The following is a 71,086-nucleotide window of genomic DNA, read 5'->3' as shown; positions in this document are numbered from 1 at the left end:
TCGAGCCCCGCGTCGGGCTCTGTGCTGACAGCTCAGAGCCTGGAGCCTGTTTCAGATTCTGTGTCTCCCTCTCTCTCTGCCCCTCCCCTGTTCATGCTCTGTCTCTCTCTGTCTCAAAAATAAATAAACGTTAAAAAAAAAAAAAAAAAAAAAAAAAAAAAGAGTTGCATGCTCCACTGACTGAGCCAGCCAGGAGTCCTGCACCTGGCCTCTTTGAACTTTAATTCCCTAGTTTGGAAAATGGGGATGATAATAATATGCACCTTGCAGGACAGTTGTGAAGCTTTAATAAGTACCTTGCAGGTAAGTGGTGCTCAGTAAAGGGAGCCATTGTTATATAACATAAGCATTCATTGGGGAAGTTACTCTGCTGCTGATGTCAAGTAAGAGACCCCCTCCCTGCTATCCACGTATTTCAAGGCCAGATAGAGCAGATTTGGGGTAGGCTGCTCTTTTGGACCATGGGGTTAGTTTGGGAAGACTTCCTGGAGAAGGTGAGTTTGAGGTCGGGTAAGGAAAATGGGAGAGACATGAGTGAGGAACAAGGGGAAAAGGGGGTCCAAGGTGTGGGAGCTCATGGAGGGGTGGAGTGAAGGCTCTGGGCAGACTCTGTGTCTGTGTGAACACATATGTGAGGGTGTTGGGCCCTCCGTATGCTCAGAGGGCTGGGGCCAAGTGGCTCAGAGCCCTGCCTGTCCTTGTCCCTAGGACTGTGTCCGGGGCACTGCCAACTGTGTGGTGTTCAGCTGCCCTCTATATAGCTTTGACCGAGCTGCTGTGCTGCACGTCTGGGGCCGCCTCTGGAACAGCACCTTCTTGGAGGTAAGAGCCCTGTGGGGGTGCCGGACTGGTGTCTTCTTCCCCAGCAGTCTGTCTGGGACTCACCGCTGCTTCTGCCTTCTCCCGAAATACAGCACACTCTTAACCCAAGACAGACTGAAATACCCTCTGGGTTGGGGACCCTTCCATTTACAAATTCAGGAGCTGGGGGGGAGGGGAGATGGGGGGCATGGGGCATTCAGGAGGAGGCTGTCCTTCCCTGCTCCCTTAGGAGTACTCAGCTGTGAAGTCCCTGGAAGTGATTGTGCGAGCGAACATCACTGTGAAGTCCTCTATCAAGAACTTGCTGCTCAGAGACGCCTCCACAGTGGTGAGCTGCAGGCCTGGGGATGTTGGGGTGAGGACGCTCTTCTTTCCCTTTGTGCCAGCCCTTATTCTCTTAACCCCTCATTCCCCAGATCCCAGTGATGGTTTACCTGGACCCTGTGGCTGTGGTGGCAGAAGGAGTCCCCTGGTGGGTCATCCTCCTGGCTGTACTGGCCGGGCTTCTGGTGCTGGCGCTGCTGGTGCTGCTCATGTGGAAGGTGAGGCTCGGGGGGGTGAGGCCAGGGGTCTTCCCTGCCAGGCAGGTGGCCTTTCATGCTGTGGTTCTCCTTCCCAGCCACACTCTCATTTGTTCAGCCAGCCTGCGCTCAACACTTGTATGTCCCAGGGACTCTCTCAGGCTTTGGACATCTCAGAGAGAAGTCAGATGCAGATCTCGGCCTCAAGGATTTGAGAGTCAGTCTAGTGGGGGAGGTGAGCCTTGTAGTTAAGGACAAGGCAGAAGGCGCTAAGGCAAGACAGTGCAGTGGGAGTTCAGAGGTGAGAGAGCTCGAGAGCAGTTGGCTTAGAAGAAGGTGTGGTTGTAGGATGTGGATGTGGGGGATGAGGTGGGTGGGATCAAGGGAGGCAAAGTCATAGAGGCAGGGAAGTGTGGTCTGATCTCACTGGAGCCTGGCGGGTAAGGCCGAGAAGGGAACTGTGACACAGAAGGCACAGCGGTGACATTTAACTCCAGGGACTACCTCCAAGACTGAGCTCGAAGCCTCCATGTACCAGGCTCTACCTGGAACTGTCTTCGTACATAGTATAGATGGAATCACATTTGTGTCTGGGGTTCCATGTAAAAGCATGCACATGCACATGTCAGTACACGGAATCACATCCACCATCAGTGGTCATACCCTGAACCACATGCCACAATGGGGCTCTGGGGAACCATGCATGTTCTTGGGGCCCCATGGGGGACTGGCCCTAGTCTTCCCTGGACCAGTTGCTGACCAAGCACACTGTTGGGCAAATGTGAGTCATCAGTGGACCAAGCCTCTGGATTAGCATCTACACTGTTGGGAGCCTGGCCAGTCTTAGGGGAGATGGATACCTTCATGAAACTGGCACCAGACTCCCTGCTCCCTGCTTTCATGAGAGGGGGACAGAGCAGAGATAAGGGCCTCCATCCTTCTTGAGTCTTCCCATCCTCCACCTCTTTTGCTCCCTTCCCCCCCCCCCCTTGACATCCCAGTGTGGCTTCTTCCATCGGAGCAGCCAGAGCTCGTCTTTTCCCACCAACTATCACCGGGCCCGTCTGGCTGTGCAGCCCTCGGCCGTGGAAGCTGGGGGCCCAGGGACTGCGGGGTAATTGTGTGTGTGCATGTGTGTGCGTGTGCGCGCGCGCGTGTGTGTGTGTGCACGTGTGTGTGTGTGTGTGTGTGTGTGTGTGTGTATGTGTGTGTAACTGTGAGTAGAGCCCCCGGCATTCAGGGGACCAAGAATGTGCAGGGTGAAGAACTGAGATTGCATGAGGGTGGTGTGAGTTCTAGGAACTGGGGTGGGTGGTTATCATAAGGGTGAGATTATAAGGTGAATATACATAGCCTGAGGCATGCGCAGAGGGGTGGGTGGGCTCCCAGCGTATGAGCATGTGGGAGTGCAGGAAGGTTTGTGCATGGCTTTTCTGTGGGCGTGGGCGTGCAGAGACAAACGTGCAAGGACATGCCGTGCAGTTGGAGCATGTAGGAGTCTCAGGCAGTCCTGAGTGTGAGTGTGCAAGGGACACATTTCCACTTTCGTGTGTAAGGGCCAGCATGTTCACGATGTAGGAAGGGGCTAGGCCACCATATTCATGGATGAGAGGGCCCTGCCCTGAGGAAGATGCCATTTGAGTACTCGGGCTGTGTGCATCTGAGGCTCGAGAGGAGTCATTCCAAGTATGCAGGGGTCTAGGGAGCGATGTTTTGCCTCAGATCTCGTTTATGTCCTGGGGCATGCTATTGGGTCTCTTAAAAAGTTTGGGTGGGGTCAGCGGTCCTGACGTTCCATCTTCAACTCCCTCTTCCAGGAGCCAAGGGATATGTCCTTGGTCCTGCACCCTTGGCCCCTCCTGGTCTTTCTCTTTCTGTGAGTGAGGACCTGGGGACCCCGCATTGATTATGGCACCTGCAGGGGCCGCGCACTGCACTGGATGCTGTCCAACGCAACCCCTTTCAGCCGTAGTTGGTACTTTCTGTCCCAGTGATGGTGGAGGCAAGGCTCTGTGGTGTGCTGATATCTGCTCCAGGGACCTCAGCCCTGCACACTCCTCACATTGGGCCTGGTGTCCTTACAGATGGGATTCTTCAAGCGGGCACGGTACCCCGAGGCCACCGTGCCCCAGTACCACGCGGTGAAGATCCCGCGGGAAGACCGACAGCAGTTCAAAGAGGAGAAGACGGGCACCATCCTGAGGAACAACTGGGGCAGCCCCCGGCGGGAGGGCCCCGATGCACACCCCATCCTGGCTGCGGATGGGCACCCTGAGCCAGGCTCAGAGGGGCATCCCGTGTCAGGCACCGCCTAGCTGCTTCCGTCCCAGCCTGGCCTGTGGGTCCCCTCCACCCTTTCCCCAGATATGGCTCCTTGGGATGAAGAGGGTAGAGTGGGTTGCTGGAGTCCCATCAGGATGTGACAGGATCTGTTTCCTCAGGGGCGTAGATGTCTCCCCCCACCCCCTACAAGGAGCACCTCCCAAAACTTCCCCTTAGAACACACTTCCCCTTAGAACACTGTGAGATGAGGGCAGATCAAGAATGGGGTTGTGGGGGTCGGGGGAGAAGGGCAGTGAGGTCCTGATGCAAAAGTGGGAGAGGGGACCCTAATCCCTCCTTCTCCCATTCACCTTAATAGGACCCCAAGGACCTGTCCCCCTGAAAGTGCCTTAAACCCAGAGGGTTGGGGAGGAGGTTGTGTTGCCGACTCAGGGGTTCTTCTCTCCCTAGTTTCCCCTCTCCTCTGACCTTAGTGTGCTGCATCAATCTAGTGGATTTTATCTATTTATTAAACAATATTTGAGGACAAAACCTCTGACTTCTTTGCTGAGTCCTGCTCCCCCTTGTCCAGGATCTCCAGGGTAAGATTGCTTCTCTCTGCAACCCCCGCTCCAGCTCCAAAGCTGGTAGTGGGAGGGAGGGTTGGGGGGCCGGCGGGGTGCATGTATCATGACTTTCGTGACCAGTCCCTGGAAGTACGTGCTTCAGACAGAGAGGAGGGGGAGCTCTACTGTGGGAACAAAGGAAAGGGACAGGGAACTGCCCTAGGAGTGGGTGGGCAAAAATTGGGAGACCCAGTCTAGGAAAGGAGAGAATATCACTTTCCTCCCTGTGGTCAGGGTGGGAATGGAGTTCTTTCACTTTGTTCATTTTTTTTGAAAGTAGATTCCACACCCAGTGTGGGGCTTGAACTCATGACCCTAAGATTAAAAGTCACGTGCTCTATTGACTGAGCCAGGCTGGCGCCCCAGAGCTTTTTCACTTTGGAAGGAAGAATTGAAGTTAGACTCCTGGCAGAGGTGGAGGGAAGGAGGAAGGGGGGGTGGTGGGGGGAATGACTTCTTTGCCTAGATTTCTCTCAGGGGAAGACAGACTTAGCAGGTAGGTGGGATTGCTCTGGCTGGAGGCAGGGCTTGGGGAAGGGTTATTTTATAGCCTTTCCCATGATGTGGGGCCCAACAGGTAACCACTTGAAGGGAGGGGGTTGTTGTTCCATTTGGAGTTCAGAGAACTGGGCACTCTCCAGATCCTTCCAGGTCTCTCTGGTGAGGCAGCAGCCATCCCCAATGTGTTTCCAAGTAGGCTCTAAAACTTGCTGCCACAGGAAGGCCCAGCTGCCACGGGGCTCAGCCACATGCTCCCAGAAGAAGAACACTCCTCCCTGGGAGAGAAGAGTTAGTGTCACTTGCTCCATTCCGCACCCTTCCTCTCACTTCACCCCCACCCTGCTGACCAAACCTGGTCAAGCCTCTTGGTGAAGCAGGGGTTGCTGGTCTGTGAGTTTATGAGGGGAATCGTTCTGCTCCTGACTTTTTCTGCAGACTTTGGCTCCCACCCTCCCACTCAAAAGTGCATGTAAGGAACCTCCCAGTGGGGATGACTGGTGAGAGATCTTTAAAAGATGGCCAGAGGAACAACCTAGCCAAGGGCAGATAGATGGTGAGATGGAGAGACTAGAGCAGAGATCTCACTGTGTACAGAGATGCTCACTTCTGAAACTCAGATGCGTACGCCCAACCTCTTCCTTTGGCCAACATCCCAGGGAAACCTTGCGCCTGACTTCTAACACTGGGGTTCCTTCAGCTCTTGTCTCCTTGCTGAACCCTCTCTGAGTGATCTCATGTACCCCTGTGCTCTGAATTTACCAGCTACAAGCTGGTGACTTCCAGATCACTATCTTCAGGCTACACCTTTTTCTGACTTCCAGATCTGGACTTCTAACCGCCTCTGTGACTTTTCCTCCTGGCTGTCTCAGTGGCATCTCAGGCCTAACAAGCCCCAAATAGGTTTCTCCCATTTCAGCAAATGACACTTCCCTCTCACCTCCCTCCCTCCACCAGTCACTCATGCCAGAAACCTGGAAACCATCCTAAACTCCTTTCCACGCTCAGTTCAAAATCTTATAGATTCTATTTCCCCTAATATCTCTATCTAGAACACTCTTTTATTTTCCCCACTCCTCCACAACCTGCTTAATCTCTCAGATCTTAATGTAAAACCTCACTTCCTTAGGTATCCTTCTCCCCTCCTCCCATCTTCCCCTCCCTCCCAAACAACCGCCGCATAAGGTGGCTCTCCTGTGTGCTTCCACAGCATCCTATTCCGCCCCATCGAAGCCCTGGTCCTATTTGCTCTTCACCAGCAGATGGGGGTGGATGGGTGTCTAACGCGCTAGTACAGCACATTCTCCTTTCTGGAGCGGCCACTGCTGCCTTTGCCTGCCCCCTGCCCATTCCCTCTCCCTTCTGCTTACCGGCCTCAGCACTCTCTGGACCTCCTGCAGGACCCTCCTCGGACTCTGCACAGAGCACAGCACCAGGGTGCTGACCACCACGTCCATGGACCCGTCGGCCAGTTTTTTCATGTCCTCTCCGGAAGCCACCACAAACTGTTCATACTGGAGATGCCTGTTCTCAGCCATGCTCTTTGTCAGCAACTTCTCCATGTGGGGGTTTGGGTCCAGGCAGGTGATCCGGCAGCCAGCTGGGTAGAACTGGAAGTTGGCACCAGTGCCGCAGCCCAGCTCCAGCAAGGCCACCTTCCCGGAGCCTCCCGTAAGCCTCTTTATCTGGCCAAAGAGCTCCCGTTTCTTACTCTCCATCTTTTGGTTGCTCTTGGCAGTCAGTGCCGCCATTAGGTAGGGGAAGTAGCTTTTGCACAGGGGCTTCCAGCAGCCCAGCAGGGCCATCAGGTGCAGGGGCAGGGTCAGGAGTAGCACCAGCAGCTGCAGGAGTCGGACCAGGACATCCATGACAGACCGACTCTGAGTGGTGCTTCCGCTGGGGCGTTGGCCTTTTCTCTCTTTGCAGTCACTGCAGACAGGAGTCTCTCTTCCTCCTGTGACAGGACTTTGTTCCCTGTGTCCTCATTGTCAATTTTTTCTTTGCCAGGATGGGGGAGGGTGTATGGAATACCTCCGGAGGGCTCAGCTCTTTTAGCCCTACAGGCTCTTCAACAAGTTTTATGGGGGGTGGAGGCACAGGTGGTGCTAGTGTCCTGAGTTCCGGGGTGCTCTGTCAGTTGAAGGCAGGAAGTGCTGATCATTTCAGAGAGGAGTGGGAAGGGCGGAGACAGATATGTCTCAGGTCACAGCTTCATGGGGGCCAAGTGCTGGGACAGAGCTGACTCATGGGCATGTGTTGGCCTCATTCTGTCCCCGGGACGTGCACAGGTTATGCAAGCTGGAAATTCTGGTTGGATTCTCCTGGCACACCCCCAGGGCTCTGTAACATGCCTTTGCCCCAGATAGAAGTCAAACACAGAGTATTCAGGGTAAGGCCTGATTGGTCAGAAGAAGGAGGGAGGTTGCAGGCCAAAAGGAAGGCATTTTCTCAACTGACTGGTGTTTGTTATCACATTCAAAGCTGCAGTGCCTAAGCAATAGAAGAAAAGAAGGGAGAAAAAGAATGGAGAAGAAGAGTCGGGAAGTGTAGGTCCCAGAATTAGTTCTGCCATTACAACTTGCTGTTTCTTTGGGCAAGCCTTTTTGCTTTCTGGGCTCCAACTTCTCATCTGTAAAATGGGGAGATGGAGAGAGATTGGGTGGGCCTTACACAGTTTCCAAGATCTCCTCCTATTTCCACATTCGTGTGATCTAAGGATAGTGGGGGGAGACGGGAAGCAGGTGATGCTAGCTGTCCTTACAGCCTAGGACGGTACCCCCTGAGGCTTCGGTACTAGGCTGCCACTAAGGCAAGGGAGTCTCAGAGCCCAGATTTTGGGGTCATAGTCATCTTAGCAGAAAGTCCCCAAATTATTAGATGGTGGCTTTTTTTTTGGCCCAAGCCTCCCTCAGAGTCTTGGGGGAAGCTCCCCCAGACAGTCCTAAGGACTGCACACCAATTGCACAGAGGCCAAAGGAAATTTTGTATAGCTCAGAATTATACAAGAGGGAATGACAATAGTCTAAAATCTCATGAGGAACATTTCCCAGGGCCACTGATGGCCTCTGGAGGAGGATTGAGTTTTAAAAAAGTCCCTGATTGAGAGGGTCACTCTGTCAAAGTCCTCTGCCTCTGCCCTCCAGTCGACCCACCAACGGATCTGCCCTGGCCAGTGGGGGCCTTAGAAAAAAGGTCTGGGGACAACTCCTGAGTCAGGCAGGGATGAACTATTTCAGGAAACTGTCTTTTCCCACACAGCTGCCAGAGCCAGGAGCAGCCCCTGTGCTGCTGCTCAGGAGAGAGGTTCTGTGACCCCACAGTGAGACACATTCTTCTCTAGGCTTTGCTTCTGTTGTCACTGTAAAGGAGGCAGAAATTCCCCCCACAGTAGGGGCGCGAGCTCATGAAGGAAGTGGCAATGTTTGAAGCCTGTTCATGAAACGGTGTAGGCACAGAGTCGCTTTCTGCAGTAGTAAAGAGAGTCAGGGGTAGACAACCCTACTGGGGGACAAAAGAGGCGCCTTAGAGGGGGATAGGTGTATGGAACGAAGCAGATGTACGGGACAGACACTGCCTGCCCCTTCCTGGAAAGGGTGAATGGCTCAGTTCAGTGGAGACTGGGGTGAGCTGGAGAAGTGGTGGGAGGTGAGGTCAGAGAATAGTTGTTCCTTAGAGAAGGGTTCTTTTTGTTTTTAAAAGAATCATTAAACTCTTTTTTTTTTTTTTTTTTTGGAAAAGGTAATACAGTCACAAGGCACAAAATTTAAAAGGTACAAAGGGACTACGGAGAAAGTTCTGTCTTCTACTCCCATCTCTCAACCACTCGGATGCCCCCTCTGGATGCACTAAGCATCACACCAGCCATTTCCTGGAATCTTTCTGGAGCTGGAGAGGATCTGCAAATTAGCAGATAACACACCCACCACGCATTTAGATGTATAGACACATATGCATATACATACTCCCCTTTCTTTACAAATGATAGTGTGTTGTACACACTCCTGAATACCTTGCTTTATTGGGTTTGGCAGATACTGCCCAAGAGTCTTCCAAAGTGGCTATTTCAATTTACACTTCCACCAGTAACATAGTAACATTTGGTGTTATGCATCTTTTATCTATCAATCATCTAATCTATCATCTATCTATTTATCATCTATCTGTTTATTCACTCATTCATATTATTATTGACTCACAGATTTCCTATTTTATTCAATGGGTTGTAACCTAATACCCTATTTATTTACAGTTTTATTAAGGTATGAGTTGCATAAGAAAGCATACATATTTATAGTGTATGACTAGATAAGTTTTGACGTATGATTACACTTGTGAAACCATCATCACAATCAACATAATGAACATGTCTACCAACCATTGAAGTTTCCTCATGTCTCTCTGCAATCCATCTTTCCCTTTTCCATCCCCATCCTCAGGGAACCACTGGTCTGCTCTGTCACTATAGATTAGTGCATTTTCTAGAATTTTAGATAAATGGAAGCCTATAGTATGTATTCTTCTTGTCTGGCTTATTTCACTCAGCATGATTATTTGGAGATTCATCTGTGTCATTGCATGTATCAGTAATTCATTTTATTGCTAAGTGGTATTCCATTTTATGGATATGCCACAAATTATTTATCCATCCAGCTGTAAATGGACATTTGGATTATTTCTGGGTTTTGTTTGTCACAAATAAAGCTGCTATGAACATTTATGTGCAAGTCTTTGTGTGGACATATGTTTTCATTTTCATTTCCTTTGGGTAATTGCCTGGGTGTGGAATGGCTATTTATTTATTTATAATGTGAAATTATTCTTTTATTTTGGAAGTGTCATTTGTTTAATTTTTTATTGAAGTATAATTAACATATAGTGTTATATATAATTAATTAATTCAAGTGTACAAGATAATGACTCAACAATTCTATACAGTACTCAGCGCTCATCACGATGAGTAGTACTCTTAATCCCCTTTATCTATTTCCCCCATTCCCCTACCCACCTCCCCTCTGGCAAACACCAGTTTGTTCTCTGTATTTAAGGGTCTGTTTTTTGTTTGTCTCCTTTTTTTCTCTTTGTTTGTTTTGTTTCTTAAATTCCACATATGAGTGAAATTGTATGGTATTTGTCCTTGTCTGACTTATTTCACTTAGCATTATACTCTCTAGGTCCATCCACGTTGTTGCAAATGGCAAGATCTCATTATTTTTATGGCTGAGTAATATTCCATTATCTATTTATCTATCTATCTATCGTCATCATCATCATTATCTATCTATCATCTATGTATCTATGTATCTATCTGTGTATGTATGTATGTATGTATGTATCTATCAATCATCTATCTATCTCTATCTCACAGCCTCTTTATCCATTCATCTATTTTTGGAAATTTGCATTGCTTCTTTATCTTGGCAATTGTAAATAATGCTGCAATAAACATAGGGCACATATACCTTTTGAATTTTTGTTTTATTTGGGTAAATACCCAGTAGTGGAGGTACTGGAACATATAGGGATTCTATTTTTAATTTTTTGAGGAACCTTCATACTCTTTTCCATAGTGGCTGTACCAGTTTGCATCCTCAACAATAGTACATGAGGGTTCTTTTTCTCCACAACCTTGCCAACACTTATTATTTCTTGGGTTTTCGATTTTAGTCATTCTGACAGGTTTAAGGTGATAGGAAGCTGGGTCTCTTCCCTTAAAGAGGAAATGCCATTTATTTTTCTTTTTTATTGTGGTAAGATACACATAACAAAACTTACCATCTTAGACATTTTAAGTGTACTATTCAGTGGTGTTAAAAACATTCACACTGTTGTGCAACCATCATCACCATCCATCCCCATAACTCCTTTTATCATGTAAAACTGAAACTCTATATCCAATAAACAATGACTCCCTATTATCCCCTCTCCTTAGTCCCTGGAAACCACCATTATACTTTCTGTCTTTATGATTTTGACTGCTCCAGGTATGTCTTATAAATGGAATCACACAGCATTTGTCTTTTTGTGACTGGCTTATTTCACTTAGCCTAATGTCCTCAAGGTTATCCATGTTGTAGCATATTGAAGAGTTTCTTCCTTTTTAAGGTTGAATAATGTTTCATTATATGTATATACTACATTTTGCTTATCCATTCATCTATGGTTGGACACTGGGTTGTTTCCATGTTTTAGCTACTGTGAAAAATGCTGCTATAAAAGTGTGTGTACAAATATCTCTTTGAGACCCTGTTTTCAATTCTTTTGGGTATATTCCCAGAAGTGAAATTGATGGATTATACAGTAATTCTATTTTTGATTTTTTGAGGAACCACCATACTGTTTTCCACAGAACCCATAAAGAATGATGTGGGCTCTGGGGTTGAGACAGAAGTCCTTGTGTTAAATAAGTAATGTAGTTACATTCAAGATAATTTTACTTCTTCCTTTCCAATTTGGATGACTTTTATTTCTTTTTCTTGCCTTGCTTTGGCTAGAATTTTCAGTACTGTGTTGAATAGATGTGGAGAAAACAGGAATCCTTTTATTATTCTTTATCTCAGAGGAAAAAGTTTTTGTCTATCACCATTGAGTATAATGTTTGCTCTATTTATTAGGATTATATGAAATATCTTTTAGGGAGAATGACATATCTTTTTGCTCAAAAGTATGTTATGTTTTCCCAATTGTTCACATCTTCTTTTGTTACCTCAGGAGTATTTCAAAGATATCTTCATGTAGATATTGAACATTTGTTAAACTTATTTCTAGTTATATTACGTTTTCTGCCTTTTATAAAAGGAAGTCTCTTGTTCATTTATATCTTCTGATTGGTTTCCATTTGTGTGTGTGTGTGTGTGTGTGTGTATTTTGTTTATTGTAGATTAGTTTATTGTACATTTGTTTATTGTAAATTAGTTTTGTATGTAGTCATCTTTTTTTTTTGAGAGAGAGAGAGCAGGGGAGAGGGGCAGAGGGAGAGAGAGACAGAGAGAGAGAGAGAGAGAGAGAGAGAGAATTTCAAACAGACCCCATGCTCAGCCTGGAGCTCAATGTGGGGCTCAATCCCACAACCCTGGAATCATGACCTGAGCCCAAATCAAGTCAGATGCTCAACCCACTGAGCTACCCAGGCATCCTTATACCTAGTCATCTTATCAAATGGTCTTATTGTTTATAATTTGTCTTTTTTACTTGATTCTTTAGGTTTTCTAAGCATAAAGCATAAAATGATCCTTGCCAATAATAATAATTTAAATCTTCCTTTCCAATTTTTATATCTTTTGTTTCTTTTTCTTGCTTAATTGCTTTGTCTAATTCCATAGCAACATTAAATAGTAGTATGGGTACTAAATCCTTTTCTTGTTCTTGAAATGAATGGGAATACTTCTAATGCTTTTCCACAGGCTATAGCTATTTTCTCTCAGCTCTTCACTGCCTTTTTATACTTTGCTGTATTGCTGAGGTTGAGTCAGCATTTACCTGGGTCATTTGCTTGCTGGTTTCTTTGTGGGTTCTGCCGAATAGTAAACATTGGAGGGAGATCAGACTGTGGGAGGAAGAGGGTATAGTCCTGCTTCCAGCTACACAGTGTGGCAATTGCTGGCAGTGGTGTTCCATAGCAGCAATGGAGATGGGGTGATCCCAGGTTCTATCAGCCTGCACCTTTTCAGCAATTCCAGCACTGCCCTCTTTGGCAGATCTAGAACACATGACAATGTTGACAGAACATCAGCAGTGTTTGTGGGCTCCAGCCCAGGGCTCTTAGCAGCTTATGATCTTTGGGTATCATTTTTTCTTCCTTTTGCCCCTTCAAACTTCCTAACTTCTCCCTTTAGTTTAACATTTTTAAATTAAGTTTTTGGTTTAACATATTAAAAAAATTTTTAATGTTTATTTATTTTTGAGAGAGAAGGAGAGAGAGAGAGAGAGAGAGAGGAAGAGAGAGAGGGAGACACAGAATATATCAGTATATCCAGGCTCTGACCTATCAGCACAGAGCCTGATGTGGGGCTTGAACTCACAAACTGTGAGATCATGACCTGCGCTGAAGTTGGGTGCTCAACATGAGACAAAGCATCTGTTTGGCTCAGCATCTGATATTGGCTTAGGTCATGTTCTCATGGTTCGTGAGCTTGAGCCCTGCTTTGGGCTCCACAGTGCAGAGCCTGTGTGGGATTCTCTCTCTCCCTCTTTCTCTCTGTCCCTGTGGGACTCTCTTTCTCCCTCCCTCTCTCTCTGCTTCTCTCTCACTTGTGCCCTCTCTGTCTCTAAAAAAAAAAAAAAAAAAAAAGAGAGGGATGTGGACTTTGGGGTTGAAATAAAAATGATTAATTGTGTTAAATAAGTATTGAGATGAATGGCTCATACCAAATCCTCTGTCCTCTTAAAACCTCTCTTACCCTTGCTTTCCATTGATGAATTTACATTGTGGTTTATGACAGAAGTCATCAGATGTGAACTTCTTTATTTTCTATCACAAGGCCTACACATTATCTGCATCTTCTCCCATTTTCCTCTCTTATAATGGAGGGTATGATGCTACCCCTGTTGAGGGTCAATCTGTCTATTTATTCCTATATTATACCTCCTCTCACTTTCTTAATTTCTCACATAACATTTCAGCTTTACTGAGATATAGTTCACAATTCACATACCTTAAATTTCTCCAGTTTAGGCTCTCTGCTCCTCCCCGTTCGACAGACAGCCGCATCTTCTGGTGCAGTGCCAGCCGCGTCCCCGAGACACGATGGTGAAGGTCGGAGTCAACGGATTTGGCCGTATTGGGCGCCTGGTCACCAGGGCTGCATTTAACTCTGGCAAAGTGGACATTGTCGCCATCAATGACCCCTTCATTGACCTCAACTACATGGTCTACATGTTCCAGTACGATTCCACCCACGGCAAATTCCACGGCACAGTCAAGGCTGAGAACGGGAAACTTGTCATCAATGGAAAGCCCATCACCATCTTCCAGGAGCGAGATCCCGCCAACATCAAATGGGATGATGCTGGTGCTGAGTATGTTGTGGAGTCTACTGGGGTCTTCACCACCATGGAGAAGGCTGGGGCTCACTTGAAGGGTGGGGCCAAGAGGGTCATCATCTCTGCCCCTTCTGCTGATGCCCCCATGTTTGTGATGGGCGTGAACCACGAGAAGTATGACAACTCTCTCAAGATTGTCAGCAATGCCTCCTGCACCACCAACTGCCTGGCCCCTCTGGCCAAGGTCATCCATGACCACTTCGGCATCGTGGAGGGACTCATGACCACAGTCCATGCCATCACCGCCACCCAGAAGACCGTGGACGGCCCCTCTGGGAAGCTGTGGCGTGATGGCTGAGGGGCTGCCCAGAACATCATCCCTGCTTCTACTGGCGCTGCTAAGGCTGTGGGCAAGGTCATCCCTGAGCTGAATGGGAAGCTCACTGGCATGGCCTTCCGTGTCCCCACCCCCAATGTGTCCGTCTTGGATCTGACCTGCCGCCTGGAGAAAGCTGCCAAATGCGATGACATCAAGAAGGTGGTGAAGCAGGCATTAGAGGGCCCCCTCAAGGGCATCCTGGGCTACACTGAGGACCAGGTTGTCTCCTGCGACTTTAACAGTGACACCCACTCTTCCACCTTTGACGCTGGGGCTGGCATTGCGCTCAATGACCACTTTGTCAAGCTCATTTCCTGGTATGACAATGAATTTGGCTACAGCAACCGGGTGGTGGACCTTATGGTCCACATGGCCTCCAAGGAGTAAGAGCCCCCTGGACCACCAGCCCCAGCAAGAGGAAGAAGAAGAGAGAGGCTCTCAGCTGCTGGGGAGTCCTTGCCCCCGTTCATCACCCAACACACTTGAGAATCTCCTGACCTCCAGTTTCCATCCCAGACCCCCTGAAGAAGGGGAGGGGCTTGGGGAGCCCTACCTTATCATGTACTATCAATAAAGTATACTGTATCCAACCCCCCAAAAAATTTCTCCAGTTTAAGTTATGAAATTCAGAGTTGTGCAACCATCATTGCAATCAATTTTAGAATAATTGATGGCTCCAGAAAGAAACTCTGTGCCTATTAACAGTCACTCCTTATTTCCTCAACTCCCCATCACTACCAATCTGCTTTATTTCTATGGCTTTAGGTATTATGGATTTGATATAAATGGAATCATACTATATGTGGCCTTTTGTGACTGGCTTCTTACATTTACAGAATGTTTCCAAGGTTCACCCATATTGGAGCATGTATTAATACTTTTTCATCTTTTTTTAAATGTCCAAATAGCATTCCATTGTATAGATATACTATATTTTGTTTATGCATTCATCAGTTGATGTTTGTTTGGGTTGTTACCACTTCCTGGGTATTATAAACAAGCTACCATGATTTTTTTTTAAAGTAGGCTCTACATCCACCATGGGGCTTGAACCCATGATTAAGAGTCGCATGCTCTACTGACTGAGCTAGCCAGGTGCCCCTCCATAAATTTTAATTTTAGCTTTATTTCTTCTTTCTCTTAGGTCATTTATCTCCATGGATCTTTCAACGTACTATTATTTCTAATATATGTCAGGTTAATAACAAAGCAACCCTCTCTTGACTTCACATCTCCTTTTATATATCCATTCTATAGATCTACTTCACAGCCATACTTCTTGAACCATCTGCTCATGTTTCCTCACTTTCCATTCACTCTCCCACCCCCTCCAATCTAAAATTGTAATAAAAACTGTTCTTATCTTATTTGACCTCCTACCAGTTTCAGGAATGGTTGGCTACTACTTCCTCCTTGGAATATTATCTCATCTAAGCTGTACCAACATCACAGCCTTCTTGTTTTTATACCCCTGGCTGTTCTTCTCAGACTCCCTTTTTAGGTCTTTCTTACCTACTCAACCTCTAGATTTTGTTTCTTTAGGTTTGGTCTTAGATCTCCCTCTGTCTGTACATTATCTCATTAAGTAATTTCATCCATTTTCATGGGTTTAAATACCATGCATATACTAATTATTCACATATCTTTAATGTGGACTTTAATGCAGACTTTTCCTTCGAGTTTCATTCAGATTTGCATATCCAATTGCCTACTTGACAAATTCCTCAGCCTGTGTCCTGGATGTGTCACTTATCATGTCCAAAATGGGACTTGTGATACTCCCCAAGTCTCTTTTGCCCATTCTCCTCACCATCTCAATAAATGGCACCATCAGCTTCTCAATTGCTCAAGCAAAACCCTAGGACTTATTTTATTTCTCCTTCTCCCTCTTTCTCACACCCCCACCACTTCTTCTTCCTCCTTCTTCTAACTTTTTAACCTTCTATAATGGAAGACTTTGAATACACATAAAAGTTGACAGAATTGTATAATGCACTCTCATGTATACATCATCCAGCCCCAACACAACTCTTAAGCTGTGGTCAGTCCTGCCCCATCCATATCCTCACCCACTTCCCCCTTCTACCCTGAATATTGTTTTGAAGTAAACCCTAGACATCATGTAATTTCATCTGTAAATATTTTAACATATATCTTGAAAAAATATGTAACAAAAAATATAACCACCATATTATCACACCTAAACAAGTCTGACATAATTCCTAGGACCCATTTAAAAAAATATTTTATTTATTTTTTAAAGTAGGCTCCACACCCAACATGAGGCTTGAATTCACCACTCCAAGATCAAGAGTTGCATGCACTACTGACTGAGCCATCCAGGTGCCCCCCTAGGTCTCATTTTTAAAATTTTTTCCCCCATTCCTACATCTAAGCTATCTCCAAGTCCTGCTAGTTCTACTTCCTGATTTATATATATTTTTAAAAAAGTTTTGTTTTTTTTGAGAGAGGGATGGAGTGTGCATGAGGGAGAGGCAGAGAGAGAGGGAGACATAGAATCTGAAGCAGGCTCCCGGCTCTGAGCTGTTAGCACAGAGCCTGATGTGGGGCTCTAACTCATGAACCATGAGATCATGACCTAAGCCGAAGTCAGAGGCTTAACAGACTGAGCCACCCAGGCGCCCCTGATTTATCTTAATTTCATGCACTTCTAGTATCTCCACTGGCACAGACAGGCCACAACCCTCCTCTGCCTGGCCCATTGCAATGGCCTCATAACTGGCCTCCCCACTGCCACCTCTGGCTTAAAACCCTTTAGTGAATTCCCATCATCATTAGCATAAAATCCAAAATCTTTATGGTGGCTAAAGGCCCTGCAGATCTAGCCTCTACTCACCTCACCCGTTCTCCAATATGTACCAAGCTGCAGCCATACAATCTTTTGGTTCCTCACATTCTGGCTGCTTTTTGCTTCAGGGCCTTTGAGCTTGTCATTTCCTTTGCCTACCATGCTCTCTTTCTCTGCAGCAGTCCCCTCCTCCCTCGTGCTGACTTAACTTTTACTTACCTTTCAGAGTTTAGAGCAAAAGCATATTTTCCCTTCTCCCATCTAGGTCAAGAACTCTTAGTTCAGTTTGTAATGAATGTTTGTTGCTGGTATTATCTGATTAATTTCTGTCGATGAGCTCCATAAGAGCAAAGATTATGTATTTTTTCCTTATCATCACATATCTAGCACATAGTAAGTGCTATGGCAAGTGCCTGGCAAGTAGTAGATACTGAAAATGAAACAGGGAAACTAAAGGTACCCCATGAAAAAAGCTGCTTTTTTCTCCTTTTCCTGCTTCTATTCTTGCTAGGATCTACACCCCTGCCTTACCCATGCCTTATAGAACGGATTATATATATGTCCTCCTTGTAAAAGTCAAGAAGTTAATGATTTCTTTGGGCTCTTCCAGCACAGTAGATAACATCTAAGGAGTCATGACATCTAAGGTTGTCATGAACTTTTCCCAAAACCACTGACTCACAAAGACCCCTGGATCCAGGGTATAAGTGACTCATGGAGGACACCTAAACACTTGTCTTTGTTCCTGGATGCCTGAGAAGACACATCACCAGACCAGCCTGCAATCCTCAATAAAAACCCAAATCCCAAGCAAGGATGAGACTCACTCTCCTTTCCTTTCTGAGTCTCCCAGAAGAGAGACTCTTTATGTCTTCAATAAGCTCTATTCTCACTTCCTCTCAGCTTGCATTTGATTTGCATCCTGCAAGAAGCCAAGGACCCTCTTGGCTGGTCCTGAGGGACCTCCTCTGGTCTTTGGATCCAGCCAGCCTGCATCAAAAACATGTGTGATCAATAAACAACAAATAGTTTTGTCATGATTTATAATTAAAATTTTTTGCCAGTATTTTAAAGCCTGCTGACTCCTAGTGAATTAGCTCTACATTGTCAGAAAACATATTTTCCTCTTCATTGCCGTATATACTCAGGTCCATTTCTAGTGTCTGTCTCAGAGACCACTCAACACATATTTATTGAATGAATGAATAAAAGGTCCATGCCATTGAGAAAGGGTTCATTTCATTGAGTAATGTCTGTATCATTGAGGATCTTATATGCCAACCTAAAGAGTTTGGATCTTATCCTACAAAAAAGGAAGGAGTCATATAGTATGATTGGCTTGTTGGAAGCATCTCTTTGATGACTGACTTACAGGGAACTGGGAGATCAGTCAAGAGATGTGCATTGACATCAGCCATAGAAACACATTTTTCTATTTTTTTAAATATGAAATTTATTGTCAAATTGGTTTCCATACAACACCCAGTGCTCATCCCAACAGGTGTCCTCCTCAATGCCCATCACCCACCCTCCCCTCCTTCCCACCTCCCATCAACCCTCAGTTTATTCTCAGTTTTTAAGAGTCTCTTATGGTTTGGCTCCCTCCCTCTCTTTCTCTTTTTTTTTTTTTCCTTCCCCTCCTCCATTGTCTTCTGTTAAGTTTCTCAGGATCCACATAAGAGTGAAAACATATGGTATCTTTCTGTATGACTTATTTCACTTAGCATAACACTCTCCAATTCCATCCACATTGCTACAAAACGCCATATTTCATTCTTTCTCACTGCCAGGTAGTGTTCCATTGTGTATATAAACCACCATTTCTTTTTTTTTTTTTTTTAATATATGAAATTTATTGTCAAATTGGTTTCCATACAACACCCAGTGCTCATCCCAAAAGGTGCCCTCCTCAATACCCATCACCCACCCTCCCCTCCCTCCCACCCCCCATCAACCCTCAGTTTGTTCTCAGTTTTTAACAGTCTCTTATGTTTTGGCTCTCTCCTACTCTAACCTTTTTTTTTTTTTCCTTCCCTTCCCCCATGGGTTTCTGTTAAGTTTCTCAGGATCCACATAAGAGTGAAACCATATGGTATCTGTCTTTCTCTGTATGGCTTATTTCACTTAGCATCACACTCTCCAGTTCCATCCACGTTGCTACAAAAGGCCATATTTCATTCTTTCTCATTGCCACGTAGTATTCCATTGTGTATATAAACCACAATTTCTTTATCCATTCATCAGTTGATGGACATTTAGGCTCTTTCCATAATTTGGCTATTGTTGAGAGTGCTGCTATAAACATTGGGGTACAAGTGCCCCTATGCATCAGCACTCCTGTATCCCTTGGATAAATTCCTAGCAGTGTTATTGCTGGGTCATAGGGTAGGTCTATTTTTAATTTTTTGAGGAACCTCCACACTGTTTTCCAGAGCAGCTGCACCAGTTTGCATTCCCACCAACAGTGCAAGAGGGTTCCTGTTTGTCCACACATCCTTTCCATCATCTATAGACTCCTGATTTGTTCATTTTAGCCACTCTGACTGGCGTGAGGTGATATCTCAGTGTGGTTTTGATTTGTATTTCCCTGATGAAGAGTGACGTTGAACATCTTTTCATGTGCCTGTTGGCTATCTGGATGTCTTCTTTAGAGAAGTGTCTATTCATGTTTTCTGCCCATTTCTTCACTGGATTCTTTGTTTTTTTGGTGTGGAGTTTGGTGAGTTCTTTATAGAGTTTGGATACTAGCCCTTTGTCTGATATGTCATTTGCAAATATCTTTTCCCATTCCATTGGCTGCCTTTTAGTTTTGTTGATTGTTTCCTTTGCAGTGCAGAAGCTTTTTTTTATCTTCATGAGGTCCCAATAGTTCATTTTTGCTTTTAATTCCCTTGCCTTTGGAGATGTGTCAAGTAAGAAATTGCTGTGGCTGAGGTCAGAGAGGTTTTTTTCCTATTTTCCCTTCTAGGGTTTTGATGGAGAAACACATTTTTCTAGATATAAACAAAAGCAAACTTAAACTATTGGGACTACACCAAAATAAAAAGCTTTTGCAGAGTGAAGGAAACCATCGGCAAAATAAAAAGACAACCCAATGGGAGAATATATCTGCAAATGATATATCCTATAATGGATTAATATCCAAAATATAAAAATAACTTATACAACTCAACATAAAACCCTCCCAAATAATACAATTAAAAAAGGCAGAAGCTATGAACAGATATTTTTCCAAAGAAGATATCCAGATGGCCAATAGACACATGAAAAGATGCTCAATATCACTCATCATCAGGGAAATACAAATCAAAATCACAATGAGCTAGCACCTCACACCTGTCAGAATGGCTAAAATAAAAAACATAAGAAACAACAAGTGTTGGTGAGGATGTGGAGAAAAAGGCACTATTGGTGGGAATGCAAACCTGTGTAGCCACTCTGGAAAACAGTAGGGAATTTCCTCAAAAAATTAAAAATAGAATTACCATAAGATCCAATAATCTACTACTGGGTATTTATCCAAAGAAAACAAAAACTGTAGTTCAAAAAGATATATGCACCCCTATGTTTACTCTAGCATTATTTACAATAGCCAGGATGTAGAAGCAACTTAAGTGTCCATCCATAGATGAATAGATAAAGAAGATGTGGAATATACTTACAATGGAATATTACTCAGCCATAAAAAATGGGACCTTGCCATTTGCAACAACATGGATGGACATAGGGTATAAATGCTAAATGAAATAAGTCAGTCAGAGAAAGACAAATGCCATGTGATTTCACTCATATGTGGAATTTAAGAAACAAAACAGGAGTGCCTGACTGGCTCAATTAGTAGAGCATGTGACTCTTGATCTCAGGGTTGTGAATTTGAGCCTCTCATTGGGTGTAGAGATCACTTAAAAATAAAATCTTGGGGCGCCCAGGTGGCTCAGTTGGTTAAGCATTCTGCTCTTGATTTCAGCTTGGGTCTTGATCTCAGGGTCGTGATTTCAAGCTATGTGTTGGGCTCCATGCTGGGTGTAAAGCCTACTTAAAACAAAAAATATAGGGGGGGCGCCTGGGTGGCGCAGTCGGTTAAGCGTCCGACTTCAGCCAGGTCACGATCTCGCGGTCCGTGAGTTCGAGCCCCGCGTCAGGCTCTGGGCTGATGGCTCAGAGCCTGGAGCCTGATTCCGATTCTGTGTCTCCCTCTCTCTCTGCCCCTCCCCCGTTCATGCTCTGTCTCTCTCTGTCCCAAAAATAAATAAAAAAAACGTTGAAAAAAAAATTAAAAAAAAAAAAATATAGGGGCTCCTGGGTAGCTCAATCAGTTAAGTGTCAACTTTTGATTTTGGCTCAGGTCATGATCTCATAGTTGGTGGGATTGAGCTCCAAGTTGGGCTCTGTGCTGACAGCACAGAGCCTGCTTGGGATTCTCTCTCTCTCTCTCTCTCTCTCTCTGCCACTTCTCCACTTACTCTCTCTCTTTCTCTCTCTGCCACTTCTCCACTTACTCTCTCTCTCTCTCAAAATAAATAAATAAACTTAAAAAAATCTTAATAAAAAAAGAAACAAATGAACAAAAGAAAAAAGAGGCAAACAAAAAAGCAGACTCTTAAATGTAGACAAAGGACTGATGGTTGCCAGGGGGTAGATAGGTGGGGGGCAATGGGTGAAATAGATAAAGGGGATTAAGAGTACTCTTTCTATGATGAACACTGAGTAGTGTATAGACTTGTTGAATCACTATATTGTACACCTGAAACTAATATAACATTGTATGTTAATCATACTGGAAATAAAAGAAAAAAATAAAAATGAAAAAGAAAAGGAGATATGATTTACAATTGTCCAGTAAAAGGACAATGAAAATGGAGCAAAAGTGGGGAACAGAGAGAAGATTTGTGTAAGAGGTGTTATTAAGGTAGCATTTTATTTTTCTTTTATGAAATTTTGGTAAAATATCATAACATAAAAGTTACCATTTAAGTCAATTTTAAGTGTAGTTCAGTGGCATTAATTTCATTCCCATTATTGTGCAGCCATGGCCACCATCCATCTCCAGAACTTTTTGACCTTTACAACTGAAACTCCATACCTATTAATAACTTCACATGAGCCCTTGGCAATCACCAAACACTTACGATTCTGGTTTTTTTCTTTTCAAAATTAAAAATTTTTTTAATGTTTATGTTTGAGAGAGAGAGAGAGAGAGAGAGCACGAGCAGGGGAGGGGCAGAGAAAGAGGGAGACACAGAATCTGAAGCAGGCTCCAGGCTCCAAGCTGTCAGCACAGAACCAGACGCAGGGCTTGAAATCATGAACTGTGAGATCACGACCTGAGCCAAAGTTGGACGCTTAACCAACTGAACCACCCAGGTGCTTCTTTCCAAATTTTTATTTAAAATCTGGTTGGTTAACATACAGTGTAATGTTGGTTTCAGGAGTAGAAAATTCAGTGATTCATCACTTACATACAACACCCAGTGCTCATCATAACAAATGCCCTCCTTAATACCTATCACCCATCTAGCCCATCTTCCACCTACCTCCCTCCATCAGCCCTCAGTTTGTTCTCTATAATTAAGAGTCTCTTATGGTTTGTTTCCCTCTTTTTTTTTCCCTCCCCCATATGTTCTTCTATTTTGTTTCTTAAATTCCACATGAGTGAAATCATATGGTATTTGTCTTTCTCTGACTTATTTAGCTTGGCATAATACTCTCTAGCTCCATCCATGTCATTGCAAATGGCAAGATTTCATTCTTTTTAAAAAATATTTATTTAATTTTGAGAGACACAGAGAGAGAGGGAGCACATGAACAGGGGAGGCGCGGGGTGGGGGAAGAGAGAGAGAGAGGGAGAGAGAGAGAATCCCAAGCAGGCTCTGCACTGTCAGTGAAGAGCTTGACACAGGGCTGGGTTCCACAAACCATGAGATCATGACCTGAGCCAAAATCAAGAGTTGGATGCTCAACAGACTGAGCCACTCAGGCATCCCAAGATTTCAGTCTTTTTTTAAAAAAATGTTTATTTGTTTATTTATTTATTCATTCACTTTTGAGAGAGACACAGAGCAGGAGTGGGAGAGAGGCAGAGAGAGAGTGAGCACACAGCCTGATGCAGGGCTCAAACTCATGAGCCATGAGATCATGATGTGAGCCAAAGTTGAATGCTTAACTGACTGAGCTACCCAGGTGCCCCAGATTTCATTCTTTGTGATGGTTGAGTAATATCCCATTGTATATATATGCCACATCTTCTTTATCCATTCTTCAGTTCATGGGCATTTGGGCTCTTTCTGTAGTTTGGTTATTGTCAATAATGGTGCTATAAACATCGGGGTGCATGTAGCCTTTCGAATCTGTATTTTTGTGTCCTTTGGGTAGTAGTAGTGCAATTGCTGTGTCATAGGGTAATTCTATTTTTAACTTTTTGAGGAACCTCCATACTGTTTTCCAGAGTGGCTTCATCAGTTTGGATTCCCACCAACAGTGCTAGAGGGTTTCCTTTTCTCTGCATCCTTGCCAACACCTGTTGTTTCTTGTGTTGTTAATTTTAGCTATTCAGACAGGTGTGAGGTAGTATCTCATCATGGTTTTTGATTTGTATTTCTCTGATGATGAGTGATGTTGAGCCTCTTTTCATGTGTGTTAGCCATTTGTATGTCTTCTTTGGAGAAATGTCTGTTAATGTCTTCTGCCCATTTCTTAACTGGATATTTGTTTTTTGGGTGTTGAGTTTGATAAATTCTTTATAGATTTGGATATTAACCCTTTATCAGATACATCATTTGGCAATATCTTCTCCCATTTTCTAGGCTGCCTTTTAGTTTTATGGATTGTTTCCTTCACTGTGCAGAAACTTTTTATCTTGATGAAGTCCCAATAATTAATTTTTGCTTTTGCTTCCCTTGCCTTTGAGACATGTTTGGAAAGAAGTTGCTCTGGCTGAGGTCAAAGAGGTTGCTGCCTATGTTCTCCTCTAGGATTTTGATCATTTTCTGTCTCACATTTAGGTCTTTCATCCATTTTGAATTTATTTTTGTGTGTGGTGTAAGAAAGTGGTCCAGTTTCATTTTTTCTACATGTTGCTATCCAGTTTTCCCAGCACCATTTGTTGAAGAGACTATCTTTTTTTCCATTGGATATTTTTTCCTGCTTTGTTGAAGATGAATTGACCATATAGTTGTGGGTCCTTTTTTGGATTTTCTATTCTGCTCCATTGGTTTATGTGTCTGTTTTTGTGCCAGTACCATGATTACAGCTTGATGATTACAGCTTTGTAATATAGCTTGAAGTCCGGAATCATGATGCCTCCAGCTTTGCTTTTCTTTTTCAGGATTGCTTTGGCTATTTGGGGTCTTTTATGATTCCATACACATTTTAGGAGTGTTTATTCTAGCTTTGTGAAGAATGCTGGTGGTATTTTGATAGGGGTTGCATTAAATGTGTAGACTGCTTTGGGTAGTATGGATATTTTGACAATATTTGTTCTTCCAATCGATGAGCTTGGAATGTTTTTTCATTTCTTTGTGTCCTCTTCGATTTCTTTCATAAGTGTTCTATAGTTTTCAGCATACAGATCTTTCACCTCTGTCGTTAGGTTTATTCCTAGGTTTCTTATGGTTTTTCGTGCAATTGTAAATGGGATCGATGTTTATAATTTTTTACAGATTACTCTGAGACTTCTGACTCTGGTCGCTGGATGCAATTTACCAGCATAAGATTTTTTTTTTTTTTTTAAAGATGGTGAATTTGGTGTGTGACTTGGAAGTGATATGTCCAGTGAGCCATTAACTATATGGATGTGGAATTTTGAAGAGCATTTTGGGCTAGAGATAAATATTTGAGACCCATTAGCATAGAGATTTGGTTTGGTCCAGAATTCCAATCCACCAACTCTTCCTGTCCTTTCCGATTTGGTTGAAATTTCTCCAAGGAAGCACCTGGGAACCATTCTTCATCCTCCTGTTCTCTCACCCCATCCCCATTCAATTCATCACTAACTTTTTTTTCCATTTTAAAAAAAATTTTCAGAAACAACACGAGGCAGGGAGGGGCAGAGAGAGGGGGACAGAGAATCCAAAGCAGGCTCTGTGCTGACAGCAGCAAGCTGGATGTAGTGCTCCAGCCCACGAACCGAGAGATCATGACCTAAGCCAAAGTCAGACGCTCAACCAACAGAGCCACCCATGCACCTGAATTCATCACTAAATCTTGCCATGTATTTCCAAATGCCTTCTAAACATATCTTGAATCTGTCTCCTCTTATCCCAACCACCAGTACTTTAAGTTCAGGCCCATATCATCTGGTTTCTAGACCATGAAATCAGCTTCTTAATGGGTCCCCCTGTTTCTAGTTTTGTCACCTTCAAATCCATTCTCCAGACAGTCACGGAACATGATTTACCTAAAAGACAAACATGACCATGCCATGCCCTTCTTTAAAAATCTGAATTGTTTCCTCATTGTCACTCATAGGATAAAGTCTACACTCCATAATATGGTAGAGAGGCTCTCTGTGATCTACCCCTGATCAACCCCTCAGCCTCTTCTCTGAAGCCTTCTCCTTTGGTAATGTGTTTCGATAACCTCAAGTGTGTGCAGCTCCTCTGCTTTCCAGGTGTTTCATATTGGAGTCTCTGCCAGATGGGTCCCCTATACCTCACTTGGTTTACTCCCTCTCTTGGTTAGATTCAACTCAGGCTCTTCTTTGCCCAGAATGCTTTCCTGATGACTCCCCAATTCTGATAATGTCATAGACCTCTTTTCCCTCACACTATATACAGATACTATTGTTGTTCTTACCATATTGTGCCCAAAATACCTGCTTATGTTTCTGTCTCCTTTATCTTTTTATTAAGAAATTTTTAATGTTTATTTATTTTTGGGGGGGGGGAGAAAGAGAGAGAGAGAGAGAGAATGAGCAGGGGAGGGGCAGAGAGAAAGGGAGACACAGAATCCAAAGCAGTCTCCAGCCTTTGTGTCAGCACAGAGCCTAAAGTGGAGTTTGAACTCACGAACTGTGAGATCATGACCTGAGCTGAAGCTGGATGCTTAACTGACTGAGCCGTCCAGGTGCCCCTGTATCTGTCTCCTTCAATGGCCTGTTGGCTTACCTAGCACAGAGATTATGTCTTATATATTCCTATAGCCCCTCAATATTGTTTGCAGAATGAATGAATGCTATAAAGGAATCTGATACATGAGTAGTAAACAAAACACACATATAGGAAAAATTTTAAAAAGTTTTTATTTAGGGGTGTTTGGGTGGCTCAGTTAAACGTCCGACTTCAACTCAGGTCATAATCTCACAGTTCGTGGGTTTGAGCTCCGTGTTGGGCTCTGTGCTGACAGCTCAGAGCCTGGAGCCTGCTTCGGATTCTGCGTCTCCCTATCTCTCTGCCTTTCCTCTGCTTGCTTTCTCTCTCTCGCTCTCAAAAAAAGTAAACATCAAAAAGTTAAAAAAATTTTTTAAGAAGTTTTTATTTAAATTCCAGTTAGTTAACATAAAGTATATTAGTTTCAGGTGTACAATATAGTGATTCAACACTTCCATACATCACCTGGTGCTTATCACAACACATAGGAAACTTTTAAGTGAAATTCAAAGCAATATTGCATGTGATTGGTGCAAAATATGCATGGGACAGACTCCAAATTCTGTGGGGTAGAGCAAACTGTGAAAAATTTTTCCTCTTCCCTTGGTGACATTAGGGCTGTTGTTAATGTGAAATATATATGGTTTTTTTTTTTATTTTGCAATTAGTAATTAGTATTCTAGAAACTTGCTACTCAAAGTATATTCCCTGGACTAACAATATTGGTTTCACCTGAGCATTTGTCAGAACTGCTGTCTCTAGGGGCGCCTGGGTGGCTCAGTCGGTTAAGCGTCCGACTTCGGCCCGGGTCATGATCTCGCGGTCCGTGAGTTCGAGCCCCGCGTCGGGCTCTGGGCTGATGGCTCAGAGCCTGGAGCCTGCTTCTGATTCTGTGTCTCCCTCTCTCTCTGCCCCTCCCCCGTTCATGCTCTGTCTCTGTCTCAAAAATAAATAAACATTAAGAAAAAAAAAAATAAAGAACTGTCTTGGGCCTCACACCAGACATGCAGAATTGAAATCTGCATTTCATGTATTTAGAGTGTGAGCGGGGGAGGGATAGAGAGATAAGGAGACACAGAATTCGAAGCAGGCTCCAGGCTCTGTGCTGTTAGCACAGAGCCTGACAGAGGGTTCAAACTCACAAACTGTGAGACCATGACCTGAGTTGAAATTGGATGCCCAACCGACTGAGCCACGCTGGTGCCCCTGAAATCTGCATTTTAACAAGATCCCAAGGTCACTCCTATGTGCATTCAAGTTTGAGAAACACTGTCTTAAGAAACTACTTTAAGGGCTCCTGGGTGGCTCAGTCGGTTAAGTGTCCGACTTTGGCTTAGGTCATGATCTCATGATTCGCGGGTTTGAGGTACATGTGGGGCTCTGTGCTGACAGCTCATAGCCTGGAGCCTGCTTCGGATTCTGTGTCTCCCTCTCTCTCTCTGCCCCTCCCCCACCTTTGAGTGCACACTGTCTCTCTCTCTCTCTCAAAAATAAACATTAAAAAAAACCCCAAAAACAAACTATTAGTTGAAGAGGGGGATGAAGCTTGTGAGCTCAGGTCCTTAGTCCCTCTCACTCTTCCAGGAAGCAGTGCTGTTTAAGGCTTGGCTGGCTGGACATTCCAGAGCTTGACCTCAGGAAGGAGTGGTGGCAAAGGACTCAATCTAGCAGCTGTTCCAAGTCAGGTTTAGAAACTGAGCACCTTTCAGGTCAGGTTAAACAGGAACTGTTTGGGGCCTAAGACTGGGCTTGGCTAAATAGGCTCAAATGGAGTCCAGCTAGGATTAGGCAGGGAAGGGTGGCAGGAGGTGGACCTGGATGGAACTGAGAGGGGAGACAATCAGGGGCCTGGGCAGTGAGCATAGGTCAGGGCCAGAGGATCAGATGAGTCAATTCCTGGGTGTGGGGCAGGGACTGGGGCTGGGTGCTCAGCTTCAGGAATGGGGCAAGGTGCAGGGTTGGAGTAAGGGTCAGAATGTTGAATGTAAACAACATTCTGTGTAATCCATAGCAATAATTTACCTTTTGAAGTGGTGGCTGTGCTAAAATGTCCTGCTTTATACTGCAGTTGGCAGACTTACACCTTAGGTCTCCTGTGGTCATAAGGACAACTCACAGGGAGCACAAGCTGGAGTGGCAGAAGAGCTGGTGCCTTCCCAGCACCCCAGTGTGCTCTTCTTGTCATATGTATTTGTTGTGTGGCTCCTGCATGCACTGTCTTATGTTCAAATGTGCTATTCCAGAATTTCACAGCAAAAATAATGGAAGCCATCAGATATGTGTTAGAATGCAAACTGTGATATGTGTTAAGAAGTATCAATACCCGCCCTTTTCTTCTGTCAGGGAAGAGAATTTTGGATCAGAATTTGGAGCTTGCACCTGGCCTGGGAGGGCTTTGTGACCTATTAGAGATACTGCAGGCTCGGGAAGAAGGCAAGTATGCCTTAGCACAGTCCTGTTGGGGTTATTATTTTTCAAGGGATAGAGTCAAGATCTTAACATCACAGTAATATATGTTTTCTTGATATGAAACTCGATTTTATTGATTTGGGAGAAAAATTAATCCTCACTGGGATGATATATGCTTGCTTTTTAGGTAACCTGTGAGGAAATTGGCTACAGCACACAATGTCTACTTCATTCATGAAATCAGAGACAATTTCTCCCCACTTTGGATCTGGTAAAATCCTGACAGTGGAAAGTTTCTTTTTTTTTTTTTTAATATGAAATTTATTGTCAGATTGGTTTCCATACAACACCCAGTGCTCATCCCAACAGGTGCCCTCCTCAATACCCATCACCCACTTTCCCCTCCCTCCCACCCCCCCATCAACCCTCAGTTTATTCTTAGTTTTTAAGAGTCTCTTATGGTTTGGCTCCCTCCCTCTCTAGCCTTTTTTTCCCCTTCCCCTCCCCCATGGTCTTCTGTTAAGTTTCTCAGGATCCACATAAGAGTGAAAACATATGGTATTGGACAGCAGAAAGTTTCTATTAGCAGTTGGCTAACATCTGAAGTTGGAATATGGGTAGAGAGAGAGGAAGGGTCCACAGGAAATCCTTTTCTTCTGAAGATCTAGGTCTATAAGGACTCTTGCTTGTGTGATACAAGGGAATGGTTTCTTTAGATAAAACAACTCTTCTAGTCTTCTTCTGGACTGCTCTGTAATAGTTCCCTATTACAGAGTAGTGTAGCTCTCCATGAAAACATAGGGAATGATTTTTTTTTCCCCTAGGGAAGAGGCAGGAAGGAGGACATGAGCAGGGGCTGAAATGTAGCCATGAGTTGGGGAGAATAAACTTCTTTTCACCTCCTTGGGTTTGTGAGGAGGGGCTACCACTTTGATCTACTGATCCTGTAGGTGGCTCTCCTTTCAAGAGAGAACCTGAAGTTGATTTATCTGAATTCTCACTCCCTTCCTCCCATCGGGAAGCAAAGAACTCCCCAGTAGCACAGAAAGGAGGGGTCTTATTACTAGGAAAGCTATAGGGTCTAGGCCTTGTATCCATGCAGAGCCTCAAGTATAGATTTTGCCTTATTGCCAAATAAGGTCCTATTGTCTATGTATTGATTTGTTGTATTAGAACTTTTGGTTGGTTAAAAATAAATATCTAAAATATATCAATATTTTAGTAACTCTGTTCTGGCATTTCTTTGTTTTTCAACATACCCACTGCCTGGAAAACGAAGAGGACTAGTCTTCTCTCTGTCTCTGAGTGGCCTTGCCTGCCACAGGCTGGTGATAGAATGTGAAGTCAGTTATGACAGTTGTAGAAAGCTACTTGTGGTTTTGTGTTCTGAAACACTGTGAAAATTGTATTTCCTCCTTTCAAGACAGTCACTAAGAACAATGGAAAACCATGAAATGGACCAACTTACTGATATCACAAAAGCTTGTGACTCACTCCAGTCACTGTGGCTCCAGTCCTGCCCGGCTCCTGAGGCAGTCTCTGTCAGGGTTGGCCTTGGTTTCCCAGCATGGCTATCATACCCCTGCAACCATAAAACTGTGGTCCTGGGGAAACAGAGGGCTCATCCTGAGGGTTTACAGCTCTGGGATCTGGCAAAAGGCAGACTTGAAGTCCTTGAAATCTTTTTTGGTTGGATTGTTTCTTCAGGACCCACTTCCTGCTGAGACCCCAGGGAACTATTAAGGGAGTGTGATTAAAACCTTAAGAGCTGGAGGAAGCACTTCTGGAATGGTGGAGTAAAGACCTCTGAAAACGTTTTTCGATAACAGCAATAAGAACACTGACAAAAATCATCAAAATCAAGTTTTCCAGAACTCTAGACATTAATCAAAGTCTTGCAACCTGAGGAGCATTCTTCCCAAGAATAATGGCAGAATTTTGTTAAGAACAGTGAGTTTTGTGGTGTTTTAACTTGCCCTATTTTTATCCTCTTTCCCCAGCTCCGTGTAGCCTTGAAACCAGTGGCCTTGGAACCACAGTAACTGCAAAATCCAGAATCCTAGCAGCTACTGGAAGGGGTAGAATGGGCTTGAGCTCCTGAAAGAGCTGTTTTCCAGAGAATTGTCACTATTTGACCTGTCTGAAAGATCCCTGGAAAAGCCCCATTCATGGCATTTGTCTTTATTTCGTCTGGGTGAGGAAATCCCTACCCTTAGGGCATTGGTCAAATAATCAGTGGCCTGATATGGCATCTCTTGGTGCAAACAAGAGGCTACTAAAATCTTGAAAGGAAAATTTGGGGATATCAATAGGAGGCTTTGAAATCTCTTAATCCTAGGGGTTTAGAATGTACACGGCTGCACATCTCTCAGCTCTGGTTGACCTTGGGACTCTGTACAAGCAGGAAATGAAGACTAAGTGGGAGTCGTAAACTGCTGGAGAATTGAAGGCATGTCGCAATCCTCACACAATGAATGCCTCAGCAAAGCGGGGAGATTTAGTGGTCAAGGCATTTAAGGAAATCTGTTCGATTATTAGCTCACTGCTAAGCTGGCCAAGCAGGGATTTAGGTGGCCACACATAACAAAGAATGGACTTTATAGAATTAGGAAAGTCACTAAATAAATGATGATAACAAATAGCAACAACAAAAATCCCTGAGAAGTGGGAATCTGATTTTTAGAGCTACCACATAATATTATTTAAAATGTCCAGTTTTCAGGGCTCCTAGTGGCTCACATGGTTAAGCATCTGACTCTTGATCTCAGCTCAGGTCTTGATCTCAGGGTCATGAGTTCAAGCCCTGCATTAGGCTCCTTGCTGGGTATGAAGCCTACTTAAAAAAAATGCACAAATCAGGGCACCTGGGTGGCTCAGTTGGTTAAGTGTCTGATTTTGGCTCAGGTCATGATCTCACAGTTTGGTTTGTGAGTTCAAGTTTCACATTGGGCTCTGTGCTGATAGCTCAGAACCTGGAGCCTGCTACGGATTCTGTGTCTCCCTCTTTCTCTGACCCTCCCTCACTTGTGCTTTGTCTCTCATTCTCAAAAATAAATAAACATTAAAAAAATACATAAATACATAAAATGTCCGGTTTTCAACAAAAAAATTATGAGACATGCAAAGAAACAGGAGATTATGGCCCATCCATAGAGGAAAAAAAGAGCAGTAGATAGTATTGCTAAGGAAAACCAGATATTGGACTTACTAGACACATAGTATTCCCTTATAACTTAAAAATTTTGTTTTCATTTTATTTATTTTAGAGAGAGAGTGTGTGAATGAGGGAGGGGCAGAGGGAGAGAGGGAGAGAAAGAGAGAGAGAGAGAGAGAGAGAGAGAGAGAGAGAGAGAATTCCAAGCAGGCTCCATGCTCAGCACAGAGCCTGACTCTGGGCTCCATTCCATGACCCTGGGATCATGACTTGAGCCAAAATCACAAGTCCAATGCTCAACCAACTGAGACACCCAGGTGCCCCTTCCCTTATAATCTTTTTTGTTTTTGTAAGGTTAGTAGTGATGTCTCCCTCTTTCATTCCTGATTTTAATACCTCTATTCTCTTTGTTGGTAGTCTAGCTAAAAGTTTGTCAATTTTGTTGATCCTTTCAAAGACTCAACTTTTGTTTTGTTGATTTTCTCTATTTTTTAAAATTCCTACATCACTTATTTCAGCTTAATTTTTATTATTTTCTGCACTATAGAGTGAATCTCCTATCACTATAAAATGTTCTTCTTTATCTCTAGTAATAACTTCTGTTTTAAACCCCTTTTTGCATGGTATTAGTAGAGCCACCTAACAACAAATACAGGAATCCAAATCTGGCAGAACAGAAATAGACAATTGGACAAGTACTATCTGGAGACTTCCACACTCAACTTCCAATAATGGAGAGAACAACTAGGAGGAAGATCAACTAGGAAATAGAAGGCTTGAACTACACACTATACACCAACTAACAAGTGCTGGAGGTGGAAAAATTAGAACCATCATTTATTGCTGGTGGAATATAAAAGGGTGCAGTTATTTTGGAAAACTGGCAACTCGTCAAAATATTAACCTTAGAGCTACCTTATAACCCAACAATTCCATTCTTAGGTATATGCCCAAGAGAATTAAAACCAAATGTCCACCTAAAAGTTTGTACATGAAAGTTCATAGCAGAATTATTAATAATAGCCCCGAAGTATGAACAACCCAATGTCTATAAACAGATGAATGGATAGACAGAATATGATGTATCCACACAGTGGAATATTATCTGGCAATAAAAGGGATAGAAGTACTGGTAATGGATAAAACTTGAAAAAATTATGCTGAATGAAAGAAACCAGGTGCAAAAAAACCCACACTTTGTATGATTCTATTATATAAAATGTCCGTAATAGGCAAATCCATAAGAGAGATACCAAATTACTTGCTTTCAGAGGCTGGGGGAAAAGAAGAATAGGGAGTGGCTGCTATAAGGTATGGAGTTACTTAAAAAAATTTTTTTTTTGGTTTACATTTATTTATTTTTGGGAGAAAGAGACAGAGCATGAGCAGGAGAGGGGCAGAGAGAGGGAGACAAGAATCAGAAGCAGGTTCCAGGCTCTGGGCTGTCAGCACAGAGCCTATCGCGGGGCTCGAACTCACGAACTGTGAGATCATGACCTGAGCTGAGGTTGGCCACTCAACCAACTGAACCACCCAGGCATGGCATGGAGTTACTTTTTGAAATGCTGAAAAGGTTCTAAAATTAGGTGGTGGTGATGGTTATACAGCCCTGTGAATATATACTAACAAACAAACAAAAGCAACACTGAATTACATACTTTAAATGAGTGAATTTGTATGGTATATAAATTATACTTCAATAAAGCTACAAAAATAACAATAGTAAAACCGGTCCCTTCTTTGCCTCTCCACATTAAAAAGAAACTAGAAGCAATGATTTCTACTGTTGGATCTGTGGTTCTCAATGATTTTGTCCCTCAGGGGACGTTTGCCTTTATCTGAAGACATTTTGTTTGTCACAGTTTTGGGGGAGGAAGCTTCTGGCATGTAGAGGGTAGATGCCAGGGATGCTGCTAAGCACCCTCCAGTGCATGCATAGTACATTCGCCAGCAACAAAGAATTATCGTGGTCCAATTGTCAGTACAGCCAAGGTTGAGAAACCTGCCCTACATCAAGCTCCATCAAGACAGAGCTACCTCTTCCACAGTCACAGAGGTCCTGTGGTGTGATGGCCTCCCCTATGTTGAGGGCAGTTATTAAGACCCATCCTAGGTAATTCACTCTGAAGGCAATGGCAAGGATGTGAGCCACAGTCATCTCTCTAGGAGTGTCCTTGGGAGAAATTTCTGTCTGGTCCTGGCTCCTAGAATAATTGTACTGCCCTGAGTAGCCTGTCTCTGTTTTATCTCACAGACACAGTGAACTCTAGAACCGATCAGACTTTCCTTTTTGGATTGGCTGCTAGGTAGGTTAGGCCAAACTTGTGGCCCACCCTTGGGAAGGGTATGGGTCTTACATTTGGATTTTTAGTTTCATTCCTCGTTCCATCATATGTCCCTACTTTTCTCTTTCTTTTTAAAACATTTCTTTTCTTTCTCTTTCTTTCCTTTGTTTCCTCATTTAATTTTTGCCATCTTGTGGTGTTTGATAGGTCTTGGTAAGCTATTGATGCTATGCAACAAGAACCAAGACAGCAAGTTAACAAATGTAATTGTGAGCTTCTTTGTAACTCTGGGATGGAAGTGGGAGGCAGGAGACAGATAATCAGGTGGATTATCTAGTGTATGTGGTAGTGTTACAGGGGCATAGTGAGGACTGGGAGCAGGGAGCAATGACCTCCCCAGAGTGCACTTGTCTGTGCTCCAGAAGCCTGGCTAAGTGGTGACGGTGTGAGGAAGTAGGGGACTCTCAGGGGAGGGCAGCTGTTTCTGGTTGCTCTGTGGGACACTGTGGCCTCTTGGTGTTGGAAGGAGCTGGGCTTTCAGAGGTCAAGTAACCGATGTGGGACAGAGATCGTGGGGCAGCACTAGGTGGTGCATTAGCGTGTCCTGGACCGAGAGTCAGGGATTTGGCTTCTAGGTTTCTAGTCCTGGTTGCACTCTTGTTGGACAAGTGACTTTGCAGTCACATGGCTCCTCAGTTTTCCCATTGCTAAAACAGGTTAGTGATACCTGTTAAGCTTATATCTAGGGTCAATGTGAGAACCAAATGAGATACTGAAGGGAAATTGCTGAAGTGCTCTATTAATTGCCAGGGTGTAAACTTTTTCTTTCTTTTTTTTTTAAATGTTGAGGGACAAAAGTCATTGTGGAGTTATTGTGGTGTGATTATGATTGCTGATGTGCTGTGGAGACATGCTCATCTGGAGCAGGTAATTGCTGTGGCAGAGGCCCTGGGGACTGTGAAGCTGGGAAGCAGTGTTGAGGGAAACAGAGAGACATGGCTGACGTGTGGGAATTAATTAAAACTTACATAGTATCCATGGGGAGAAAGTATTTGTTAATCATTCTATACATATACCCAGATGGATGCAAGCTACTGCTTAGATTTTTAGAGTAAAAAGTGTCTGAGGGGGTTTGAAAGGCCAGTCCCTCCCCCTCTCCCCCACCCCTCTCTCTGTCTCTCTCTTTCTATCTCACGGGAGCTAACAAGCACCTATGAGATCTTCACTTAACAGTGTTTTCTACAAAGGGAAAGCTTTCCCTCAGGAGAGTCAAGGAGGTCCGGGGTTCAGGGTAAATGGATTTCCTAGACTTGTGTGTTCTTTCATGATCTCTAGGGGGAAGGCTTAGTTTCTTGGGTCTAATCGTGATGTCTTCAGCTGCCTCTTGAGGCCAGTTTCGTCTTCTGACTTTTGTGGGGTCAGCCAACAGCCTCCAGCCACCTTCCATTTTCATAATATTTTTCATTTTCCTTCTCCTTGGCTCCCCTCATGTCCCCCTGTCAACACACTCCCCAGATACCACAGCCAATCAATTTCTAAAAATGGTCTGAGAAAAGTCATAGGGTGTGATCAAGAAAACCCTCTCCTTGCCCTCAAGGCTGTTAAGGGAGGACCTTCTCTCCACTTAAAGTAATAACTTTCAAGACATTTTTCCTTTGATCCCATACTTTTTCCAGTCTTGGATACCTTTTTAAAAATGGCTTTGAAATTTTATTATCTTCCCAGACCAGGGTGGAAATAGATACAGTAAACTCCCCTTCTCTATCTCCCCAATTCATGTGATATGAAGCTGGTTTTTATTATACACCAGACATTGTGCTACACGCTTCTCAAACATGTTACTAAATTCTTGCAATAACCCTAAGAGGTACGAATTATCTTTGTTTTACAGATGAGAAAAACAAGTCTCTGAGAGGTTAAACAATGTGCCCAAGGTCACACAGCTCATAGGTGGTGAAGCCAAGAATCTAACCTGAAAAGTGAGCAGTGGCAAGCAGTTGAGGTAGAAAAGGCATGGGATTGGGTCAGAGCTTGGGTTTGAATCCTGCCTGGGTCACTGACTAATGGGACCTCAGGCAGGTCACACACATCACCTCTCTTAGCCTCAGCATGTTATCTGTAAAGAGGTAATAATAATGCCTGGCTCACTAGGTGGATGATGGGATTTAACTGAAGTGATTACTCAGCCTAGTGCTTGGCTCAGGAGCTGCTCAGGTAATGCCACTGTACCGGCTGCACGTGGGGTAGCCACCCCTCAGCTGTCCCCCAGCAACCCTCACCTTCTGGTGCTTGAGCCTTCAGGTAACCCCCTTCCCTTGAGTAAGTGGAGATAGTCATCCCTTGCCATGTGGACCTCTCCACCGGGCAGCTCACAACATGCAGATTTCCTCCTTCAGACTGAGAGAGCAAGAGAGAGAGAGAATGAGAAAAACTGAAGTCACAGTCTTTTTGTACCCTGGATCTTTTCAGGCTAGTGTTAGTGACTCACTCCTAACTCACAGTGCACAGCAGAAGTGATGGGATGTCACTTTTGAGATTAGGCAACAAAAGACTGTGACTTTGGTCTTCCTCCCTTTCTCCCTCTCTCCTTTGCTCCCTCACCTAGAGGGTAGGCAGCTGCCACAGAGTGAGCTGCCCTGTGAAGATGCCCGCAAGGCAAGGAATTGAGGTCCTCAGGCAGTAAGCACCTAAGGCTTGCCAACAGCCCTGTGGGTGAGTTTGGAAGCACACCCTCTCTCACCGGAGCCCTGAGATGAGGCAGCCCAGTTGAAGTCTTAATTGCAGTCTTGTGAGAGCCACAGACACCCAGCTAATTCACACCTGCACTCCTGACTCAGAAACCAGGAGATAATAAATATTTGTTGTTTCAAGTTACTAAGTTTTGAGATAATACTACACGGAAAGCTGTGGAGTGATGTGGTTTCTGAGGGAGAATCAGGAGAGACTTCTCAGAGGAGGTGTGTCTGTACTGGGCCAGGAGGGGTAGACAGGATATGAACTTGAGAAGTAGGTAGAGAAAGATTCTCAAGCAGAGGAACAACTAACAAGAGTTTTCCAGGAACGTGAAATCTGGTTTGGTGGAAATCACCTCACCTACATATGTACCTGGAGGAAAACATCCTACCTGAGGCAGGAGTGGCTCTTCTGTGTCAGTGGTACATGTCTTCATAGGGCCTGTGGTCTTTGTCCTATGCTGCTTCACAGCTTGTCCTCGAGTGCTCTGGCACGGGCTCACTGGTGCTGGGGCACCTCCTCCTCAGGGGCATCAGGGATGTTCCTCCCTTGGCTGTGGCCATGCTTTCTCCTCTCTATCCAGTGCTACTTTTTCTACCATCTCTGCTCCTGTCTCAGTTTACCTGCTCCCCCTCCACAGGGTCTGTGTGGAGGCTCAGACCCTGAGTTCTGTGCTGAAGCAGGAGCATGGAGGATGCTAAGCTTCTTGGTTGAAGTAGGTCCTATTTTGGTTCCCTGGGCTTCTTCTCCTGGGGGAAGAAGGGGCTTATGGTTTGAGCTCTGCCTATTTATAGGATGTCTGACCCCCTAGTGGCCTCATGTGTCCTTTTGAGCCTTGTACACTGTACTTCAGGGAAATACAGTTGACCCTCGAACAAGATGGGTTTGAACTTCATGGGTCCACTTATATGTAGATTTTTTAAAGTATGATACTACAAATGTGTTTTCCTTATGATTTTCTTTAATTTTAATCTTTAATTTTTTTTGAGACGGAGAGCACAAATGTGCATGTGTGTGTGCGAGTTGGGGAGGGGTAGAGGGAGAGGGAGAGAGAATCTCAAGCAGGCTCCATGCCCAGCATGGAGCCTTGTACAGGGCTCAATCCCACAACTGACTATGAGATCATGACCTGAGCTGAAGTCTGATGCTCAATCGACTGAGCCACCTAGACACCCCTCCCTTATGATTTTCTTAATAACATTTTCTCTTCTGTAGCTTATTTTATCGTGAAAATACAGTATATAATACATGTAACATACAGAATAGGTGTTAGTCAACTATGTTACTGGTAAGGCTTCTAGTCAACAGTGGGCTATCAGTAGTTAAGGTTTTTGGGAGTTAAAAGTTATAAGTGAATTTTTGCCTGTGGGGTGGGGGTTGGCACTCCTAACCCCCAAATTGTTCAAAGATCAACTATATATACCTGACTTATTGCACCACTGAAGCACCCTTAGTCCCCCTCAGGGCTCCATTTGTGCTGTCTTATGCCACTGATGAATCCTTTCTTCCTTTAAACTCTTAAGTCTTGACATTGACTTCAAGGCTCTGCAAATGGGAAGGTGCTGATTTGAGAAGTTCCTGTTACTGGTGGGGATTACTCTGGGGTTTTCATGGTTACTCTTCCTATGAGTAGGTTAGTCCCTGCACGCAAACATGGAACACATGTGCACCCACACAGACCCATACACACACACACACACACACACACGCACGCATGTACACAGAGTTGCAGTGGATTGGGAGGTAAAACAAAGGCTGAGAGAGAACATTTAATGAGAAACCTGGCCTCAGGCCTAGCTCTGTCCCTGGGTGACTGTGGAAAAATCCTATCTATCCCTTCTCTGTCTTTGTTTCCTCGTTTGTAACAAGAAGAGATTAGAGCAGTTGTCTCCAAGGCATCTTCTTTTGTGATGTAGATGCAGACACTTTGCAAAGACAAGTGGGATAGGCTTTGGGTTAGACAGAGACTGGGTTTACAGTGTTCAGTTACACTGGCTTTGGGGGCAGATAGACTATGTTTGAATTCTGGCTCTGCTGCTATCAGGCTGTGTGACCTTGGACAAGACACTTCATCTCTCTCCCCACCTATTCCTCAACTGTAGGGTGGGGTTAATGGAACCTCACTGTGTCAGGATTAAGAGAGGTGGTTTATGCAACGATGCCATGCCCTATAAATGACACATGTTATTACTGGTTTCAGCTCTGCCCTTAATTCACTGAGTGATCTTGGGTAAACCAAATGAGCTTTTCTAGATCCGTTGGAGAAGGTCATTGAAAAGACATGACCACCCGTTGACCAGTCAGCTGCACCTGGGTGATCACAGGCTTCTCACCCCCGCTCCTATTCTTGGAATGTGGGTTCCACTTGCCTTTCCCGCTCCCAGAGACTGCTCCAAGGACATAGCCTTGAGATAGTGATGTGGTGTTGAGAACACCTGCACGGAATACGTGACTAAACCCAGTTAGGGCATCTTTATAAACTCTTAAGGCTCAGCTGGCAGGTGCAGGGATCCATTCGCTTTGCTGTCGCCCAAGACAAGCCTCATCTGTAAGTTCCCTTTGCTTATTAAAAATGCCACCTACCAGCTTAGAGTGGCTGTCTCTTTCTCTCAACTCTCCCTGCTCTCTTGAGCACAGGGACAGATTTCAGATTTCAACTGAGAAGCTCCCTAGGAGGTTACCAACTGAGAAGCTCTTACTTCCGTCCTGTGCAGACAGAACGTGGCTATTCTGAGATTCACCACATGGGGAGCGATGCGATCCCATTTTGAACAAACTCGGGAATTGTGCACTCTTCAGGGAAAAAAAAATCTACCTTTTGGGGTCATTTTCCAGACTTCCCACGCCCCCTGCTGTTTTTATTTGTAACTCTTTTAAATTGGAAATTGTAGGAACATCATAAATCTGAAAACAACCTAAGTGTCCATCGCAGTGTTCCACTCACAGCTTTTGAAATATTCAGAAACACTCACTACTAATTCAAATTGCATAATTAAATTATTAATAAAAACATTTCCAAAGGTGTAAGTAGGCATCATTGGTTGAAAATAAATTAGACATTTAAAAATATCAAAATATGTTAGAGGTTCCTGGATAGCTCAGTCGGTTGAGTGTCGGACTTCTGCTCAGGTCATGATCTCACGGTTCGTGGGTTCGAGCCCCGCATGGGGCTCTGTGCTGACAGCCCAGAGCCTGGAGCCTGCTTTGGATTCTGTGTCTCCCTCTCTCTCTCTATCCCTCCCCTGCTCATGCTCTGTCCCTCTTCGTCTCTCAAAAATAAATAAACGTTAAACATTTTTTTAAATATCAAAATATGTTAAAACAAATTTCATCTTTTTCTTTTAATGTTTTATAAATTATTTTTTCCTGCTGTATGATCATTGGATCAAAAACATTAAAAAAGTAAACAACATACACACACACACACACACACACACACACAAACTCCACGTCTTTTTCATTCAGAGCCTATCATTTACTACTTTGGTGTCCATCTGTCTATCTATCTGATATATATTTTATATTAAGAATTTATTGGTCTTTTAACCCTGCTTTTATCATGTAATAATATGTCGTAAACACCTTTCTCTATCAATAAATTCACTTCTATTTAAAAAAATTTTTTTAAATAAATTAACCTTTAAAAACAAACTTTTAAAAATAAACATTTTTGGGGTGCCTGGGTGGCTCAGTTCGTTAAGCATCCAACTTCAGCTCAAGTCATAATCTCATGGGTTGTGAATTTGAGCCCTGAATCATGCTCTGTGCTGACATCTGGGAGCCTGGAGCCTGCTTCAGAGTCTGTGAAGAGTCTGCTCCCTCTCTCTCTGCCCCTCCCCCACTCGTGCTCTGTCTCTCTCTCTTTTTCAAAAATAAACATTAAATAATGAAATAAATATAAACATTTTTAAGAATAGTTTTAGATTTACAGAAGAATTACAAAGATAGTACACCTAGTTCCCAAGTATTCTGTGTCTGGGGCATCTGGGTGGCTCAGTTGGTTTAACGCCTGACTTGGGCTCCTGTCATGATCTCGCAGTTTCTGAGTTCGAGCCCCACGTCAGGCTCTGTGCTGACAGCTCAGAGCCTGGACCCTGCTCTGGATTCTGTCTCCCTTTCTCTCTGCCCCTCCCCTGTTCACACTCTGTCTCTCTCTCAAAAATAAATAAAACATTAAAAAAAATACTCCGTGTCCAGTTTCCTTTATTAGTAACATCTTATGTTAGTATGATACATTAGTCACAATTAGTGAACCAATACTGATATGTTATTATTAACTAAGATTCACGCTTTGTTCAGATTTCCTTAGTTTTGGCCCAATATTCTTTTTTTTTTTTTTTTCCCCTTTCAAGGATACTACATTTCATTTAGTTGTTATGCTCTGTAGTTTCTCAGATGTTCCTTGTTTTGGATGACCTTCCTTGACAGTTTTGAGGAGTATTGGTCAGATATTTTGTAGCATGTGTCTCTATTAGAATTGTCTGACATTTTTCTTATGATTAGCCTGGAGTTATGGGTTTCAGGAGAAAGGCCACAGGAGGGACATGCCATTGTCATCACACGAGATCAAAGGTACATACTATCAACATGATTTGACACAGCTGATTCTCACTTGGTTGAGGTGGTGTTTGTCAGGCTGCTCCACTGTAAAGTTACTCTTTTGTCACCTTCTTTCCAGAAAGTCACTATATGTAGCCCACACTTAAGGAGTGGGGAGTTATCCTTCCCCTCCTTGAAGGTGGATTGTTTACATAAATTATTTGAAATTCTTAATAAACTTTTTGCAGCCTAGAAAAGACTCTAACACTCTCCTTAGCTTCCGTTGCCTATTTTCCCTCCCTATCCTCTGGGAATCTGGCTCTTGGGGGGGACAGAGCACCTGTTGATGTGCTGCCAAGGAAGGCATCCTGAGGGCTGTGGGGACTCATCTGTAGGTAAAAGCACCCTGTGCCTTCTCTCTTTAGCCTGTGATCCTGTGCCTTCTCTTTCTTTCTCTTGTTCCCACTCCAGCTCTTCCTCTGCCTCATGGTTGATCTATTTTTCTTCCAGTTTGCTGCTAGCTTTGTTTATTCTGTCTGCTCACCCATCTTTCTGCCCATTTTCACCATGACTTTCTCAAAGGGAGCTCTTTTACCTGTACCAACTCTTTGCTCCTCGAACCCAGAACTCAGTGAATAGAAGGACCACCCTGATTTCTTTCCAGTTCCCAGGCTTAAGGAAGGCCTGCCATTCTCCCTCTATTCCTCTGGTTTGTCTTCTTTCTGTTCTGAGGGAGTTTCTGGGAGGGAATTGCTACCGGCTCAGGTGCTCACGCATCTCATTCCTGGTAACTGGAATGTTCCTGTAGACTATTTCATGCCTTTCCTGCTGCAGCAGGAGCCTTTGCCTTTGCCTGGCTGCCTTCTGGTGCTGCATGAGCCCCTGCCCGGCTCCTTCTTCCAGTCTGGACTTGAGGATATGGGTAGTGGCAATGGCACAGCAGTAACTGAGTTTGTTTTGCTGGGGTTCTCGGGTTTTGGTCCCCTTCGGGGTCCTCTGTTTTGGGGGGTGCTTTGCATCTACCTGGTCACCTTGCTGGGCAACTCCCTCATCATCCTCCTCACGCTGGCAGACCCTGCCCTGCACTTGCCCATGTATTTCTTCCTTCGCCACTTCTCCACGGTGGAAATCCTCTACACCACAACCGTCGTGCCTAGGATGCTGGCTGATCTCCTCGCCTCCTGCCCCACCATCTCACCTGCCAGCTGCTTCACCCAGCTGTATTTCTTTGCCCTCTTTGGCATTGCTGAATGCTGCTTGCTCACTGCCATGGCCTATGACCGCTACGCTGCCATCTGCCGGCCGCTGCATTATACCACTCTGATGAACCAGGAAGCTTGTGTGAGCATGGCAGGGGCCTCCTACCTCATGGGCATCATTACAGGCACCACTCACTCCCTCTTCATCTTCACTTTGCCCTTCCGTGGTGCCAACACAATCCACCACTTCCTCTGTGACATCCTGCCTGTGCTGAGGCTGGCTAGTGCCAGCACCTTCTGGGGCGAAGTGGGCAATCTTGCCGTCACAATAGCCTTTATCCTGACCCCCTTCTTACTGATCGTAGCCTCCTATGCCTGCATCCTTGCCACCCTCCTTGGGGTCACAACATCCCAGGGACGTCGAAAAGCCTTCTCTACCTGTTTCTCCCACCTGTTTGTGGTCATACTCTTTTTTGGGACTGGGACTGTTGCATATATGAGGCCTTGGGCAGGGTCCTCTCAGGACACGGACCAGATCCTTGCTCTCTTCTACACAGTTGTCACTCCTGTGTTCAACCCTTTTGTCTACACTCTGAGGAACAGGGAGGTTACAGGGGCAGTGAGGCGGCTTGTGAAGAGATACCTTTGGAGCCCTTGATTCCCTTGAGTTATTGAAGATAAGGGCCTGATCCTTGGATGTTTTCAGAGGAGGGAGAAGCTAGGACCCTTGGTCCCCAGGGATCTGGTCTGCTCTGCATTGTGAGTGTGAGGTTCCCTGGCCTGCCCAGTTCGAGGGCCCAAGCCACTGACATGCTTCTCAGAGCTCTGCTTCTGGGGTCTCCTCTTATGGCCTTGACCTGTCTTGTTTGTAGGTGCAGAGCTGCAAAAACATACACTGGAGGGATGGGTGAGGAAAGAGGGCAGTTGTGCCCATCTTGTGCGATAATTGAGCAATTTCTGCTCTTGTCTGAGGGTCAAGGCACTGTGTGGGACCATGCTTCCTGGTGATAACTCTCTTCTCCCAGACTCCTCATTGCAAGCCTTTCTCACTCATATCAGTTGCCTTTCGTACAGCAGGAGCTCTTTCAGTCCAGGTGCAAGGTCTGATCTGTGTGACTGGGTTGGCAGGGAAGGAACAGAAGCAGGGCGTAGCTTGTCTGGCTCAGAAGCTCAGGCGCCAAGTCTTGCTTGGTGTTGCTTTAGGTCTGGAAGCATCTGCCTAGTACTTTGCTCATTTACAACTGTCATCCTGGGATCCCTGAGATGTTAATATTTTCTACTTAGCTTCCTTCTCACCTGCTGCTTGACTTGCTCTCTATTTTCTCCTCTGGTTCTAAGGTAAAAATGCACATATGATTTCTCTCCCCTGACCGATCAAAAGGTCCAGTCTGGCCCCTTGACTCCCAAGATGATGCCTTTGTTTCTTGTAAACTGTCCACTATTTCTACTTGGAGTCCACCTTAATATGCTGGATAGAGAGACCTGGCACCATTTTACTTTTCTTGGGAAGCCAGTTCTTGCTTGTTCGTTAACTTGCTTTCAGCAATAAGCCACAGGAGGGGCCAGTATAAACAGGGAAATCATTCTCAAGACACAATAAATGGGGCCTTTAAAATAGCATTGATTTTCAGTTTACAAAATTAACACTATTAATCGCAGAAAATTTTACATTCTGAAGAAAAGAAAATAACTATTACCATTTTGACGTTAATGTTCTTGGGAAATTATTGTACTCTGGTTTCCCTCTATATATGTATATAAACATATTTTTAAAAACTAAAAATGGGATTTTATTGTCTAGGTTGTTCTATAACCTTTATTTTCCACTTTACTAAACTATATGATAGCATTTTACCATATAAGTAGACTTCCAAAGCATGATTTTAATATCCTTATAGTATTGATATATGGATACATACTATAATATTAAACAACTCCTACTATTGGAATTAATAATATTTTAAAAGTGTATTTATTTATTTATTTATTTATTTATTTTTAAAAAGGACAGCTCCAGTTTCTTGGTGACAAACTGCAGACCAGAGATGTGTCTTTTTTTTTTTTTTTTTTTTTTTAAGTTTATTTATTATCTTGAGAGAGAGAGAGAAAGACCATGAGTGGGGAAGGGGCAGAAAGAGAGGGAGAGGGAGGGGCGTCTGGGTGGCTCAGTTGATTAAGCATCCGACTTCAGCTCAGGTCATGGTCTCACAGTTTGTAAGTTCAAGCCCCGTGTTGGGCTCTGTTCTAACAGCTCAGAGCTTGGAGCATGCTTTGGATTCTGTGTCTCCCTCTCTCTCTTCCGTCCCCCACTCACACTCTGTCTCTCTCTGTCTCTCAAAAATGAATAAATGTTAAAAAAAAAAAAGAAAGAGAGGGAGAGACACTATCCCATGCAGGACTTGGTCCCATGAACTGTGAGATCATGATTTGAGCTGAAATCAAGAGTCAGAAGCTTAACCAAATGAGCCACCCAGGCGCCCCTGGAATTAATAACCTTTGTTATAAATTTTGCCGAGATAGATATCATTGCACTTATGTCTTTGTATTGTTATCTTATGTTTTTTATGAGCACAAATTTCTAGAAGTAGAATTGCTGGGTAAAAACTCATACAGTTTTAGAGCTTTTGAAACATATTGCCAAATTGCCTTCCAAGAGAATTCTTATTTTTTTGCAGCCCAGTTGAGGGCTGTCCAATGTTCAGGGCAAGGAAGTTGATGGATTAAGGATGAGGAGTATGTTGGTGTTAGATGGCCTAGGGAAAAGAAAGATGGAGAGGTGTGGATATTTAATATTCTTATAGTGCAGAAAAGATGTGATGAGGAAGACAAGAACCCACTTTCCCTCAGTCAGACGAGGTCTGGCTGAGACAGAGGTGGACTGAGAGGGCAACATGGGGCATCACCGTCAGACCCAAGGATGACTTCCTGATAGAGTTGGTGTCTGAACAAGACAAGGGGAGACGATTCTTTCTTCATTGTTCTGAGCTGGGGTTGTGACAAGAGGAGGATGTGATGAAATCAGACTGGCTCAGCCCAAGTTGGTTTCATGCTTTTCTCACTTGAGATGGTGACCATAATCTCAGGAAGCTGAGGTCCCCTATTTTCAGGGTTCCTGGTTAGAACTGTCAGGAAAATACAGAGTGCTCTGTTAAATTTGAATTTCTGATAAACAACGAACAATATGATAGTATAAGTATGTCCCATAAAATATTTGGCCGCAGGGATTTAGCATTGTTTTATCTTTCTGGGGAAAGAAATATTTGGGGGATACCTGGCTGGCTCAGTCAGTGGAGCGTTCGCCTCTTAATTTTGGCTTGAGTAATGATCTTGGGGTCATGAGATTAAGTCCTGAGTCTGGTTCCATGCTGGGTATGGGCCATGTTTGGGATTCTTTCTCTCCCTCTCTCTCTGCCCCTCTTCCCCCCAAATAAATAACAACAACAAAAATATTAAAAAAATTTTTTAATGTTTTATTTATTTTTGAGACAGAGAGAGACAGAGCATAAGCAGGGGAAGGGCAGAGAGAGAGCGAGGCACAGAATCTGAAGCAGGCTCCAGGCTCTGAGCTGTCAGCACAGAGCCTGACGCGGGGCTCAAACTCACAAACCGCGAGATCATGACCTGAGCCGAAGTCGGATGCTCAACCGACTGAGCCACCCAGGCGCCCCCCAAAAATCTTTTTTTAAAGGAAATATTAGGGACATAGTTACATAAAAAATTATTCGCTGTGCTTCAGAAAGTCAAATTTAACTGGACATCGTGTATTTTTATTTGTTAAATCTGGCAACTCTAGTCCCACGTGTTGTTTGAGCAGGACTGGAACTGCAGTTGGAGATGAGGAGTTAAGTAGAAAACTCTGATCACCTCCATTAAGGAAGAAGGAAGCCCCTTGGGAAATAGAGTAGTTTCCTATGATATGAGTCCTTTGTTTGACCAGAGACCCACTCTGAGTACTTGTGTGAATGTTGGCCCTCCTGTAAGTGCAAAGGAGGATATAGGATTCTGAAGATGGAGGAGCCCAAGTCAATCCTTGTGAATCGAGGGAATTAAAGAGTAGAATGGGGTCTCTTATGTCACTGGAAAGTCAAGGAGAATATAGAGCTAGCTAAGGAAGGTTGACCAGAAGGCTAGGTTATAAATGGCACTATGGCATAATGCTTTAGAGTTTGGCTTTGGTGTGGAGCAGGTCCAAGATCAAATCCTGACTGTCATTTACCATCTTTGAAACTTTGGAAGATTTCTTAACATGTTTATGCCTTAATTTCCTCAACTGTAGAATAATGATTACAAAAGTTTCTATGCTTCACAGGATTGTTGTAAGGATTAAATGTAGCCTCCTCCAGTCATTCTTTACTATATGACCACTTAGCATGATCTGAAATCAACTTGTTTATTTGTTTGTGGTTTCTCTCCCTTCACTAAAATATATGTCCCATAAAGGCAGTAATGTTGCCTGTCTTGTTCATCAGTGTATTCCTAGTGTCTGGCACATAGTGGATGTTCAGAAAACATTTGTTGACTGGGTCAATAAATATAAGAGAATTGCTTCGCACAGTGCATGGCAAATAGTGAAGTGTAAACTAATCTATTTTGATTACTACTATGATTGATACTATTATAATTTGTTATTTCTTAAAAAATTTTAAATTTTATTTTAGAGAGAGAGAGAGCAGGGGAGAGGGGCAGAGGGAGAGAGGGAATCCCACGTAGGCTCCATATTCAGTGTAGAGCCCAACTCAGGGATTGATCCCATGACCCTGGGATCATGACTGATCTGAAATCAAGAGTTGGACACTCAACCAACTGAGCCACCCAGGTGCCCCTATGATGACTTTCATAGAGATTTTTAAAAAGTTTAGTTATTTATCCAGAGAGAGAGAGAGAGAGAGAGAGAGCACATGAGCACATGAGCACATGAGCAGGAGAAGGGCAGAGAGAGAGAGGGAGAGACAGAATCCCAAGCAGGCTCTGTGCTGTCAGCACATGATGTGGGGCTCCAATGCACAAAGTGTGAGATCATGACCTGAACTGAAACCAAGAGTCGGCAGGCCATTTAACAGACTGAGACACCCAGGCACCCCACATAGAGGTTTTTAGATCTTAAAAATTGGGGACTTTCTCCGTTGAAAAGAATTCCTCTAGGGGCACCTAGGTGGCTCAGTGGGTTAAGCAGCCGACTTTGGCTTCGGTCGTGATCTCGTGGTTTGTGAGTTCGAGGCAGCTGGGAGCCTGGAGCCTGTTTCAGATTCTGTGTCTCCCTCTCTCTCTGCTCCTTCCCTGCTTGCACTCTGTCTCTCTCTCTCTCTCTTTCTCAAAAATAAATAAATATTAAAAAAATTCTTCTAAAGTTGCTGGAAAGTCTAAAATGTGTTACGTTGAGGGCCTGAATGCAGAGTGCATGCTTAGGGCAGAGCCCTGAGTCCAGCTGTGCACTGAGTGTGGAGCCTGCTTAAGATTCTTTCTCCCTCTTCCTTTGCCCCTCTTTCCTTCTCTAAAAAAATGTGTTATGTTGAAAAAGGTAAGGACAAGTGGGGTGTGGGCTTTTGAAGAGAGGGGATTTGGAAATTAGGAAATCTTGATGCACACTGTGAGTAGAGATGGGCCATGGAGGAGAAGGAAAAGGGTAGCAAGTGAGCAACTCTGGGGTGGAGAAAAAAGAACTCTGGTGGCATACAGAGCTATAGGAATCCTGGAGAACCAGGCTTAGAAAATGATTAGGAACCAAGAGAAGTTTAGAGACCAGAGTTACAGCTAAGGTCACACCACAAGAGTGGTCTGATTAGGAGGCTGTTGGCACTGCCACCATTGGTTATTGGTGACTCTTCTGGCACTGTGTGGCTCTGCTGATTATGGGCCCTGAATTGCACTGCTGCCATCACCAAAATGAGTTGTAAACTTTCCTCCACTGTTTGTATCACTCGCACTCAATTTAAAGTCTAGCACTAGGGCTAGCCAAGGTCATAGGCTTGTGTCTTGGCTGCCAGACTTTAGGGGAAGCCAATATTTTGGCCTTACTATCTTTTGTATACCAGGGTGGATATTTGTCTCTCACAAAGCCCTTAACCACCAACTCAAAGTAAATGGCAAGTTGTTCTCAGCAGTGGTCGTAACTGGGTTAGCTTGGTAAAGGGAAGCCCCTTTTGTCAAGTTCATGCATGGCCTCCTTTCTTGCCATGACAGCCATTTTATTCACAGGTTCATTATGAATGAACTGGGCATGATTTGCTGGGGAAGGAGGGGTAGATGAAACTTTTTTTGTGTCTCCAGGATGTGCTTGGGCTCCATCTGAATTTAACATTACCACTTATTTTTAAAAGTTTTAATTTAAATTCCAGTTAGTTAACATTCAGTAACACTATCACTTATTGATGAAGTGCTATTGAGAATGCCTAGCTTTAGGCTGGGTGGATCATGTTATGTCCAATGTACAGAGGGTGATACAATTCAACGGGCACAAGTGAGAGAAGGGCAGAGAGAGAGAGAGAGAGGGAGAAAGGGAGAGAAGTAGAGAGAGAAAGAGAAGCAGGGCTCATCTGAAGCGGGGCTTGTGTTTTTTTTGCCCAAAGTGGGGCTTGAACTCACCTGAAGTGGGGCTTGAGCTCACCCAATGTGGGATTCAAACTCACGAACCATGAGATCATGACTTAAGCTGAAGTCAGATGCTGAACGACTGAGCCATCCAGGCGCCCCCTTTTTTCATATTTTTTAAAGAAGTTTTTTTAATGTTTGTTTATTTATTTATTTATTTATTTATTGAGAGAGAGAGAGAGAGAGAGAGAGAGCTGAGGAGGGGCAGAGAGAGAGGGAGAGAGAATTCCAAGCAGGCTTCACTCTGTTAGGACAGAGCCATACATGGGGCTGGATCCCATGAACCATGAGATCATGACCTGAGCTGAAACCAAGAGTTGGACCCTTAACCAACTGAACCACTCAGGCACTCCAGTTTCTTTTCTCATCTTATTTATTTATTTATTTTTTTAAATTTTTTTTAACATTTAATTATTTTTGAGACAGAGAGAGACAGAGCATGAACAGGGGAGGGGCAGAGAGAGAGGAAGACACAGAATCCGAAGCAGGCTCCAGGCTCTGAGCTGTCAGCACAGAGCCCGACGCGGGGCTCGAACTCACGGACCGTGAGATCATGACCTGAGCCGAAGTCGGACGCTTAACCGACAAAGCCACACAGGCGCCCCTCTTTTCTCATCTTAAATAAACATTTGTGCCTAATTTTATATTAGTAGTTTTTTGTTTATTTTATTAAATAGGGCCATCTCAAATTATATAAGCTTTAGGTCCCACAAAATCAGGATCTCTCCCTTTGCCTACCACATAGGGTTTTTATGGGAGTTAAATAAGACAATCACTAGTCAAGAGGTTATTATCACGTTATTATATGAGTACAATATGTACTCAAATGATATTAGCTATTATTATTACTGTTTATTCTGGCTTAAATGCCTTTCTGTGCTTCTGGTTAGGCCCTAATCACTTCCTTTATGCCTCAAATTTCTACCAGGTCACTGCACTGTATACCCCTTCTTTTCAATGGAGAGTGTGCTGGAATCATTTGGATTCCAGTTACAGCAGTGGTATTTGTAAGTGGTAGACATTGTCTTTTATTTTATTTATTTATTTTGGTCTTTATCTTTCAAACACCCCTCTAATGTTTGGGAAGTTTCCTGCCTTGTAAGTCCCCTTTCTCCAAAGTAGTAGCCAGAAAACTTCTATTCCCAGCTACCTTTGTAGCTAGGGCACTGGCATGTGACTGTGGTTCTACTGTAAGTCATACATTGGTTTGGAGTTGAGCAATGTGGCAGAGGGATGTAGAATTTATGGTCTGGAGAGCGTGTGGAGAAGGCATCTGGCTCATGGGGACAGCTGTGGCAGAACTCTGATGTCTGGGCCCGAGGGTCATCAGTATGCACTGGACAGTGTTGGGTGAACTGAGTCTGGTGTCAGTGATCCGTATGGATGCTGGAATGTCCTTGTGGAGTGTTGAGTTTCATCCCTGATGTGTGGCCGAGGACCTTGACTCTCTGCTTCCCTTGGAGACTGCACTGCTAAGTCTTCTTTGATCAATTCCTCTCTGCTTCGGATGATCAGAGCAGAATCTGTGGTTTGCAGTGGGATGCCCTAAGAAACTGATTAGTGGTCTCTGGCTCTTTTTCTGCCATTGTTATCTATTCTTCATATCGCGACTAGAACGATCTTTTAAAAACTCAAATTCCGGGGCGCCTGGGTGGTTCAGTTGGTTAGGTGTCTGACTTCAGCTCAGGGCATGATCTCATGGTTTGTGAGTTTGAGCCCTGTGTCAGGATCCCTGCTGTCAGCATGGAGCCCAATTGGATCCTCTGTCCCCCTCTGTCTCTGCCCCCCACCCTCCACTCTCATGTGCTCTCTCTCTCTCAAAAATAAATTTAACATTAAAAAAATTAAAAACCCCTCAAATCCCATCTCGTCACTCAGGATGAGTCCCCAAATTTGTAAGTGACCCCCAATACCCTTCATGATCTATACTGTGTGGAGGTGGGAGCACATCTATTATCCTGTTCCTTAGATTTTCCACAAAATGAGGGGATTTTTTAATTACTTTCAAAGAAGGGAACAAGGGTGGGGACATCTCCCACCTTTCTGTCAAGACTTCACCGCTTCTTCTGGGGAGGAGGAGACCTTACTGCTGACACTGTAGAAAGCATATTGACCATGCATGGCCTAAGCCCTCTTTGGCTTTCTTTCTCAGGCTGCCCTGCTTGAGGCTGCATACACTTTTTCCCCCTTCAGATGGTGAGCTCAGGGGTAGGCCTGTTTGGGTTGACTTGTAATTTGTACAGATTCTCCACTTGTACCTGGGGGGTGATGGTAAACGTGGGGAATAGGAAGCTCATTTTGACCTTGGGTTCAAGCCATATCCTCCAATTCAGTAATAAAGCTGATCTTTTGCTCCCTATCTATTACCAATATATTTTCTTAGTTGGGAGAGGACCCAAAATGGAGACAGATGCGTGGTTAACTGAACCTCTTCACACCCCCACAATTTTGGTCATCCCTTATCTCTCGCTCTTGTCACTTCCCCATTGCTTGCTATACTAGATTGTAAAGGATGCCTTATGGCTTATAATGTGTGGGCCTTTTGGACATTTTCTTCCCTTTCTTACTTCTTACTCCAGGTAACTTCTTGTTATTCAGATTTAAGTTAAAATATCCTCTCCTCCCTGAAGCCTTCTCCATCTTTCTCAGACTGGATTCAGGACCTCTTCTTTGCTCCTTATCATCTTGTCTTGCTGCTATCTTTGGTACACATCTTTTGAAAATTATAAGTTTGTAGCTGCCTATTAATTGGCCTGCCTCCCCCATTAGTTTGTGTTTTATTCTCCTCTGCCCTGTATTCCTGGCACACAGCTTGACATAGTATTTTCTGAATGAAAACCTTGAACTTCCTAAAGGGTGCATTATTGCACACTGGAGGGCCACTCATATTGGAAGTGTTCTGTAAGAGAATGATCCCCTAAGCCCTTGGTTTCTGCATTTGTGGGGTCTCAGAATAGACACAGCTCCCAGGCCTATTGCATCTGACCATAAACAGCCTTGCCTGGGACTCCTCAGGGGGAAGCCCAAAGGGAGTGGGGTTTGGTAACCCTGACAAAGAAAAATGAGCCATAGCCATAGCTGTTCAGGGAAGCCCAGGAGGTGCTCTGCTATCTTCATGTCTACTCCAGCAGCCAGCTCCTGAGTGTCTGCTGTTCATTGTGGACAAGAGGCCCATGGAGCTGTTAAGGAGCCAGACTTTCATGTGCTCAAGGAGCACAGAGTGCAGCCCAAGATGTGGCCCTCATGGGTTGGAGGATGGGGAGCCTAGGGGGCCTCCTGAGAGGTCAGCTGTTCATAGTGGTCCTGAATACTTGTCTTCATGTATATCCAATACTTTTGTCTGTTACCTGCTGGCCCCACTGTGGTAGCTAAGTTGTTCTCATGGTGGCTGCTGTAACAATGCATGTGCATTCTGCACATTAGGGCTCCAATGGTACTGTATTGAAATACTTAACATGGAAAAGTATGATTGGATACAAAATCCTTTTTCATTATTACAAAATTTCCTCTTCTTTTTTTAATTTACTATTTATTTTTGAGAAAGAGAAAACGCGAGCAGGGGAAGGGCAGAGTGAGAGGGAATATCCTAAGCAGGCTATGTGCTGTCAGCGCAGAGTCTGACGTGGCTTGAACTCATGAAATTGTGAGAGCATGACCTGAGCCAAAATCAAGAGTAGGATGCTTAACTGACTGAGACAAAATTTTTCAAAATTACCATTTGTCAATGAAAGAAAAGGAAGAGCTAGCAAATATAAATATGTACTTGCATATAATTCTAATTACTGCAAAATTTTGAATGACTTTGAAAAGACTTTCCATTTTTTATCACGCACTTATGTGAGTAGTTTTCTTTGATGGTGACCATCAGTTATTTTTAAGAAATCAGTACTTAAAGATCTTGATCAGGAGGCATCTAGTCATTTTCCTTATTTTTATTTTTTATTTTTTCAAGAGAAAGAGAAAAAGAGACAGTTTGTGCAAGTGGGGGGAGGAACAGAAGAGAGGGACAGAGAATCTTAAGCAGACTCCATGCCCAGAATGGAGCTGGACCAGGGCTCGATCTCTATGACCCACTGACCGTGAGATCCTGACCTGAGCTGAAATCAAGAGTTGGCCGCTTAATTCACTGAGCCACCAGGCGTCCCCATTCAGTCATTTTCAAGCACAAAATCTAATATAAAAATTATGTTTACAGAAACAAGCTCAATTCCTTATAAAAATATAAATATTTTATTTGGAAGTTTTATGTAAAACCAATTTTAAAAACTTCCGTATTACTGTATATTTTATTTGCCTTATAATTATATAGTAAAAAGACAGTGCAATGAATTTTTTTCCATCAAGCCCTGATTGGAAACCCCTTCAGTTTATTCCAGCGTGCCATTCAAATATTAGCACTTTCTGTGTATGCCATTATGTGAGGAAGGTTGGAAGTATGGCAGTGGGCCACTTCTTCCAGGAAGACTTCCAGAAATACCCTCAAACTGTTATCAATCATTAACCTTCCAATGCATGATTATACATTTTTATAATGACTCTCATTATATGCCTCTGCTGGATTGTTTTCTCTCCACTCCATTCTCCTCATGACCACCCCCATTATATTAGGAGCCCCATGAGAGCAAGGACCTCATCAGGTCTTTTCTGAGTATCAGGAGTGCCATATAGCTGTGGGCTCCTTGATTCTGTAACTGTTTGCACATGTTCTCTGACCCCAAGTTCCTTTTAGCTGGTCTTTGTTTCCTTTTTTTTTTTTTTTATGTTTTTATTTATTTTTGAGAGACAGACAGACAGACAGACAGAGTCCAAGTTGGAGAGAAGCAGAGAGATGGAGACACAGAATCTGAAGCAGGCTGAGCTGTCAGCATAGAGCCTGATGCAGGGCTTGAACACATGAACTGTGAGATCATGACCTGAGCCAAAGTTGGATGATTAACTGACTGAGCCACCCAGGTGCCCTTCTTTTTTTTTTTTTTTTTTTTTTTTTTTAACATTTATTCACTTTTGAGAGACAGAGGGTGAGTGGGGGGAGGGGTGAGAGAGAGGGAGACACAGAATCCAAAGCAGGCTCTAGGTTCTGAGCTGTCAGCACAGAGCCCGATGTGGGGCTTGAACTCATGGACTGTGAGATCATGACCTGAGCTGAAGTTGGACGCTCAACTGACTGAGTCACCCAGGAACCCCTTAGCTGGTCTTTCTAAACAGAGTCTAGACCATTTTATTCCAAGTACACCAGGGTTAAGGTTTTCCCTCTGATGCTTCCAGCCTCCAAAGGGATTGCATCAGTCAACATTCTTGACAATGACAGAAGCTACCTAGATAAGGAAGCAGAAGAATAATTGATTAATAAAATACAGAGAGATGGGGACCATGCCAGGGACTAAGCTTCTAGGAGTAACTTCCAAACATCACCTGATCAGCTGAGGAAAGCACTGGTGCGTCCACCAGGAACCAGATGCCACTTCTATGCCAGAAACTTGCTGCTGCAGCCTTTTTTTTGTCCCCTGGGAGAGAGTACTGCTCCTTGTCTCTTGTGAGCACTAGCTAGTTAGGCACAAGTGCAATGATTGGTGAAACTAGGTCATGTCCTGGAGGGCTGGGAAGCATTCTCGGCTGCACAGAAGGAAGTGGTTCCTCTGCCCACCAGACTTCTAAAGAGGAGAATTCTCCAAACATTGAGAGAGGGTCAAATGTTAGGTGACCACAATGAGTGTTAAATGTTTACTCTTTGGTCTTCTCCAGGATGGCCCCAGGGCTTCACCCAGTCTGAGGTGCTGGTGGAGGAGGTATGGGATCAAGCTGATGGTGCACGTTGGGAGGGGAACAGGGAATCCAGGGAGATCCTCTTGTCCAGATGGACACTGTATGGCCCATTGTGGATGATGTCAGAAATTAAGGGAGGGGAAAGGCAAGGAAAAATATTTATGCAGAATATTTCAAGCGGGAATAACTCTCTCTCTCTTCTTAAAGGCCTCAGAGCATAAGACTGCAGCGCGTTTCTGGGAGAAAACTAGATCGAAGGGCCAGGCAAACTCCTTCATGGGCTCTGGGTCAGTCACTTAGTTGGTGTCAGTTTTATAGAAATTTGCCTTCCTTACTGACACAGAATTCTGGCTATTTGTATAGACACAGCAATCACCTTGCTCAGGGATTCAGAACCATCTAGAAGATGCTCTTCCCTATAAATGTTCTTTTTCATGAACAGCATTGCCTTCTATTCTATCTTGTCCTAATTACCCATGCTCTGATAGTGAGTCTGGGGTATGGAATAGGAGGTAAGATATAGATTTATCTCTGTTTTAACTCCAACACTTTCTGCCAGGAAACCTTATTTCTTTGAGGTGTTGCATGGTTTCTGACAGCTGGGTTTATATCTAACACCTGAAGGCTAGAAGGAAGAGTAGTCAGTGAGTGAAAAGATATCCCCTGAGTTCTTTCAAGGTGAGGAGACCTGTCTCTTCACCATGTGCCACAGGGCTCCTGCCACCTCCTTGTTTCGAAGGGTATAGATGATGGGGTTGAGCATGGGTGTGACGACTGTGTAGAAGAGGCTGAGGATGCGGTTCATGGTGACAGAGGAGCCTGCCTGGGGCCGGATGTAGGTGATGCTGGCTGTTCCAAAGAAGAGGAAGACCACAAGCAGGTGGGAGGAGCAGGTAGAGAAGACCTTGCGGCGGCTCTGGGTGGAGGCCATTGCCAGGATGGCACCCAGGATGCGGGCATAAGAGGCGACAATCAGAGAGAAGGGGACCATAATGAAGACCACAGTGGCTGTCACCACAGAGATTTCACTCCTGTGCTTCCCAGCACTTGCCAGCCTCAGTACTGGCAGGATGTCACAGAGGAAGTGTGGGATGATCGGGTGGCTGGGGAAAGGCAGAGTGAAGATGAAGGAGGAATGGGTGGTGGCTGTGATGATGCCCATGAGCCAGGAGACACCCACCATGGCTGTGCAGGCCTGCCAGCTCATGAGGGTGGAATAGTGCAGGGGCCGGCAGATGGCAGCATAGCGGTCATAGGCCATGGCTGTGAGCAGGCAGCACTCTGTGATGCCCAGGACAATGAAGACATACATCTGGGTTGCACAGCTCTGGAATGAGATGGCCTGGGGGTGTGGGGAGGCCAGGTCAGCCAGGGTCCTGGGCACGATGTCTGTGGTGTACAGGACCTCCACCACTGAGAGGTGGCGCAAGAAGAAGTACATGGGGGAGTGCAGGGCAGGGCTACCCTGTGTCAGGAGGATGATCACAGAGTTACCCAGCAAGGTGAGCAGGTAGACCAGAAGTACCACCCAGAACAGGGGGCCTTGCAGGGCCCTGAGATCAGAGAATCCTAGAAGGAGAAATTCAGGCAGAGTCTGATTTTCCTCAGTCATCACTTGAGGCCAGGACCTATGGAACAGCCAGGGAAGAGATGTTTATATAGAAATAATCAGCATTTCTGTAATTTAATAAAGCACTTTCATACAGTCCCCTCTGGAATCAACTGAGAGAGTTAGGGTCTCCACTTTATGGATGAGGCCATGGGTCTTGGAGGGGTTAAATAATTAATTTGCCTGAAATAATACCAAGGGAGTTGTAGGCCTGGGACTTGAATCTAGGTTTCTTGACTCCAAATTCCCTGTATTTTCTATGGTTCCCTGTGCTCGGAGTCCTGGTTCAGGGCTTGATTCCCATATTCCCATGGGTACAGACCCCAGTCCTGTACTTTGGATATGTCTTCAGAGTGGTGATGGCACAGTGCTATGTCCTAGGCCCCTTTGTTTCCCCTGGACTGAAACCCCAGCTTGAAAGAGACTATGTAGCACCCGCATTGGCGACTCAGCCAGGGACTGTCCCAAGCTGGTATCTGGTGATCATCATGGTGGGCTATGGATTTAGAATGCCATCCAATGGTGGGATTGTGATAATACAGCACAATTGTATCATGCTTTGGGATTCTATGAAATCCTTTTTTCACAGATTACTGGGTTCCAGTCTGTTCCATGAAGGGAGTGGGACAGGGGCTGGCCATACTGTACTTTGCTCTCCTCTCATCCAGGTCCCTGTGATGAGCTACACCAGCTACTCTGTTTTAGCACACTCTGCTTTCCCAGGCCTTCTTGCATTTCCACAGAGTGCTCCCTGAAGAGAATGTTTCCATGCATTCTATTAAAATCCCACTCATCCTTCAAGCTCAATTCAAATTCCACCTCCCCCAAGGCAGTTTTTCTGTTCCTCATGGTCAGAAATGATTACCCGTGGCATTTCAGGATTAAATGTGACCACTGAGGTCATATATTTCAGCATGACTTGGGTCTTATCAACAACATTTTAGAGGGGTGCTGTGCAGTGTCTGTCTGCACATCTGCAGCAGTGGGGAACTCACCACCTAGTGAGATAGCCCCATTTATCTTTGGTCTCCTCTGCTTGTAGGACAGGTCTTTCATTATATTTGTCTTGGCTAGATTCTTAGTGTTTTACAGAATGTCTCACCACTCTTGTACCAGACAGCCCTTCAAGTATTTGAAGAAAGCACCTTTATCTGGGTTATCATGAGTCATTAGTTGTGCCTGGGTCCCAGGACTTAAAATTTTAAAAAATATTTATAAATAAATATAAATAATATTTATAAATAAGTAAACAAATAAATAAATATTTATTTTTGAGAGACAGAGAGAGAGAGCGAGAGAGAGGCAGAAAGAGAGGGAGAGAGAGAATCCCAAGCAGGTACCACACTGTCAGCACACAGCCTGATGCAGGACTCGAACTCATGAACTGTGAGATCATGACCCAACCAAGAGTCAGATGCTTAACCAATTGAAGTACCCACGTGCCCCAGGTCCTAGAACTTTTTAGTGTAGTCTCCACTGTAAGACCCTGCAGGACAGTTGGGGTGGTAGTGGGGGGCTGTCTGTTTTAACTGCTGCTGGTGCTTCCCAAGTGCTTAGTTCCTGCCAGGCACCATGCCAAAGGGCTTGACATTCTCCAAATCATTGGATCTTCACAGCCACAATATGACATAGAAATCTTTACTTTCTCCATTTTACAGATGAGCAAATGAAAGCCCAAATAGTACTGATAACTTTCTTAAAGTCATACATCTAGTAGCTGAGGGTGTTTGGGCTTACATCCAGACCTAACACCTGAACCTGTGCTCTTAATCAGTTCTCAACTGTCTTAGAGGTGAGTTTTCATCACTGGGACAACTAGTATGGGATCTTGCACATGTCAAGTGTTCAGCTGAATATGTATTAGATTAATGAATGAATCCTGCTCATGAAGACAGGGGAACTGATGAATAGAAAGATGAAGTGATCTGCCTAGCATTAGGTAGCTAGTGAGACAAAGACAGGACATTGGGCCCAAGTTTTGTAGACGTCTTGGTTTCTAACATCTGCAGAGCTTTTATCACCTGCATTCGCCTCACACATGATATTAGCCCAGACATCTTCATCTGTAGGTAGGAGAGTCTCAAACTTTCTGCCTATTGCTCACAGACCTAATCTTTATCCCACCCCCACTTTATCTCTTTACTATATTTTTTGGCCTTATGTCATTTACTCTATAGCTCACATTTAGAAATTGCCGTGTGCTGGGCATTGTGCACTATCTTGGGTGACTTCATAACAGCTCTAGTGCTAGCTGTTATTTCTTCACTGCAGATGCAGAACAAGAGGTCTGAGAGCTTAAATTACTGACCCAACATCACATGATTAGGGAGTGGCAGAACCAGAATAGTAACTTGGAGCCTGAGGTTTCAACCATCATGTCTACCGTGTCTCTCACAAGGCCAACAGGCTTACCCTACACTTCTGGGAGATAAACTCCATCCAGTGAGTTTGGATAGAAGAGGTATCTGAGTCCATTCATTGGTCCTCTTCACTCCTATTTATAACCCTTCAGATGCTCACACCACTAATAACCTATGGGATAGGTCTTGTTATTTTGAAATTTAAAAAATATTATTTATGCAATTAAAATATTTAGGAGATATTTGGAGTAAAATCATCTATGATTTCCTCATTTTAGTTATTTTCTTTCTTGTATATTACCCTCAAGTCTTTGTCCCACCACCAACCTATTTACATGTTTGTAATCATAGTGTATATATAGTTTTGTCTTACCTTTTTCCACCAAAGGTTTTATTTATTTAAGTAATCTCCACACCCAATGTAGGGCTCCAACTCATGACCCCAAGACCCCAAGAGTTGCATTCTCTTCTGACTGAGCTAGTCAGGCGCTTCTTTTTCCTTTCCTTTTTATTTTTTAATTAATTAATTAATTAAATTAAAAAATTTGTGAGAGGGAGTGGGGCAGGCGCAGAGGAAGAGGGAGACAGAATCCATGCTGAGCGTGAAACTGACATAGGGCTTGTCGTGAGGCTCAGTCTCACGACTGTGAGATCATGACCTGAGCCAAATTAGATGCTTAATCAACTGAGCCACACAGGTGCCCCTTTCCTTTCCTTTTTAATGTTTGCTTGAAGCATTTTGCCATCAGATCACATAGTATTCTGAGTGATCTTATTCAAAGTTCTTGTAGTAGTCTGTTGAATTTCTCGACTACCATTTAACCAACACTTCTCATACTCTTGCAATTTAAATTCTTCCATTTACCGTATTTGTTATTTTAAATAATGGTGCAGACAATATCTGTGTATGTATCATTTTGTTTCTGTTAACTTATTCCCTTAGGAAAAATTTCCAGGAGTCGAGTAATTGGCTAAGGATATGGACATTTTTATGGGTCTTGTCATGTAATACGTATTTTTGGATTTCCTTTAACTGAACACAAGTGGCAATGCCAGCCTTCCTTCCCTGAGTAAATCTGGGATTCTTCTTCATCCTGTATGTCCTCAATAAGCCTCTCTCACCATTTCCACCTCATCTTTGCCACACCTTGAGGATTGACGTCAATCCTCTAATTACATTTTGCCCCAAGATATCATCTGTGAAGGGAGAGAGATGTTTTTCTTTCCTCAACTTATACTCTCTCTTCCCTTCTCTGTTCCCAGTTCCACCCTCCTTGGTTTGCACTCTGCCTCTGTAAATCTCCCTCTTAACTTCTCTTATCTCCCATACATCCTGACATAGTTGGGACAATCTTCTGAGAGACACTGGCCCTGAGGCCACTCTTATCTTTTTCAAAATCTCCCACAGAGGAACAGAGAGGGCAGACAGTCCTTCTGGGTTATAGACAGGGGCCGAGACATTTTGTTTTTAAACATATAACATAAAACTTACCATCTTAACTACTTTTTCATGTACAGTTCAGTAGTGTTAAGTATATTCACATTGTTGTGCAACAAATCCCCAGAACTTTTTCGTCTTGCAAAACTAAAACTCTATACTCATCAATTTCCTGTTTTACCTTCCCTGTGACTCTTCTGAATGCAGAACTTCTCACCCCTACCCCTTCAGTAAGTCTTAATGACATAGGAAGGCAGATAATTCAATCAGATAATTGGTATGTTGATGGAGCAACAGATAACTTGTGGATAACCGGCTAGATGGACCTAAGACGAATGGACAAAGGCACGGCTGGCTGACTGACTGATCAGCCTAGAGAGTCCTGAATGCAGGAGGTGAGACCCTCAAAAGGGTATAGGAATTAATATTATCCTTTAGGGGTAGATTTGTCATCTTTGGGGCAAGGGAGCTGGGATTCTGGAGCCCACTGGGGGATGTGGGAAATGGGGGGATGACCGCTCTTATTAAGTCAGGGAGGTCTTGGGAAGCACAGCCAGACAGCTTGTCTTTGTTCTTTCAGATTTTTTTTTTTGCCTAAAATATTAATTAACATATGAAATTTATTGTCAAACTGGTTTCCATACAACACCCAGTGCTCATCCCAAAAGGTGTCCTCCTCAATACCCATCACCCACTCTCCACTCCCTCCCACCCTTAAAATATTAATAATGGGAGCTGCACATAGGTGTGTGTGTGTGTGTGTGTGTGTGCGCGTTTGTATTGGGGAGGGTATGGGACAGCAAAGGAGGATGCGAGCAGCTCCATCTGTGGGCTCTGAGATGGGGACCATTGACAGGAACCTGAGGAAGAACGTCCCAAGTTTTCATCAGACATTGACCATAGGCAGTATGGAGACTATGAATGCCCACCCGATTTACATACTACTGTAACCCACCAGACCTGCACACTCGGCCCACTGCCTTACTTTCACTACTTTGCCACACACACCTCATCACACATTGGAAGGTTTGCATAGTCTGAGTATACACACACTTGCCTTGCTGTATTATATGCAATTTTTTTCTGGGAGAAATTGTCCAGGGCCCCCATCTCCTCATTTTTTCTCCCTGTCCAGCCAGCCTGGTGGCATCTGAGTCACACCTTTGCAAATACAATAGTAAAAATTTGGGAACCTTTACCTGGGCTCTTTTCTCTTGTGACCAGGGATAGGTATTGGCTCCCAGCCCACAGAGAGAGGTTCTAAGACCTTCTGTTCCTTTTCTCTTTCTACCCTTGGCAGGTCTAGCCTTGTCAGGGAAGGACCAAGGCTGCCCAGTACTATATGGGGCACTTACCTGGGGGAGACAGAAATGGCCACCCAGCCAGTGCAGGGGTTGCTGGGCATAGGCTTCGGCTCTGCTGTTCCCTCCCCTCTTGGAAATCTCAACCTTTGTTGTGTCCACAGTTATTATCCAGCTGCTTTTGTGTCTTCATACCCTTGGGACTCCGAGGCCCTGACTCTTGGCATTTCCCTAGGTGACTCTGAACTGAAGTAGTGTCATGGGTCAGGTGATTCTGCCTGGGTCCCCAGTGCCTACTGTATTCTCTCATCTCTCCTTGGCCTCATTTTTCTTGGCCAGCCTGTGTTCTTCTCCCTTTCCTCACACCATGTTCCCTCTCCTGCCTAACTTTTACCTCCTCACTTATTGTAGGGTCTCCTTGATCACAAATAGCATGAGATTTGAGGGTTTCCCTCCAATATGTCTAGAACCTTATAATGGGTAAATCATTCATCTGTGTAAATCTTGGCTCCCAGTTAAGTATAGATGCTTCTGGAAAATTTTAGAAGTTAACTATAGTGACATATAATTTAGTCCCATTGATCTCCACTCTTAGTTTGCTTTTGTGATGGAAAGTGTTCCAGTGAAGACAGTGCTTGTCTGGTTACCCAGGGGTTCATGGCAGCGAGGACAGGGTATCCATAAATCTCCAGGTCTCTCTTGTTACTGCAGATGTTCTTAGTAGGGTCATTAAATAGAGAGTAAGCCTTCTGAATGTTTTTAGTCTGGGAAGGGTGGTGAAGTTTGGGGGTATAATAGAAGTACTACCTGGGATAGCCTGGGCCTTTTCCTTAACTCTTGATGCCTTCTGGTTGACACTTGCTTCTTCTCCAGTTCTTATTTCCCATTTTCTTCATTTGTCCCTACAGCTCCACTGAAACTCTCTTACCAAGGTCACCAACAACCCCATGTTGCCAAATCCAATGGGTAATTTTCAGTCTTTTAAAAAAATATTTATTCGTTTTTGTGAGAGACAGAGTATGAGTAGGAGAGGGGCAGACAGAGAGGGAGACACAGAACTCGAAGCAGGAAGCAGGCTCCAGGCTCTGCACTGTCAGCACAGAGGCCAACATGGGGCTCGAACTCACAAACTATGACATCATGACCTGAGCCAAAGTTGGACACTTAACTGACTGAACCACCCAGGCGCCCCGATTTTCAGTCTTCATCTTAATCTCTCATCAGTATTTGGTACCTTCTCCTTCTTAAAACCCTTCCTTTTTTAACTTCTGTGACTCCCAAACACACATCTTTGGCCCTGGCCTCTTCTTGTATATACAACTGAGTATCTCATTTTAGAGTTTGATCATCTCAAACCTACTGTGTCTCAAATAGAACTCTTGATTCTTTCCCAAGTTTCCTCATCCCAGCAAGGGACTTGTTCCCATCCAGTTGCTCAGATAAAAAAATCTAGCTGTTCATTTTGATTCATTTAACACTACACATTCAACTTCTTGGCAACTCCTGTCAGTTCTGTCTCAAAAATGTAACCCCAACCATCTCATCATCTCTATGGCTAGGATCTTAGGCTAGCAAATTGTCCCTCACCAGGACTATCTTGTTCTCCATCTTGTCTTCACCCAGCCCATGTGATTTTCTCCAAGTGTATGTCAGATGATATCACTCCTCTCCCTTCAACCCTCCAGTAATTCCATAGCTTCTCAGTTCAGGTAGAATAAACTGCAAACTCCTTCCCTTGATTTATAAGACCCTAATGATTTTGTCCCTGTTTATTAAGCAGGTCTTTTTATTCTGATGTTTTGACATCTGGAGCCTTACTGACCATGGGTAGACTGCTCCTCTCAGGCTCAGCTAATTCCTAGAGACAACAAATTACAATTACAAATCCTAGAGACTGTAACACCATACCCTGATCATCCTATTTCATATTCTTTATTGCATGTATCTCAATCAGAACTATAATATTTATTGTTTTATTTGTTTGGGTGTTTAGTGTCTCTCCCACTAGAAAGTATGATCCATGCAGACAGGGACTTTGTTTTATTCATAGCTTTTGCCTCACAGCTTGGAAGAGGAGTTGGTTAGTAGCTTAGCAGAGATACATTGACAGGTATTACAGATGACACATTCAATTCCATTTCAACTCTTTCTTAGCATGACTTTCTGTCTCCTGGAGTTGAGAGAGCTAAAGATTACAGTCCCCTAACTCCCTCTCAGCTCTTGTTTATCTGAAAATTTCTTAGTTTCAATTTCATTTTTTAAAAATTTGAGTATAGTTGACACACAATGTTACGTTAACTTCAAGCGTACAACATAGTGATTCAACATCTCTATATGTTATAATGAGTGTAGCCACCATCTGTCACCATACAACATGATTACAATACTATTGAATGTATTCCCTATGCTGTACCTTTCATCCCTGTGACTTATTCATTCCATGGCTGGAATCCTGTACCTCCCACTCCCCTTCACCTATTTTTGCCCATGCCCCCCAGTGCTGCCACCTCTGGCCATCATGTATGGTATGCACAACCAGGGCAAGTTCCTAAAGCTGCCACCCTCCCTCTCCTCAAGGTCAGGTAGGAACATTCCATTTTCCACTGGTACTATTATTTGGCCACTGTCTTTGTCCTCCCTTCATTGGTCTGGAGGACAGCATAGCAGACACAGAAACCCTTACTAAATTCACTCTTCAAGGCTTAAATGATAGCCAGCAAAACATGTCTTTAATGAACACTGAAATGTCCTCCAAAGTAGAAAGAGCAAAGCTGTACTCCAAAGTAGAATGGCCTTGGATATTATTACTGCCTTGAAAAGAAGCACCTGTGCCATTATCCTGACAGAATGTGTTCATGAGTCTGCTGATGTATTATCTTTATTAAATTACATGAGGAGACAAGTAAATGCCCTGAGTGATCCAACCTCCAGCCTAGGGGACTTAATAAATCAATGGTTCATATCATGGGACTCTTGGTGAAAATGATTTTTCCTTATTTGGGAATCATGATGTTAATCTTGTGTTTTTTCTCGCTTGTCTCTAATGCAGCCAGGTAGCCACCAAAAGAGATACCTCTATGCCAGTAAAACTCTTTGCTGACTGCTCAGGAGGAGGGGGGGCATGTAAGATTGTAAGAGCTGGTCACAAGTGATGGAGTGCAGGAGGAGGTCATTGAGAGGGTGTGACTGCTGGTTGACTCCAGAGCTGCAGCTGGGCAATTGGAGGCTCCTTATCCCCTCCGCTGTCCTTTGAGTATGTGTCTCTCTCACAGTGGGAACCATTTCAAGGATGTGACATTGAGAGAATAAGGTGTTGTTGAAACTTTCTGGATGGTGTACATTATTGTCTGTTGCAGCTGCTCAAGACAAGCCTTGTAAGCTTGCTCGCTTGTTAAACCTGCCACCTGCCAATCTGGAGGGGTTGCCTCTTTTTGCAGTTTCTCCTTGCCTCATGTACAGGCCTTGTTTATGAACCAACAGCTCAGAGGGCCCTTGGCTGGGCCCAGAGACAAGCTCCCTGGTTCTAGTATGTGGTGACCTTGGGAGGATTTTGTCTGATGCACGCTGGTGTGCACTGGGCCTGAGAAACTGGGCCTGTTCCAGCTCCAGGGGTGGCATTCCTGACTCATTCACAGAGCAGCTCCCTAGAGAGGGGTTTGTAGTAAGGCTCTTTTGGATCTTTAGACTATGCTGACAAGTCCAGGAGAGACAGATGGATGGACAAATTGGTTGATGGATAGATAGGCACATAAATGGATGGATAACTGGCCACATGGACAGAAGAGGGATAGGTGGAGGTGTGCCTGGCTGGCTGGATTACTAGATGGCCAGATGACCTGTGAAGGCAGGAGGATACACTCTTGGAGGCGGTATGAAGTAGAAAGAGGCTCCTGAAGGTAGATGGTTCCACTGAAGCAGAGAACCTCTAGCTTGATGTCAACAGGAACATGTTTGGAATTTGGAACAAGAAAAGGCATTTTTTTTTCCTTAAAATTGGTACCTGAGAAAGAATGTCTAAGGTTACCATTTGTCACTCGTTCTGGAAACTGAGCCTGTAGTGTGTGGAGTGTCTATGCAGGGAGGGGGGTGTGGTCATGTAGTGGGTATAGATGCGCCATGTCAGTCTGAGTGTGATGGACCTGTGGCTGTTTATGATGTACCTGGGGTGTGATATGTGGAAGAGACTGTCTACAGATTCCCCTCTGGACTGTGTTTTCTTGAGTCTGATGAATGGCTTCCACTGGGGGATGGCTGGGAGTGCCTTTCACTTTCTTTTGAACCAGAGCTCCTGTGTTATGGTTCCAATGTCTCTTTCCTTCTTAGCTTACTCTTGTTTTGGTGGAGTACACTCTCCAGTAGCTCCAGGTGCTACTGTGTGGTGCATAGGAAATATAGTTTTTGGGACTTTACAAATATGAAAATTCTTTATTCTAACTTTGTGCTTGATTGAGAATTGGCTGAGTATAGTAGTCTAGGTGTGATTAATTTTTTTGTTTTTAGAATTTTGAAGGTATTATTCCATTATCTTCAAGATATCAATGCTATTGTTGAGATATCTCAATCTTTACCCAGGCATCTCCTCTTTACAATCAATAATCCATTCATAAAAAACAGATGTTCTGGGTGAAAATGCTAGCTGGGAACCCATCTCCCATCATTTTAAATGGGAAAAAATGTTATGTGATAGTGTCAACCCTAAGCCTCCAATTTCCTAAGACATAAATAAACACAGTAAAATGTTATCAACCTATAACAAACAACAGGGTATCATTTTAGGTTGTAAAATGCTTTAAGAAAAATCACCCCTGACCATTAATTAGTATGGTTGTTAACAAACAGTTGCACTGTAAGTAACAGAAAGTCTCTTCTAGCCAGCAACATCCAGTAGGCACTTTCCTTGTTCCTTTTCATGATGCTCATTTCAAATCATGGTGTGTAACTCAAGACTTTTACTACAGTGTTTTGCTAAAGTGCTTGGAGATTTAGCAATGTAAATATAAAGTTTTCTTACGTACACACTAGCTGCGAATGGTGCAATTGTTAAAATATTTCCAGTGCATTATTGTAAATTCTTTAAAGTTACTTAAAAACATATATTTTAAAGTTTATTTACTTGGGGAGAGAGAACACAAGCAGGAGAGGGGCAGAAAGAGAGAGGGAAAGAGAGAATTCTAAGCAAGCCCCAAGCTGTCAGTGCAGAGCCTGATGCAGGGCTCAGTCCCACGAACCATGAGATTATGACTTGAACCAAAATCATGAGTCAGATGCTCAACCAACTGAGCCACCCAGGGGCCCCCAAAAAAACATAGTTTTTAATTTTAGAGAGAGAGCGAACATGAAAGAGGGACAGAGAGAGAGAATTTATTTTATTTTATTTTATTTTATTTTATTTTATTTTAGAGAGAGAGTGGGGGAGAGGACAGAGGGAAAGAGAATCTTGAACAGGCTCTATGCTTAGCATGGAGCCTGATTTGAGACTGAATCCCATGACTCTGGGATCATGACCCGAGCTGAAATCAAGAGTCAGGTGCTCAACCAATTGAGCCACCCAGGAGCCCCTAAAATTACTTTTTAAAAGAGACAAACAGGAGTTTCTTGTCCCTTTCAGCTTAGAAGCTGCTGAAAATCTCTCTCTCCTCCCTCTCTCTTTCCACCCAATTGGTCTGTCCAGAGCACATTCATACATTAATCTTCTAAATAAAAGTTTCAAAAAAGTTTTTTCACATCTTGACAAATAAGATTTTATGCCTCTGTAAGTATTTTAAAAGTTTATACTTGGAAGGAAATTTCCAAGTAGAAAGTAATTTTGGAGAATCCATGTTTTGAACACCTGCAAATGTATTTGTAAATAGCAGTTTCAAGATCGGAGTTTCTTTGTCTCCTTTCTTTCTTCCTATTTCCCCCCATTTTCTTCCTTTCTTCTCTCTTATTTCCTCCTTTTCTTCCTCCCTCCCTTCCTCCAACCCCCCCCCCCCCCCCCCCGAAGGTGTTGTCTTGTCTAGGATAAACACAGAAGTGACCACGCACATATTTAAACAGAATGAAAAATTAGAACAGTTCAGATCTCCACCCTCTCCTTCCCCTCATAGAAAGACTTAGCACTTTGTTATTAGGAAGGGAAGAAGAAGGCCGCCTGGGGGGGTTCAGTCGGTTAAGCATCTGACTCTTGATTTCAACTCAGGTCATGATCTTAGGGTTGGGAGAGGGAACCCCACACGTGGTTCCATGTTAAGCATGGAGCCTGCTTGAGATTCTCACTCTCCCTCCCTCTCTCTTTGCCCTTCCCCCACACGTGCATTCTCCCTCTCACTCTCTCTTTGTCAAAAATAAATAAACATTAAAAAAAAGGGGGGAGGAAGAGAACACTTCAAGTCACTGTTTTTCCCTATTTGAGCCATGAGTTAAGAGTGGATGTATAGTCAATTCTGGCTATTTTCTTTAAGGATTTTACTTTGATCTTTTAATTTTTATTGAGAGTCCTTACATAGCTATTGGGAATTATATCTAAGCAGAGTTCCTGAATCTGTGAGTACGCCCCTTCAGTGTTCTAAACAAAAATATTTATATTCTCAGCCCTAGTAGGTTAGAAAGACTACTCAACCCCTTAGAAAAATCTTTCTCACTAATACCAGCATGCTACTTAAATTCATAAAATTTTCATAGACAGGCATCTCCCTAGATCTGGTATTTTGTTTGATTAAAATTAAAATACAAATACATTTAACTAAGCCCTAAAATAAAAATCTCATCATTCTTGAGCCTGGATGGGTCAATCAGTTAAGCGTCTGACTCGATTTTGGATCAAGTCATGATCTCATGTTTTGTGGGATCAAGCCCTGTGTTGGGCTCTGCACTGACAGCTCGGAGCCTGCTTGGGATTCTTCCTCTCCCTCTCTCTCTCTGCCCCTCCTCTGCTTGTGCTCGTATGTGTGTGCTCTCTCTGTCTCTCTCAAAATAAATAAAACATTAAAATGATCCCCATAACTCTTAACCTTAACAGACTAAAAAAACGACTCAACGATTAAAAAAAATCATCTAATACCAATACATCGCTTAAATTTATAAATTCTCTACAGGCAGATCTAGCAGATTTATCTTATTAATGGTTTAATAATTAAAGCAAGGCACTGAAAATGCCTAGATGAGTTTATTAACTCCATAAATGCAGGTTTGAATTAATTTTTATTAAATTAATTTTTAATAAAATTACACATGAAAGTATCTGCATCCTAGTGAGACTGCCTTCCAAATCAACAGTGATTAGAAGGAGCAGACATTAAGAACAATAAAGAGTAGTCCATAATGCCTTACTTAACCTGATTACACCCATATGGAACATAGCAGGGAGAAAAATTAAGCCATAAATGAGAGTTTGACTAAGTTACATTCATTAGGGTTGGTCAATTTTGTGCCAGCCACTGTAGTTGACATTTTCTAAAACAAACAAAACAAAACAAAACACAAAACAACAAAAATCCAAACTAGAGAGAGGTGTTTGTTTAGATAATTCCTGGGACAGTGATTCCATTGTTTGAGAATTTAAATCTTTTGAGCTTTTTAAACTGTGGTGTGTATGTGACATTGTAAAAATAGAAAATCCCACTAGAGGGAGCCATTTCCCTGATTGTCTCTGGAATACTGGTTCCACGCCTTGAGAATCTGGTTTCATGGGCTTGTACACGTTCTAAGTGGCTACCTGGGTCTTCAATCTCTCTCCTCATTCCACAGTTCTGGTGGGGGGCCTCACAAAGGAATTATCCTAATAACTTTGAAGCAGAAGGTGGGATGAATTTATGAAGTCCTAGTACAGTATGCTGGTGCTTAAGATGAGAGCACATTGTGAGCACACAAAGCATTTGTCTGCTTTGGACTTGGCTCATAAATTGTGTCTTTACTAGGTGTGGACAAGGGGAAGGGCTACATTCAGTTAAGACTGATACAGGCTGAGAAATGAGTGAATCAGCACATCTTTCTCCTGTCTGTTTTCCACAGCTACCCACACACTCAGCCTGGGTAGCTCCAGGTCTCTCTTGCAGACCATGGCCTTCATGTGAGAATTTTTATTCTCTGGGGACAGAGTCCCTGGAAAAGGGTGTCCCAGAAATGCTCCTGACAAGAGTGTGGGGACTTGAGGCTCCACGTGGTTTCTGAGCTCTCTGGGAAACTTCATTAAAAATTTTTTTAAAAATGTTTATTTATTTTTGAAAGAGATACACAGAGTACCAGTGGGAGAGGGACAGAGAGAGAGGGAGATATAGAATCTGAAGCAGGCTCCAGGCCAGGAGCTGTCAGCACAGAGCTTGATGTGGGGCTGGAACTCACAAACTGTGAGATCATGACCTGAGCCGAAGTCAGAAGCTTAACTGACTGAGCCACACAGGCACCCTTTCTGGGAAACTTTAAAATCTCATTTCACACAGATAATGTTCAAATCAGATTCCTTGGGATAAGATTTTCAAAGTCTACTGGGCCAACATTCCCATCCAAGTCTTACTTTAGGGGCCAGATTACCTGTGATGAGGACATGGAATGTCCCAGAAGAAAAGTAAATAATTTTGCCTCAGTATGTCTTCTGTTTAGGGCCTATTTCTGGGTAACTTTCTCTGGCCTATAGCCATGGATGAGAAGAGATGAATTTCTCTTTCCTGACCTGACCAAGCCAACTTCAACTCACTTTTTAATCTTGGATCCTTAACCGGCACACAACATATGTTTACCATGTATGTTTACTTTTGGTTTGTGTACTGGTTAATTTTTGTTGAGTAACAAACCGTTTGAACTCTTAGTGACTTAAAACAACCACATTTATTTAGTTCATGATTCTGTGGGTTGGCTTCTTGGGCTGGGCTCATTTGGGTGGTTCTTCTGTTGATCTTTGATGGGCTCATTCATGCATCCCCAGATGGCTGCTGGCCACCTGGCCACCTGTGCTGTGTGTGTGTGTGTGTGTGTGTGTGTGTGTGTGTATGTGATTAGTATCAGCAAAAGTGATGGTGGCAAAGAGGTCTTGGGTCTTTTATCATCTAGTAGGACAGCCCAGGCTTGCTCACATGGGAGTCAGAGGGTTTCAAAGGCTTTTGGAAGTTCTGCTTGCATTATGATTGCTAGTGTCACAATGTCTGAAGCAAGCCACATGGCCAAACCCAGAGTCAATGTGGGAGGGTCTTACCAAAGAAAGTGGCTCTAAGAAAGCAAAGACTGTGAGACTATCTCTAGCAGTCTCTGATGGTCGTATTTGACATGTGGCCTATGTGCAGTGTTGAAATACAGGAGCAGAGTGAATCTGAGAACCATTTTGAGGGAGGAGACAGCAGGGGTGGGCGACAGATTGCAGGGAAGGGTTAGTGATGGCTTCAAGATGTCTAGCCCAGGGCACCTGGGTGACTCAGTCAGCTGAGCATCCGACTTTGGCTCAGGTCGTGATCTCACTGTTTTTGAGTCTGAGCCCCACGTCGGGCTCTCTGCTGTAAGCCTGTCAGTGCAGAGCCCACTTTGGATCATCTGTCTTCCTCTCTCTGCCCTCCCTCTCTTGTTGTGCTCTCCCTAAAATAAATAAATATTAAAAAAAAAAGAGATGTCTAGCCTCAAAAGTGAAAGGATGGTGGTACTATGAATACAAATGGGAATGATTTGGAGCTAGTTTGGGGAACCAACCCCTCTCAGAGGAGTGGGTATTTCTGCATACCTATTACCTCAAAAGAAGCAGCATGGTGGAGGCAAGTGAGC

The 71,086-nt window shown here is 43.8% G+C and overlaps 4 protein-coding genes and 1 pseudogene across 10 annotated transcripts in view; 3 read left to right on the top strand and 2 right to left on the bottom strand.

The window, feature by feature from the left end:
* The window catches only part of ITGA7 (integrin subunit alpha 7), a 20,317-nt gene extending 16,160 nt beyond the window's left edge, over positions 1-4,157 (top strand). For 6 of the 7 annotated variants that reach the window (XM_060657355.3, XM_060657356.3, XM_060657359.3 and 3 more), the window contains 4 exons: positions 709-822; positions 1,052-1,150; positions 1,239-1,364; positions 3,428-4,157. In XM_060657355.3, the coding sequence (XP_060513338.3) occupies positions 709-822; positions 1,052-1,150; positions 1,239-1,364; positions 3,428-3,658 (570 nt within the window). In that variant the 3' untranslated portion in view covers positions 3,659-4,157. Of the gene's footprint in view, positions 1-708; positions 823-1,051; positions 1,151-1,238; positions 1,365-2,344; positions 2,458-3,427 lie in introns of all 7 variants that reach the window. The other variant, XM_060657357.3, reaches the window with a different exon arrangement.
* Positions 4,115-6,938, bottom strand: TMT1B (thiol methyltransferase 1B). The gene is made up of 2 exons (XM_060657362.3): positions 6,100-6,938; positions 4,115-5,007 (listed from the first exon to the last, which is right to left on the bottom strand). Exons 1-2 carry the CDS (start codon positions 6,595-6,597, stop codon positions 4,771-4,773), a joined length of 735 nt encoding a protein of 244 aa, XP_060513345.3. The 5' UTR covers positions 6,598-6,938; the 3' UTR covers positions 4,115-4,770.
* Positions 6,939-13,395: 6,457 nt separating this feature from the next.
* Positions 13,396-14,679, top strand: LOC132694252 (glyceraldehyde-3-phosphate dehydrogenase pseudogene; annotated as a pseudogene).
* A 27,341-nt stretch (positions 14,680-42,020) lies between these two features.
* Positions 42,021-42,959, top strand: LOC132694254 (olfactory receptor 10P22-like). Its single transcript, XM_060657365.2, has one exon. It carries the CDS (start codon positions 42,021-42,023, stop codon positions 42,957-42,959), a length of 939 nt encoding a protein of 312 aa, XP_060513348.2.
* Positions 42,960-55,325: 12,366 nt separating this feature from the next.
* Positions 55,326-56,264, bottom strand: OR10P1 (olfactory receptor family 10 subfamily P member 1). The gene has a single exon (XM_060657366.2). The coding sequence runs from the start codon at positions 56,262-56,264 to the stop codon at positions 55,326-55,328; it is 939 nt and encodes a 312-aa protein (XP_060513349.1).
* Positions 56,265-71,086: the final 14,822 nt, after the last annotated feature.

This window comes from Panthera onca, chromosome B4, assembly GCF_046562875.1.
Source record: "Panthera onca isolate mPanOnc1 chromosome B4, mPanOnc1 haplotype 2, whole genome shotgun sequence".
NCBI classification, from domain to species: Eukaryota; Metazoa; Chordata; class Mammalia; order Carnivora; family Felidae; genus Panthera; species Panthera onca.
This window is presented reverse-complemented; position numbering and strand designations above follow the sequence as displayed.

Coding starts and splice junctions, on each gene's coding strand:
- OR10P1 (XM_060657366.2), bottom strand. CDS start 56,264: ATGACTGAGGAAAATCAGACTCTGCCTGAATTTCTCCTTCTAGGATTC.
- TMT1B (XM_060657362.3), bottom strand. CDS start 6,597: ATGGATGTCCTGGTCCGACTCCTGCAGCTGCTGGTGCTACTCCTGACC. Junction 5,008..6,099: donor TCCAGAGAGTGCTGAGGCCG/GTAAGCAGAAGG, acceptor CTTCTCTCCCAG/GGAGGAGTGTTCTTCTTCTG.
- LOC132694254 (XM_060657365.2), top strand. CDS start 42,021: ATGGGTAGTGGCAATGGCACAGCAGTAACTGAGTTTGTTTTGCTGGGG.